This window comes from Myodes glareolus, chromosome 6 (assembly GCF_982192425.1).
Source record: "Myodes glareolus chromosome 6, mMyoGla1.1, whole genome shotgun sequence".
Classification (NCBI taxonomy): Eukaryota; Metazoa; Chordata; class Mammalia; order Rodentia; family Cricetidae; genus Myodes; species Myodes glareolus.
This window is the reverse complement of record NC_142031.1, coordinates 43385294-43443825: the sequence shown is the minus strand read 5'-3', so window position 1 is coordinate 43443825 and position 58532 is coordinate 43385294. Positions and strand designations below refer to the sequence as shown.

The 58532-nt window shown below is 37.4% G+C and overlaps 1 pseudogene and 2 gene segments (V, D, J or C); all 3 read right to left on the bottom strand.

The window, feature by feature from the left end:
• Nucleotides 1-10282: 10282 nt before the first annotated feature.
• On the bottom strand, nucleotides 10283-10807 carry LOC148121758 (immunoglobulin kappa variable 4-1-like). The segment is given in 2 exon segments: nucleotides 10283-10575; nucleotides 10733-10807. Coding segments are annotated over 2 exon segments (279 nt in total).
• Nucleotides 10808-25198: 14391 nt separating this feature from the next.
• LOC148121757 (immunoglobulin kappa variable 4-1 pseudogene) lies at nucleotides 25199-25971 on the bottom strand (annotated as a pseudogene). The gene is made up of 2 exons (XR_015738207.1): nucleotides 25829-25971; nucleotides 25199-25615 (listed from the first exon to the last, which is right to left on the bottom strand). The product of XR_015738207.1 is annotated as an immunoglobulin kappa variable 4-1 pseudogene (transcript).
• A 9520-nt stretch (nucleotides 25972-35491) lies between these two features.
• LOC148121756 (immunoglobulin kappa variable 4-1-like) lies at nucleotides 35492-36253 on the bottom strand. The segment is given in 2 exon segments: nucleotides 35492-35946; nucleotides 36125-36253. Coding segments are annotated over 2 exon segments (489 nt in total).
• Nucleotides 36254-58532: the final 22279 nt, after the last annotated feature.

Below are 58532 nucleotides of genomic sequence, written 5' to 3'. Positions count from 1 at the left end.
ATTGAGCCTATAATTCGTGATAATGTAGCTATCCTCCTGGACATTGGAAGTAGACAAGATTGCCAGGCAAAAATTTAGAGCCTAAGGTTGGGGTTGGGGTAAAGGGAGATGGGGAGAGAGAAGTGAGAAGGTGGGGATGGGGAGAGCTTGGGGGAATCGGACGGTTGGAATGGAGGAAGAGTGGATATGAGAGCAGGGAAGTATATATCTTAATTAACAGAGCCAGTTTAGGGTTGGCAAGAGACTGAACTTTAGAGGAGTTCCCAGGTGTCCAAGGAGATATCCCCAGCTTGTTCCTTAAGCAGCCGAGGAGAGGGTGCCTGAATAGGCCGTATCCTATAGCCACCCTGGTGAATATCTTGCATCTCACCATAGAACCCTCATCTGGTGATGGATGAAGATAGAGACAGAGACCCACATTGGAGCACTGGACTGAGTTCCCAAGGTTCATATGAGGAGTAGAAGGAGAGAGAACATGAGCAAGGAAGTCAGGACCACGAGGGGTGTGCCTAGCCACTGTGATGATGGGGCTGATCCAATGGGAACTCACCAAGGTCAGCTGGACTGGGACTGATAGAGCAGGTGATCAAACTGAACTCTCTCAATGTGGCTGACATGGAGGGCTGACTGAGAAGCCAAGGACAATGGCACTGGGTTTTGATTCTACTGCATGGACTTGGTTTTTGGAAACCTAGTCTGCTTGGATACTCACCTTCCTATACCAGGAGAGATGGGGGAGAACTTTGAACTTTACACAGGGCAGGAAACTCTGTTTTTTGGACTGGAGTAGGAGGGGAAGTGGGGATGGGGGGAGAGGGACGGAAAGGAGGTTTGGAGGAGGTAAAAATTTTAATCATAATAATAATAAAAAAACAGAAAAAAAGAAAATTGAAAAAGGAAGCTAAAATGATGCAGTGAATAAAAGAAAGCATTCTCAACAAATGATGCTGGCATAATGGGACGTCAGCATGTAGAAGAATGCAAATAGTTTTATATCAATTCACATGCACACAATTCAAGTCAAAATGGATCAAAGATCTCAACATAAATTCAGCTATACTGAAACTCATAGAATAGCAAGGGGAAAGTAGCCTTTAACACATGGGCACAGGAGACCACTTTCTAAATATAACAGTAGTAGTACAGCTACTGAGAGCAACAATTAAAAAATAGTAAATCCTGAAACTGAGAATCTTCTGTAATGCAAATGACACAGTCATTGAATATAAAAAAGATCCTTCCCAGCCACACATCAGGCAGAATACTGATCTCCAAAATATAGATCTCATGAAACTAAACATGAAAATACCAAATGATCCAACTAGAAAATGGGATACACAATTAAGCACAGTATTCTCAGCTGAAGAATTTTAAAAGACGGAAAGACATTTAAGGAATTGCTTGATATTCTTAGCCATCAGTAAGATGCAAATGAAAACAACTCCAAGATACCATCTTGCACCAGTCAGAATGATTAATATCAAAAGCACCAATGATCACTTTTCTTGGAGAGGATTCAGAGTCAGAGGGACCCTCTTCCATTGCTGGTGGGGGTACTAATTTGTAAAGTTAGTACATAGAAATACATACATAGAAATCAGTATGACCATTTCTCATAAAATTGAAAACTGGGGAGTCAGCTCAGCCACATTCCTGACCAGCAAGGGGCCCTTCTAGCAGAGGGCCATCGGAGGGGTGAGTTTGCTTCTGGCCCATGGTATGGTCCCGGTGAGGAGGATCCCGGACTTTTCCCAACCCCATAGACTCCCAGGTCACCCTGCAGTGCTGGCTCCACCCTGGTAAGCTCTCCCACCTGCCATCCCAGTGTCCACCCAGTTACAAATTCCTATATTTCTCCCTTCCCCCTGGGGCCATAAAATTTCCCCAGCTCACCTGCCTTGCATGCTGGGCCTGGGTTGTAGGCACATCCTGGAAGGTGGGAGTGCCTGTGCTTCAATAGCCTGCCTGAGGAAAGGTGGGCATTCTGTCAGTGAAGTCCCTGCCCAACAAGGGAACCTGACCCAGTACCAGAAGATCCATTAGAGAACATTTGAAGGAAGAGATGGGCAGACGCCAAGGCAAGACCTCGTCCAACAATCTGAAAAACAACATGAAAACTCCAGATCCCAATGACCCTAAAATAGAAGGACTTGAACACCTTAATCCAGAAGAAGTGGAAAAAAGTGCCATTATGAAAGCAATAGAGTCCCTTAAACAGGATATGTATAACTCCCTTAAGGAATTGGTCGAGAAGTACAACAAAAAGTTTGAAGAAATGAGTATGGAAATGGATGAGAAATAAAACAAAAAGTTTGAAGAAATAAGTAAATCTGTGAGTGATACCCTGAGAAACCAAGAAAAAATAATCAAACAGGTAAAAGAAACAATTCAAGAACTGAAAACTGAAATGGAGGCAATGAAGAAAACTCAAACCGAGAACCGGCTGGATATGGAAAACCTAGGTAAACGAATGGAGACTACAGAATCAAGCATAACTGTTAGAATACAAGAGATAGAAGAATGAATCTCAGATACTGAAGATACCATAGAGAAAATAAAATCTCTGGTCAAAGAAAGCAGCAAATCCAACAAATTCTCATCACAAACATTCAAGAAATCTGGGACACAATAAAAAAACCAAATCTAAGAATAATAGGGATTGAAGAAGGAGAAGAACAGTAGATCAAATGCCCAGAAAATATATTCAACAAAATTATAGAAGAAAACTTTCCCAGTCTAAAGAACAATATTCCTATGAAGGTTCAAGAAGCATATAGAACACCGAATAGACCGGATCAGAAAAAAACATCCCCTCACCATATAATAATCACAACACAAAACATACAGATTAAAGAAAGAATATTAAGAGCTGCAAAGGAAAAAGGTCAAGTAACTTATAAAAGTAAACCTTTCAGGCTTACACCAGACTTCTCTATGGAAACCATGAAAGCCAGAATGTCCTGGATAGAGGTAATACAGAAACTAAGAGACCATGGATGCAAATCCAGACTACTACCCAGCCAAGCTATCGTTCACTATCAATGGAGAAAAAAAATATTCCAGGATAAAAACAAATTTAAACAATTTGTAGCCACAAATCCAGGCTTACAGAAAGTAATAGAAGGAAAATCGCAACCCAAGGAATCCAACATTGCCATCACTGCCTGCAATAACCCAGACATCTAGCGACCCTTCACAACCACAACACAAAGAAGAGAAACACACAAACTCTACTACACATACCCTCAAAAAAATAATAACCAGAATCAACAACCACTGGTCATTAATATCACTTAATATTAATGGACTTAACTCACCTATAAAAATGCACAGACTAAGAGATTTGATATGAAAACAGGATCCAACATTCTGCTGTTTACAAGAAACACACCTCAACCACAAAGATAGACAACTACTCAGAGTAAAGGGTTGGGAAAATGTTTTCCAAGCAAACAGACCTAAGAAAGAAGCAGGTGTGGCCATTCTAATATCTAACAAAATTGATTTCAAACTAAAATCAATCAGAAGAGATGGAGACGGACATTTTATACTCATAACAGGAACAATTTATCAGGAGGAAGTCTCAATCCTGAATATCTATTCCCCTAATATAAAAGCACCCACTTATGTAAAAGAAAAACTTCTAGAACTCACGGCAGTCATCAAACCACACACACTAATAGTAGGAGACTTCAGCACACCTCTTTCACCATTGGACAGGTCAATCAAACAGAAACTCAACAGAGAAATAAGAGAATTACTAGTGATAATGAATCAAATGGACTTAACAGATATCTATAGAACATTCCACCCAAATAGGAAAGAATGTACCTTCTTCTCTGCAGCTCATGGAACCTTCTCGAAAATTGACCATATACTCGGTAACAAAGCAAACTTCTACAGATACAAAAAAATATTAGTAACCACCTGTGTCTTGTCGGATCACCACGGTATAAAGTTAGAATTCAATAACAATTCGAACACCAGAAAGCCTACAAACGCATGGATATTGAACAGTCAACTACTGAATCATCCCTGGGTCAAGAAAGAAATAAAGAAAGAAATTAAAGTCTTCCTTGAATTTAATGAAAATAAAGACACAACATACTCAAGCCTATGGGACACAATGAAAGCAGTGATAAGAGGAAAGTTCATAGCACTAAGTGCCCAATTAAAGAAAACAGAGAAAGCACATTTTGAAGACACATATTGGAACACACCTGAAACCTCTGGAAAAAAAGAAGCAGACTCACCCAGGAGGAGTAGAAGACTGGAAATAATCAAACTGAGGGCTGAAATCAACAAAACAGAAAACAATCCAAAAAAATCAACGAAACAAAAAGTTGTTACTTGGAGAAAATCAACAAGATTGACAAACTCCTAGTCAAACTAATCAAACGGAAGAGAGAAAACACTCAAATTAAGAAGATCAGAAATGAAAAGGGGGACATAACAACAGACACAGAGGAAATTCAGAGAATCATTAGATCTTACTACGAATGTTTGTATGCCACAAAGTTGGAAAGTGTACAAGAAATGGATTGGTTTTTAGATAAATACCATTTACCAAAGTTAAATCAAGACCAAGTGAACAATCTAAAAAGACCTGTTAGTCGTGAAGAATTACAAGCTGTTATCAAAAACCTTCCGACCAAAAAAAAGCCCAGGGCCAGATGGTTTCAATGCAGAATTGTACCAGAACTTCCAAGAAGAGCTGATACCTATACTCCTTAAGGTATTTCACAATATAGAAACAGAAGAGTCATTGCCAAACTCTTTTTATGAAGCTACAGTTACCCTGATCCCAAAACCACATAAAGCCAAAACCAAGAAAGAGAATTACAGGCCAATCTCACTCAGGAATATTGACGCAAAAATTCTCAACAAAATTCTGGCAAACCAAATCCAAGAACAAATTAGAAAAATTATCCATTATGATCAAGTAGGCTTCATTCCAGAAATGCAGGGCTGGTTCAACATACACAAATCTATCAATGTAATCCATCATATAAATAAACTGAAAGAAAAGAACCATATGATTATCTCATTCGATGCTGAAAAAGCATTTGACAAAATTCAACACCCCTTTATGAAAAAGGTGTTGAAGAGATAGGAGATAAAAGGATCACACCTAAATATAATAAAAGCTATTTACAGCAGGTGACAGCTAACATCAAACTGAACGGAGAGAAACTCAAAGCCATTACATTAAAATCAGGAACAAGAAAAGGTTGTCCACTCTCCCCATACCTCTTCAATATAGTACTAGAAGTTCTAGCAATAGCAATACGACAACATTAGGGGATCAAGGGGATTCAAACTGGAAAGGAAGAAGTTAAAGTCTCATTATTTGTGGACAATATGATAGTATACATGAGCAACCCCAAAAACTCTACCAAAGAACTCCAACAGCTGATAAACACCTTTAGTAATGTGGCAGGATACAAGATCAACTCCACAAAATCGGTTGCCCTCCTATACACAAAGTATGAAGAAGCAGGGAGGGAAATCAGAGAAACATCACCTTTCACGATAGCCACAAATAGCATAAAATATCTTGGGATAACTCTGACCAAGGAAGTGAAAGATTTATTTGACAAGAACTTTAAGTCATTGAAGAAAGAAATTGAGGAGGATACCAGAAAATGGAAAGATCTCCCTTGCTCTTGGATTGGGAGGATCAACATAGTAAAAATGGCAAATCTACCAAAAGCAATCTTTAGATTCAATGCAATCCCCATCAAAATCCCATCAAACTTCTTCACAGACCTTGAGAGAACAATTATTAATTTTATATGAAAAACAAAAAACCCAGGATAGCCAAAACAATCTTATATAATAACAGAACCTCTGGAGGTATAACCATCCCTGACTTCAAACTCTATTACACAGCTACAGCAGTATTGAAAACAGCTTGGTACTGGCATAAGACCAGAGAAGTTGACCTATGGAATCAAATAGAAGACCCAGATATTAACCCACAAACCTATGAACACTTGATTTTCGACAAGGGGGCTAAAGGTATGAAAGGGAAGAAGGAAAGTATATTTAACAAATGGTTCAGGCATAACTGGATGTCAACATGTAGAAGAATGAAAGTAGATCCATATCTATCAGCATGCACAAAAATCAAGTCCAAATGGGTTAAAGACCTCAACATTAATCTGACCACTTTGAACCAGGTAGAAGAGAAAGTGAGAAGTAGTCTACAAGACATAGGCACAGGAGACCACTTCCTAGGTAGAACCCCAGTAGCACAGACAATAAGAGAATCAATGAATAAATGGGACCTCCTGAAACTGAGAAGCTTCTGTAAAGCAAAGGACAACATCAGTAAGACAAAAAGGCTACCTTCGGACTGGGAGAAGATCTTCACCAACCCCTCATCAGATAAAGGCCTGATCTCCAAAATATACAAAGAACTCAAGAAACTAGACACTAAAATTCTAACCCAATTAAAAAATGGGCTACTGATCTGAACAGAGAATTCTCAACAGAAGAACTTCGAATGGCCAAAAGACATTTGAGGTCATGCTCAACATCCTTAGCGATCAGGGAAATGAAAATCAAAACAACTATGAGATACCATTTTACACCGGTCAGATTAGCTAAAGTTAAAAAAACCAATGATAGACTATGCTGGAGAGGATGTGGAGAGAGGGGATCTCTCATCCATTGTTGGTGAGAATGCAAACTTGTGCAGCCACTGTGGAAATCAGTGTGGCGGTTTCTCAGGAAACTGGGAGTCAACCTCCCTCAAGACCCAGCAATTCCACTCTTGGGAATATACCCAAGAGATGCCATATCATACCACAAAAGCATTTGTTTAACTATGTTCATAGCAGCACTATTTGCAATAGCCAGAACCTGGAAAAAACCTAGGTGCCCCTCAATAGAAGAATGGTTAAAGAAGGTGTGGAACATATACACATTAGAGGTTTACTCAGTGGTAAAAAAACAATAACATCTTGAATTTTGCATGCAAGTGGATGGAAATAGAAAATGATTTACTGAGTGAGGTAAGCCAGACCCAAAAAGAGGAATATGGTATGTATTCACTCATAAGTGGATTCTAGCCATAATTAAAGGTCTTTGAGCCTATTATTCCTGATCCTAGAGAAGCTAAATAAGAAGTTGAACCTGAAGAAAATCATGTAGTTATCCGCCTGGAGATTGGAAATAGACAAGAGTGCCAGGCAATCTCGGGTGCATGGGGGGTAGGAGAGTTGTTGGAAGGGGAGAGGGTTGGAGAGAAGGGAGTAGGGGAGGAATGGGGAAAGCTCAGGGGACTGGGATGAGGGGGAGGAAGGAAGGATGAAAATGGGATAAGGGAAGAATATATTTCAACTAAGGGATTCATTTTAGGGTTTATAAGAGACTTGATTATAAATGGGATCCCAGGTCCAAGGAGAGATCCCCAGATTGTTCTCTGGACTGAGGAGAGGGTGCCTGAACAGGCCTTGGCCCATAACCATACTGATGAATATTTTGCTTATCACTATAGAACCTTCATCTGGCGATGGATGGAGATAGAGACAGAGACCCACATCTGAACACTGGACTTAACTCCCTAGGTCCAAACGAGAAGCAGAAGGAAAGAGAACGTGAGCAAAGAAGGCAAGACCAGAGGGAACCTTCATCCAAAGATGGATGGCAATACAGACGGAGACCCACATTGGAGCACTGGACTGAGCCCCCCAAGGTCCAAATGAAGAGAAGAAGGAGGAAGAACATGAAAAAGGAAATCAGGACAGCGAGGGGTGCGATCACCCACTGATACAAGGGGACTGATCTAATGAGAATTCACCAAGGCCAGTTGGACCAGGACTGAACGAGCACGTGATCCAACCAAATTCTCTGAATGTGGCAGGATTCTCTGGATGTGGCTGGCACGGTGTCTTTCTGAAAAGTCATTGACAATGACACTGGGACTTGTTTTCTCTGCATATACTGGATTTTTGGGATCCAGTCTGTTTGGATACTCACCTTCCTGGACCTGGAGGGAGGGGGGAGGAACTTGATCTTCCCACAGGGCAGGAAACCCTGACTGCTCTTAGGGATGGAGATGGAGGAAGAGGGGGAGTGGGGGAGTGGGAGGGTGTTGGGAGGAGGGACGGAAATGGAAACTTTTATAATTTAATAAACTTTGAAAAAAGGAATTTAAATAAAAAAAATCTTGGAGAGAAAAAAAATTGAAACCCGATCTACTTCAAGTCCCTGAAATACCACTATCAGTTATAATTCCAATGTATGCACTTTCATATCACAAGGACACTTTCTCACCTGCATTTATAGCAACAATATTTATAACAGCCAGTTCTGGAAACAACTTATGTGTCCATAAATGTGTAAAGACAGTGTGTACATTTATATAGTGGAGTATTCCTAAGTCATTTATTAAAGTGATATCTTGTAATTTGCTTGAAAATGGATAGAACTAGAAAAAAAACATCATGAGTGAGGTAACCCAGACTCAGAGAGACAAACATGCTATGTACTCACTCATAAGTGGAAATTAGATGTAGTGCAAAGGACAACCAACCTAAAGTCTATGACCACAGAGAAGCTAGGTACAAAGGAGAACCCAAAGAGAGACATATGTGGATCTTCTGGGAAGATAAAATAGACAAAATCTACTACAAAAACTGGGAGCATGGGGCAGGTTTAAAGGGAAGTCTGGGCGTGGAGAATTAAGAATGGAAGGTATAAGGAGAACATAAGGGGAAGGGTTGGTTAAGATGACAAAAGGACAGAGAGGGAGTGCAAAGAAAGACATATTTTGATTTTGGGAACCATTATTGGGTAGCATGAAACGTTGAACCAGGGAAATTCCTAGGTTCATAAGGATGACCCAAGCTAAAACCCTAAACAAGATTGGAGAGGGTTCCTGAACTGGTCTTTCTCTGCAATCAGACTAATGACTTTTGTCATCACAGAATCTTCATCCAGCAACAGATAGGAGCGGTACTTCTTAGCAGTATTCATAGCTAAGTTCTAGGCTGAGTTTCCAGAGAACAGTCAAAGAGAGAGAGAAAATAATTTTAGTAAAGGAGTCATAGCCATAATGTGCATACCCACAAAAAGAGCTAACCTGAGATAGTGGGAGCTCATTGCTTCTGGACTGAAGGTTGGGAAACATGCATAAAAACAAACTAGGTCCTCCTAATGTTGATCACCTTTGTGTGTCTTGGGCAGATTGTGGGGACACTGGCTGTGGAATGAGGATTTTTCCCTAGTGCTTGAAATGTCTTTTTGTAGCCCTTTTTTTTAAAGGTATGTCTCGTTCAGCCTAAATATAGGGAGAAGACCTTGGTCCTGCCTTAAAGTGTTGTGTCAGCCTATGTTGACTCCCAATGGAAAGCCTTACCTTCTCTGAGGAATGGATGGTAAGTAGAATAGGAGGATTGTGGGTGTACCAGGAGGAAGAATGTGAGTCGGAACTGGGATAGATATGTAAAATATGAAAAAGATATTAAAATAAATAAGTTAAAAGACAAAATGTAACTGAGTACAATGAACTAATTTTAAATAAAGATTTTAAGGGGCAGCAAGATGCATTAGATGGCAAAGACACTTGCTACCAAACCTGATGTCAAACTTGACTTTGATCGCAAAACACAAAGGACAAAGACACAATCATGGCCAAGTGTTCTTGGACCTCCACAACTATGCTGTGTCAAATATGTACCTAGAGACAGGCCCACACATATACACAGACAAACAAATGCAGATTTGCACAGACACAGAAAAGACTACTTAATTAACTAAAATGTAATAAAAATAAAATAATCTATGGAAAGGGAAAGAAAAAAGAAATGGAGATTGGTAAAATAATAATATATTACCACAGAATCCAGAAAAAGAACAAAAACATTTTTTTCCTACACTTTGAAACCTTTGCCATCATTATTGTTTCTGCCTATAACATCTTGTGTTTGTCTCTGAAAGTCCAGAAATATAAAAGATAAACCCCTCCTATTCAAGCAGCAGAATTTGTGGAATAGAAAGATTCCATTATAGAAATGGAATATATTTCTATGGAATTAGAAAGAACTATTGAGTTCTTTGCAACATTTTCATTTAAAGGTGTTTTCATACCTAATGACATAAGAGACATTAATCCATTCATATTTTGCTGGACTCTTCAAACTTTTACATTACTGCTTGAACAAAACAGCCTCGGGCCTCAGGGGGAAGTGTGCAGGTCCAGGGCTGTGTGGTGCAGCCAGCTGGTGAGAATCTCAGAGAGGTTTTTGATGGAGGCTGAAGCACTGTGGGAGGGTTACTGCGACCCTGCTGACAGAAGTAATCTGCCACGTCTTCAGCCTGAACACTGCTGATTGTGAGAGTGAAATCTGTCGCCTGTGAAGCGATCAAGAAACCCAGTGTACCGATAGGATGCATCATAGATCAGCAGTTTAGGAGCCTGCCCTGGTTTCTGCTGGTACCAAGCCAAGCGGTTGTAGCTACCAGCTAAAAGACTCTGACTGGACTTGCAGGTGATGGTGACCTTCTCTCCTGCTAACACAGCCAGAGAGGTTGGAGACTGGGTCATTACAATATCCGCACAGGTACCTGTAATCAGCAATAAAAATGATGATGAATAATATGAAAAACCAGTCATAATTTGTGACTTAATATCATTTTAATATCATATTATGAGAGTATTATTTTGTAAGAATATTCTGTCATAGCAGACATTTTAAATTTCTTATATGTAAAGAAGTCTCACCAGACACCCAGAGCAGCAGGGACATGATAACCTAGATTTGTGACACCATCTTGCTCCCTCTGTCTCTTTGATGTTTCTCAGTTCTCATTCAAAGGGCTTACTGAGTCTATAAATTCTAGGAGGTTGGGTGAGTTGGAGAAGCCCATGCAAAGCAGTCAGCAAATACATAAGGAAGTGCTTGGGCAGTGTGTATGAGTAGTTGGTGTCAGTCAACAGGGAAAAATAACATCACGGGTTGAGCAATCACTGAATGCTTTCACCTTACAACACTCAAATATAAATCAATTAGGCAAACTAAAAACAACTTTGGTTTAAAATCCACGATATTTTTAAATCATTTTGTTTTGAATAAATGTTAGGAAAGCTATCTAAGAATAAAAATTAATGTTTAACAATAGAAATGATAAAATATGTTTAAAAACCACAACAAAAGAAACTTAGAGTAAAAAACATGCAATGAAAGGAAGAAATGGTGGAGAAAAAATGTCAGAGAGAGGGAGAGAGAGAGAGAGAAAGAGGGAGGTGGAAAAGAAAGAATTAAGGATAAACTTATTTTTTCCTACCTTAATAACCACTCTTATACAGAGGACAATGAACAGTGCAAAAGACTCTGTGCTCCAGATTCAAGACTAAAGAAAGAGTAGCTCAGAATTTATTCTTTGTAAATCCTGGAGAACATTATTAACATTGAGATGAGAGAATCTTAAATCTCAAAGCAATGGTATGCCCTGCAGAAACAAACAAGTTATCACGTGCACAACTAAGGGAACTGAAAGAAGATGGTAAATTTTTGGAAATAGAAGAGGAAGAAAACAAACTTGATTTTTTCAAAAACTCTTTGCTGTAGTCTAATATTTGCTAAGAGTGTTTATTTGAAAAATGCAATAGTGAAATTGGGTGAAAATGGTCTTGCTGAAATAGTGAAAACTGAAAAATTTTCTCCAAAAGGGAACAGAGCCATCCTAAAACAAGTAATAAGTTTAGAGAGATCAATAGACCACGATACCATAGATTGATGCTATAAATAAAAAATATTTAAGTTGGAATGAAAATTAGAAGCAATAATAGAAATCACAGAACACTCCTGGACTTTAAGAATATATAAAAAGTAAATTATCAACCTAGTATTATGTGTAAAGTTCAAGAAATAGAAAAACAAATAAATAAAACATTAAGGTAAGTTATAATTCACATCTCAGAACTGGAAAGACATAAACAGGAGGATTATACATTTGAGGACAGCCTAGGGTCCAAGTTCTAGACCAATCTAGTCTGTGCATGGTGACAATCATTCAAAATATGTGTTATTAACCAAGTACTTGCAAGGTATATTAGACATTTGATATCAAAATCATAATAGCTATTTGAAATTAACATTTTGATATTAATCAAATATTATTATTAGAAATTAAATATGGATTTAGGAGGCATGTATTTACCATTTATTTTCATAAATTGTATAATTTTATACATCTATATTTCAAGTAAAAATGTTAAATTATTTCTGATAGGCATATTCTGATCTCATTTTTCAACCTCTAACACTATCATAAGGAAGAGGGGAACAGCATGTGGCTTAAAGCAGTCCCCAATCTCAAGGTCAAAAATATGACAGGTAAGTAACTCTGCTCCAGTCAGAGTCTAAGTTGTGCTGTGCTCTGGATCTTTACAGAAGTTTATACTTGGCTTTGTGACAGTTGCAATGAAGTAAGATTGTGAATTCATATCATTTACTGCTGCTGATTCAAAAGACACTTGGAGACTGAGTTATATAAATCCAAAGGCTCCTTCAGTTGAACATGTATTTTCACAATATGTAAGGGAAGAGCATGGAGACTAAAAGGAAAAATTCTTGTCTTCTATTGTGAATAGTAGAAAAAGTCATAAAATCTTTAGTTACTGCTTTTCCCAGAAGTCTAGTTTCCACCCTTGTGCATTAGATTCCTTGGGCTGTGATTAAAAGCAAACTAACTTCAAACCTATCTGCTGAAGACAATAAGGTTTAATTTGTTACCATCTTTGGAGCCAGAAAGTCTGATGTTGATGACATTAGCTCATGGCACACAGTACCCTCTTCCATGAATGCCACTGTGAATGAAGGCCCAGGAATCACATATTTCATCCTAAAAATCAGCATAATAGAAAATGAGGAAGTTACCTTTTAAAATGGTGTAAAATCAATGCCATCTCCACCTACAGTACAATATCCTAAAATGTAAACTTCCAAAATAGTAACTTATATTACATGTTACTTTACAATGGATCATAATAGAAAAGTGTCTGAAATTGTATGAGTGTAAAAATGATGGACCAACATATTACAGATAAGTTCTATACACCATGAGAAGAAACACTTCACCCAGACAAAACCTATATTGTGCTTTCAGCTCCACCATCCTCAGAAGAGATTTGTGAAGCAGACTAATAAGCCTTCTCCAATCTCTTCTCAATAAATGGGTTTGACTGAAGGTAAGGATGTTGATTCCAAATATCAACAACCTGGGTTCTTCTGAAGTCGGTTAGTGATGTCTACATGATTTTGTAATTTGTGAATTCTTATTGTTTTGGGCAGTGAATTAGATACCAAAGTAAAAATATAGAACCACTTATTTTGAATATTGAATTAAAATAAATTGATTTTAATAAATTAAAATGAAATTACAAAAGTGACAATAAATTACAGCAAGACAGAGAAAGAGGAAGAAGTATATGCTGCTGGAGTGATTGCAAACTGGTGCAGACACTGTGAACTTCAGTATAGAGGATTCTCAGGGTAATAACAAATCATCACATGATTTAATTACTTCTGCAATATGTAATTTTATGAAACAGTTGTAAGTCATCTTAAAAGATTCATATTTCAACATACATGTTTTTAACTTCATTGCTCACATTAGTCAGAATTTAAAACAATCCAGTGTTTTTCAACAGATGAATAGATAATAAAAAGGGACAAATATACAAAGAGGTTTATTTAACTATAATGAAAATGAAAATCACATAAGTGTGTTAACTTTTTCTTTGTGACTCAATATATACATTTGATTCAGAAAAGACTCCCTGCATACTAACTTCAAACCTATTTGCTGAAGACAACAAAGATTAATTTCTTCCCAGCTTTGAAGCCATGAAGTCTGATGTTGATGACAATAGCTCATGGCACACTAATGAAAAGTTATAAATACTTTTCCCCCTTTGTTTGTGAATGGAATTCAGCCAACTTCTCTTCCAGGCTGGTTAAGAATAGCCTTGAAGTCTTTTATATCCTTGAAGTTTTCCTTACTGCATGTCCCATCAATAACTGTAAAAGTCATTGGACAGCATGGAAGGGTGGTACATGAGTGGTTGATTCAGGACATTTCTAAAATCAAAGCAATCTTATGAAACATAGTGGGACTAAATTAAAATAAAAAAATTATGCTGCTCTTATAACAAGATGTTTTTGAATGCTTGAATGAAAATTCAGCCTTAATAATACTTTGACTGTAACCTCTAAGGGCCTGAGAAAATGACGCAGATAAACGCTGCTCAGATCATAGATGTTGAGTCACTGAATTTATGATAACTTCTTGAACACCATGAAAAAAGTTCTGAAGTACAGTTTTAGTATCCTGAATTTGACCATAAACCTGAAAAACATAAAGATGTGCCTCACAAAGTGGTGCTAAGGATCATTTTAGTGAGCTTTTCCATATTTGAATGATATGGAATTCCAAAGGAGATTCATGAAGAAGTACAGAGTTTCTATGAAGTAAAGCTTCCATGGTCATGACTCTCGCTATTGAGTCTCTGGATTTTATGTACCAGCAACGGAACAACACATAGAATATGAAATGGAGATGAGTGTGATATCATGTAATTGACCTTGCATGGTGAAGAGGCTGGTGGGTTGCAGATTCAGGGTCACTGTGTACTAGATAGCAATTTCCAGGTCAGTTCAAAATATATGGTGAGACTTTATACTCCTCCACCTAAGAATTTGGCAAAAAGTGAAGGAAAGCAAGGAGATAATGTGGCCACATTGTTGAAAATGCTATATCAGAAAGATGTAGTTTTGGGCAAGTAGAAAAACAACTAATGGTTGTAAATTCATAGATGAGCTTCTTTAATGGACATAGAGATGCAGATCAGAAAATAGGCAGTAAATCAGCTGTAGGAAGCTTGTGTGTGTGGCCTGCTGAAATGGAATTTTGAAATCTAAAGCTAATACATGTAGAAATGCAGCATTAAAGTGAGGACGTCAACTTGTATCTTCAAGACAACTAAAAATCTTCAATATTCAAGGCTCTTTATTTAAGTGTCTAATAAAATTTTCCTGTATATATTAAATGATTTTCTGTCTTGTCAACCTATTAAACATAAAAATTACATTTTGAAAGTAGTATCAGGGAGATGTTAATTAAAGAAGAAAATTGAAAAATTTTAAGGCACACATGGATAGATAATCACATATATTATTTTAAAAATCTTTGTTTAACAGGTTTACCCTTTTCAAAAAAAAAACAAGATTTTTCAGATACATCATTGAGATGTGTGACAAACAGACATAGCTCAGATACTGAACTTCAGTGAGGAATAACCCAGGGGGTTTTACTTATCCCTGGAGCACTGTGGGCCAAAGTTCATTGCTCTGTTGACAGAAACAGTTTGCAACACCTTCAGCTTCCACAGGATGGAAGGTAAGGGTGATGTCTATTTTATACCCACTGCCACTGAACCTGGCAAGGAACCCAGATGTTAGGTAAGATGCAAAAGAGATGAGGAACTTAGAAGGCTGTCCTGGTTTCTCTGTTGGTTTCAATATATATATAACTAATGTCATATTCATGACACTCTTACTGGCCCTATAGGCAATAATGACCCTCTGCTCTACAGAAACAGATATTCAAGTGGGAGACTGGGGCAGAACAGTGTCCCCAGGAGAACCTAAAATGATAAACCCCTTGTTGACACATTTACTAAAATCACCCAAGTGTAAAACCATCATATATGTGGTTCCTATTTTTATTGATTTTATTGAGCTATACATTTTTCTCTGTTCCCCTCTTCTCTTTTATTTTCATAATGTTCTGTTTAAAGTTGATATCATCTACTTCTTCTGGAGTAGGGTGTTCAATTCTTTGTGTTGCATGATTCCTGGATCCTGTTGATGTCATGTTGCCTTTCAAGTTGTTGGATGAATTCTTGTATTGGCGCCTGCCCATCTCTTCCTTCAAAGGCAGCCAGGATAGTCTTGGCATCTTGGTCCAATCTTTGCTGTGACTGACTCTCTGGACAGATCTTCTCAGTGCAGGAACAGGAACTGTTCTGGTCTGGATGGAACTCCTCAGCAGAGAAACAGGGACACCGGTCTGGATGGAACTCCTCAGCACAAAAATAAGGATGCTTAGTATTCCAAGGACCTTGCAGACAAAAGGGTGAGCTTGGGGGGAGGGCAGAGTTGAGTGGAACACAGAAGACCCTGCAGCAGAAGCTCAAGGTCAGTACTCTGATTTCTTTCTCAGATTCTTTACCATTTGTATGGAGAAAGACTACTGATTTTTTTTATCTGATCTTGTATCATGTCACATTACTGATGATATTAGCTATACAAGTTCCCTAGTAGAGTATTAGGGATCACTTATGTATACTAACATGTCTTCTACAAATAATAAAAGCTTGGCTCCATCCTAGAGATGCAAGGATTGTTCAATATACTAAAATCTATCAATGTCATCCATCATATATATAAACTGAAAGGAAAAATCATATGATCATTTCATTAGATGATGAAAACATTTGATAAAATTCAAAACCCTTTTTTGATAAAGGTCTTGGAGTGTTCAAGAATACAAGGAACATTCCTAAGCATAATAAAAGCAATATAAAGTAAGCCAACAGCGAACATCAAATTAAATGGAAAGAAACTCAAAGTAATCCCACTAAAATCAGGACCAAGACAAGTATGTCCACTCCCTTCATATTTATTCAATATAGTTCTTAAAGTTCTGATTAGAGAAATAATACAACAAAAGATGATAAGGGGATTCATTTTGGAAATAAATGAAGCTTTTTAAAAAGATGTCTTTGTATTTATTCTATGTATATATGTGTTTTGCCTGAATGTATGCCTGTGTACCACATCTGTGACTGTTGACCTTGGATTCCAGAAAAGTGCATGGGTCCCCTAAAATACTGTGGCAGAAAACTGTGAACTACCATATGGATACTGAGAATTGCACCTATGTCCTCTGCAAGACCAGGAAGGGAACTTATCCATGTCTCTAGCCTAAACCAATTTTTTTTTGTATCTCATAACAACTGCATATTTGTAGTGTGATACTTCTCTACAAGAGAAAACAATTAGATTTAATAAGTTTGAGAAAAAATATGTCATGGTTAAGATGAGAAAGAAATGTTGACTCCACTAAGAGGCTTTCAACTAAATTTCATAAGGAGTAGGAAAGGCAACGGGATATGACAATGTGATGAAAAGGACCATAGAAACCTAAACGTACAATAAACAGGCATCACTGAATATAAGCCAGGTCACTTTCTTTTCATTCTAAATCCAATACTGAATCTACACAAAGTTTTCACAAGTGGAGGCATATTTTACTCTGTAACCAGTAAGACTCCACAGTTCCTGTCAATCAACATCCAGCAAAGGAGTCCCAGTTTGTCCTGTGGGCAGAGTCACAAATACCTTGACAATGTCCCTACTATAAAAACAAAGCAAATAATGATGCTAGGTTTGTGTCCCTGTGGACACTCAGTACACCATCAATTCCACCTCGGACTCAGTTTTTAAGAAAAACCTCAACTTAGCTAGGAAGTGAGGCTTTTTCATAATCAACATTTCCCTTCTCTATGGCACTTGAACTGAAGGTACTGACAAAGTGAAAAAAAGTCAGACATTTCTGTTTCCAAGGTATTTGACAGTCTGAAATGACTCAGACCCTGATATCCTTGAAGAGTATCATTCAGTTTGAAACACTGAGTGAAGCTCAGTATTCTCTAATCAAGGACAGAAGTACACTGCAGCTTGACTGTACCCAGAAGGGCCATTTGGTAAAGCCTTAGTCTCCAGGATGTTGTTTTTTTTGGTGACAAAGCATGATTAATTGCAGGTCTTCTAGGAAGTTTTGAAGTCCCTAACTTTGTGTTCTTGGGAGAACTGTGTGACAGTGATCTCCCCCTCTTTTCTCTCCACAAGGTTCTTAGCTTTGCTCAAAGACTCCTGTCCCAATGCCTCACCACAGCTGCACACAGGGCCTTACTCCCATTGAGCAGAACATTCAAATGAGCAAATATTAAACTCATTATCTTCTTTTCTTCTAGTGATTGAAATAGGGAGGCACACCAGGCTTCATACTTTCAATGTAATTCAAACCATGAGATGCTTAATTTATTGTACAGCTGAACACTGCAACACTTACTTTAATGGATGGTAATGTGATGATTTTTACATTGTTTTTTCAACTTTCTGAGCATTGGCCCTGAGATAGTGATGTGGATTGAATTCTTGTGTCACATGGTTACCACATCCTGCAGGACATTCTCTCATATGTTAAATATTTTTTTCATCCTCTCTCTGCTACAACTTTATTATTTAGCATCCCAGTGATTTCATGTATGGATCTTTAACTTTTTTTTTAAATTGGTTTCTAGGCATTCTGTTTTGAAGTTGTGAATGGAAGTTACCTTTGACTTCTTTCTTGGGAAGTTTGTTACTTTTACAGAGAAACTCTAGGGATTTTAGTCTGTTGCCTTTATAGAGTGCTCTTGGTTTATATCCTGCCCTTTGCTGACAGAATTTTTAGATTTTTAGGACTAAGAAATTTCTGATTGAATTCTGAGAGTCTTTAAGATTAAGAATGTATTGTACTCATTTGACTTTTACATTTTTTTCTAAGTCATGTCTGTGCATTTTTCTGAATAAGAGTGAGATTGGACATGTGCCCTTCTCTAATTTTCAGAATTGTGAAGCAGTGCTCTGTTATTTCCTACTTAATATAATTATAAGAATATTTCTCTCATTCATAGTTTGGGTTTTGCTTTAAATAATTTTGCAGTGTTATTATAAATTACTTTCAGAAACCCATCTTTGCTTCATTGTTGTTTTTTAATCCCATTTTTTAACTGGCTTGTCAATCAATTACAACACTGTCCAACAGACATACACTAAAAACAGCCTGTCTGAGAATTGTCCAGATCTGTCATTCTCTCACTCTCCACGACCTCTGTTGCTAAAAGGTCCCTGGACTCTATATCAGTAATGCAGTTCCATGGATAGGGACCTAGGTTTATGCTTTATGAGCTGACTCCCACACAGCTCCCATAGCTCTCTGTAGATGCTTCAGGGATATGAAGTTGCACAAGCCTTTCTTGTGTACTCTATCATTTCAAACTGAAGACAGCAGACCTTTCTGAAGTTATCCACCCAAGACCCTTGCATGTGGATAGACTTCCTATTAATCCAAGGTTTGTACAACTCCTTCACAGCCTTCTTAATATCTTCATCCACCATCAAGGAGAAATTCGACATAATCCATCCCACCAGGTGAACCCTCAGGTTGTTGAAGACATTAATCTCAACCAGTACATGGGTTTCATATCAGTGAAGACTTTTTCAAAGAACCCATCACATTTCTCCTGAGCCTGCATGTCATTCTAGAACAGTGTGAGCCATCAGCTGTCTGTGCAATGTTTGAAGATTTATTTGGTGTTTTCAATCTAGATAGTCTGACTAAGGGTCAGTATACTGTGTAATCAAAAAAACATCTGTCTCTTTGATGACATGCTCCAATTTTGAAAGAAAATGAGTAGTTGACATTGTCTCTCTAGGTACTGACAATAAAAAACAAGTATTCTTCCTTCTTCCAGCAGAAACTGCATACAGGGCTGCATGCCAGTTACTGTGTCCTAAATTCTTATTTATATTCAGGGAACGTTCTTCTACTTCTGGCTCATTCTGGGATTTATTCTGAGTTTAAATGAGTGTTCTATACTTACCAAGATGATGACAGGGTTTCTGCTTCTGAAGCACTTTGTGTTGAATTGGAGTTAATATTTCTGGGTTTGGACCATCCTTTCATTCCTTCATAGAAAACAATTTGGTTACAATTTACACTCCTCATAATGCATTCTTAGATTTCATTTGCAAGAATTAAGAGGTCCTTATGTTAATCAAGGAAATTTGTCTCTCATCTCTGTATTTTTTTTCCTTTTGAATCTTTACTTTGATATCTGGATAATCCTGTCTCCCCACATGAAGTCTGGTTGTATTCCTTTCTTTTCTTTGCATTGAACAGTTCCAGGGGTGTTAATGCTATTTCTTCATTAAAGGGTCACCATAATTCTGCCAAATACATTGTGCTTCAGTTTTTAAAAAAATACTTATTTTATAATTTTGAAATGTTGTACAATAAAAAAAATTGAAATTACTTTTTTACTCCCATCCCAGAAAGAAAATAAAGATTAATGAAGGCATTCAGGCCTAGAAACAGTCTCCAAGTCAAGTCAAGTTGAGACCAGAGTCTTTTCCCCCGAGGAGGGTTGTTGGGGGAAGGATCCTCCATGTTTCCAAGCTTTGAGAGAGCTGACAGGCCATGATAGATTGCAACATCTGACAAACAGAGCCTCCCAGCATCTATCTAGGTTTGTCTCATAACACTGTAGTCCAAAGTCAATGTTTACACATTTGGAACTGTTATATACTATTGGTGACTCATTTTCTTTATGGCTGTCTTGGCCCATTTGATTCAGCACTATTGAGATTATAATGTAATAGTTCCCATTATATGTGGTGAATTTTTTGTGCATTAACAATTAAAGATTTCCTGAATATCAGAGTGCATAATTAGCCACAATTGTTAACCAGAGAGGCTAGACATTGGTGGCATACACCTTTATTTTTTTTATTTTTTTGTTATTTATTTATTTCTTTATTAAAAATTCCACCTCTTCCCCTCCTCACCTTTCCTCCCCCTCCCACTCCCCATTCCTCTCCAGTCCTAGGAGAAGTCATGATGCCCTGCCCTGTGGGAAGTCCAAGGCCCTCCCCCCTCCATACAGGTCTAGGAAGGTGTGGCACACACCTTTAATTCCAACTTTTGGGAACACAGGCAGACAGATACCTGTTCATACAAGGTCAGCCAAGGCTACACAAAATTGATTCAGTCTAAAAGAAAAACAGATCACACACACAAAAGTGATCCCAGCACTCGGTATCACATGCCTTTAACCTCAACACTAGGGAGGTGGAGACAGGAGTGATATGACTTGTCATAGAGAGGAATACAAAGAGAAGAGACAGGAGCTCAGGAGTTCAATCTGAGCAGTCAGTCTGAGCAGTCAGGATGAGCAGTCACTCTGAGAATACAATGTGAAGAAGCAGTCTGAAGACAGGATCACCCCTTTAATCTAAGAGTTGGTAGAGGTAAGAACTCTAATGGGTGAACATTCTGCTTCTCCTGTCCTTCACCATTCATCCCCAATAGCTGACTCCAAGGTTTTATTAAGTAAAAACATTTGGAATTTGGGTTACAAGAATGATTCTGCCAGCTATGTTTTGGGCCTCCATTCTCTTGGAAGATTTACTTCCAACATTTGACTTTTAGCACATGTGTATAGTTAACAGGCAGTTGTGGTTCTTGAATAAAAGAAACAGTTGGATATAGTTTCAATCTAGTCTAAAAGTATGTGTGTCATTCTTGAGAAATGGAATCACATATAGTTAATAATTTTTATTAATTTCTATAATTTTGTTGAGGAGTCTTAATTCAATAGATTGTTGATTTATCTTCCTCCACCTTACCCCTCAACTAGATTGGAGTTTCTGGCTTATAGTGTTGGACATACTGATAGATATACTGATATTTCCTTTCCTGATAATAATTATTTATCTAGTTCTCTCTTGAAAGTATGATTTTTCTGTACTCTCCTGATTGAGAAGATCTTTATTTTTCTATGTACATAGTATTACTGTTGTATTCTTTAAAGTTCTATTTCCTTGATGATGAACTGCCATACCTTGTGATTTTCTTGTAATGTCCTTATTTCTCCTCAATTTAAATTACAATTTGGCTGAACATAGCTCAGTTATTCCTGTATATTTCTGAAAGAGATTGTTCCATGTTTTTTCAGTCTTTAATGTTTTAAATAAGAGTTCAGATGTCATTCTCATGTGTTTGTCTTTGAACTTGACTTAGCACCTTTCCATTAGATGTTTCGATGTTTATTCTTTATTTTGTGTTTTTCTTTTACATAATAAGCACACTCTATGACATGAAGAGATAACTCTCCACTGATCTCTATTTGGGTAGCAAAATGCCTATTTTTTATTTACCATTTTTTTCTAAATACAATTTTTCTCTATTATTGCTTTATTCAACATAATCTCTATGTCTTTAGTTTTTTCAGCTCTTCTATATCTTATGCTTCTTAGTATTGGTAACTCCATCACATGCTATAATTCTTTGACATTATAACCATTATATATTTTTTAACCAATGATGTTTTCGATATGTTTTTTTCAATTTCAGTCTTCATACAGGATATACTTTCCTCCATTTTACTGAGTCTTATGGTGATTTCTTTGTTCTGTGTGAAAAGAAAGTATAGGTTCAGGGCCTGAAAGACAAGTTCTCAGCACAAAGCATATTTTCTTTTTCCCCAGATGGGCAGACGGCAAGGAATAAGAGAAAAGTAAGAATGTAAAGGAAGAGTGAGGATTGGATTGTAACTCTGGAAGGGGGATAGGAGAATCTTTCTTGGAATAAAAAGGACTGTCTTTATTGTGGCTATAGGATAGGACCAGTTCAAGCACCCTCTCCTAAGCTGCCCAAGGAACAAACTGAGGACATCTCCTTGGACACCTGGGAACCCCTCTAGAGCCAAGTCTCTTGCCAACCCTTCCATTGGGAAGCTGAGGAGAAGGCGCCTGAACTGGCCCTAACCTATAGCCACACTGCTGAATATCTTGCACATCACCATAGAACATTCATCTGGCAATGGAAGGAGATAGAGGCAGAGACCCACATTGGAGCACTTGACTGAGTTCCCAAGGTCCAAATGAGGAGCAGAAGGAGGGAAAACATGAGCAGGGAACTCGGGACTGTGAGTGGTGCGCCCACCCACTGAGATGGTGGGGCTGATCTAATGGGAGCTCACCAAAACCAGCTGGACTGGGAATGATGGAGCATGTGATCAAACCGGACTCTCTGAACGTGGCTGACAATGAGGGCTGACTGAGAAGCCAAGGGCAATGGCACTGGGTTTTGATTCTACTGCATGTACTGGCTTTGTAGGATCCTAGTCTGTTTGGATGCTTACCTTCCTAGACCTGGATGGATGGTGGAGGACTTTGGACTTCCCACAGGGCAGAGAACCCTGACTGCTCTTTGGACTGGAGAGGAAGGGGAGGGGGAGCTGGGGGAATAAATTGACAAATATAGTATATAGGAAAATGGTAGTTTATGAAGGCAGAAATCCGGCCTTAGGATGAGATGCTTAATTTTAGTGGGTATGTTAATTAGGTGAACCAATGAGGACTTTGATTGCTGGATTTTGGTGCTTTAAGTGTTGGACCTTAATAGCCTCTGAATGAGGGATTGGCCCTATATGCAAACAGACATTGTGTCTTGCTTCAGGAATGTAAACTAATAGTTTTAGCAGAGGTAGAGGCAAATAGGGAGAAAGGGCAAGGCCTACCAGAGTCACATGCCTCAACATATAAGTGTCCTTTTACTGTGTGCTGTATTTGATACACTGAAATTTTACTATCATTTCATTTGTGATTTTCCCTTGTTTACCTATTCTGTCATGTTGCTGATTATTTTGTTCATCTTATTTATGTTTTCCTATATTTTACTAGTCTTTCTCAGTACATCCTCAGCTGAATAAATTTTTTATTTGTATCTATTGTGGTAATTCACTGCTTTATGAATATGTTTTTGAAATCATCACCCAATATTTTACCCATTTCAGATCTTTGAGTTGAATCCTTGAGTGAATTAAGATCTTTTGGGGTATAATTTTGGTTTGATTTTTCATGATCTTATGTTTGTGTATTATAATTCCTATCTGTGGGTTTAGGTACCCATTTTCATTTATTTGAGACTTTTTTGAATTTAGCAAACTATATTCACGGTCTCACTGACCGCAGAATCAGTCTGCATTGAGGTATTTGTAAATCTCCATTAATTTTATGCAGTCTGTAACAAATTGTTCCATGCCACATCTTCAAAATAGGATAGGTTTCTTAATCAAGATGTGGACATAGTTAGAATATTTTATACATGGGATAACAATATATACCCCTTAAAATTGAGCCTTATTAATTGATATGAAATATAAAGACTTGAAGACAGCATTTACTGACACAATATTATATCAATATTAGAGAGCAGGAAGGTTTCTTTATCTCAGAATTGTGAGTCAAATACAGAGTCTTCAGAAGGAGATGGGATTCCAAAAACAAAGGCAACAAATTCCACAATTTCCTTCCTTTACATACTTAAAATTCACATATTTAGAATCTGCAAAGGCCATGTGTGTTTGTGTGTGTGTGTATTTCTGTATGAGTTTGAGTGTGTTTCTGTGTGTGAATGTAGGTGTACATGTATATATAGAAAACATATATGTGTTTCTATGTGTTTAAGTGTGCATACGTGTGAATGTGGGTATGGGTGTGTAGGCATGAGCGTGTGAGCATGGGTGTGTCGTTATGGGAGTGGATATAATATGATAGACAGAGAGAAAATTAGAAGATACTTTGGAAGAAAAGATTGCCTGAAAGGGAAGGAGAAATGGTGAAGGTTAAGTACATATGTTCAAAAAATATGACATACTGGAAAAACCTTGCTTTTAAGAAAACTGTATACAGTGAATTTAAATCAATAAATGATTTTAAGGGGCAGCAAGACATGTCAAAGACACTTGACAGCAAGCCTGATATCAAACCTCAATTTGAGTCCCAGAACCCAAATGACAAGATAAGATCAAGTCCAGGCTGTCCTGTAACCTCCATTTCTATACCATGTCAGATGTACACCTAGAAATATGCACACACATACATACCGACACACAAATGTACAAGCTCATGGTCACAGAGAAAAAGACTTAACAGACTAGAATACAATAAAAAGTTAAAGAAAAAACAGAAGAAATGGATGCCAGTAAGGACATAAGAAGCTTTCTAGAATCAATTAATTTAGGGAAAGTGTTGCCCTAGAGCTTCCAAAATGAAATACAGCATGCAGTCATCATCACCTCAGCCCATAGAGTCTTCTGATTCACACCACAACTCCAGAAGTATAAAAAGCTAAACACCTCATATATTCAAGAAACAGAGTTTGTGGTAAATTAGTTCTCCTTTGCAGTTTTGTATAAAACTTTTATATCCCAAGACAAAAGAGACATTGAACCCATTACAGTTTGCTGGGCTCTGCAAGCTTTTTCATCAGAGTTTCAGGTACACTGACTCTAAGGCAGAAGAGGGAAGTGTAAAGGACCAGGGCTGTACATGATGAAGGCAGATGGTGAGACTCTCAGAAGAGGTTTTTGTTGGAGGCTGAAGCACTGTGGGAGGAGTGCTGCGATACTGTTGGCAGTAATAATCTGCCAGGTCTTCAGCCTGGACACTGTTAATGGTGAGAGTGAAATCTGTTCCAGATCCACTGCCTATGTAGCGATCAGGAACACCAGTTTCCCGAGTGGATGCCCAGTAGATTAGTAGTTTAGGAGACTGCCCTGGTTTTTGCTGGTACCAGTTCAAGTAGTTCTTCTTGCTGCTACTGCCGTAAAGACATTGACTGGCCCTGCAGCTGATAGTGATCTTCTCTCCTACTGACACAGCCAAGGAAGATGGAGACTGGGTCATTGTGATATCTGCACAGGCACCTGCAAACAGGAAAACAAATGGTCATAAGTAATAAAAAAAAACACAAAATTTAATACCGATGAAATTTGTCAATTTATAGCCTTATAATGTCATATTGTCAGAGTGTGCATCTTCTACAGTAGTGTAAGAAATAGTGTCTTAGCACACATTATAAACTTCTTTTATACAACAAAGTGACTCCAAAAATATTATAATTCATTTAAATTTCTCACCAGACACCCAGAGCAGCAGGGACATGAGGATTTGGGTCTGTGACTCCATGTTGTTCCCCCTGCCTAACTGATGTAGCTTAGTTCTCACCAAAAAGGCCTGCTTTATACATTCTGAGCAGCTGGTCTGGTCTGGAGTTTCCCATGCAAAGCAGTAACCAAATACATAAAGAAATGTCTGGACAGTGTGTGTGTATGACTGGTGTCAATGTGCAGGCAAAAATACAGTCATAGGTAGTGTGAGCAATCACTGAAAGAGATTAACATACTGATTTCACATACATTAATCAATGAGGTGTTCTAATATCAACTTTAGGCTAAAATACCTTACATATTTAAGTCAGTTTGCCTTTGCAGCAATGTTTGGAAATTTATCTTACATTAACAGTACTAGGTATATAATAAAATAAATTAAAAATTCACAACAGCAAAAGAAAGTTAGAGTAAAAAATATAAAGTAGATAAAAGGAAAAGTAGAGAGGAAAATAGGAAAGGTAGAGAAAGTTTTTATTGAAGCTAAATTTGTTTATTATCTCCCATCTTTAAATTTACTCTTATTCTGAAGACAATGAACAATGAGCTCCAGTTTCTTGGCTACACAAGGCACAGAGATTCAGAGAACAGCCAAGAATTCACTCTGTGGAAGTTCTGGGGAACACTAATTTAAGATAGAGATGAGAACGTTAATCTCAAACAAAGGCAAACCCAACAGAAACTAATAAGTATCCGTCACATAATTCCAGCGAACTGAAAGAGGACACTGAATTTTGGAAAATGGGAGTGGAACAAAAAAACTAGATTTATTCAAGTAGTCATGGCTGTAGATCAACACTGCCAAGAAAGTTCATTCCAGAAACACATATTCTGAAGTAATCTTTAAATTAGCAGTACTGAAACTGGGTAAAAATGGTCCTATTGACACAGTAAACAAGTAAAAGTTCTCTAGCAAAAGGTAAAACCATGCTAAGTTAAGTACTAATTTTAAAGAAACCAAATAATGTTTGAGTATGAATAAAAATCTATAACAATAACAGAAATCAGTACCATGACTGGATATAGATTTGTGAACTCTGAAATTGCATATAAGAAATAAATTACAAACCCAATATTTTGTGTAAAGTGTAAGAAACAGAAAAATGAATAAGTAAACTATCATAACAATTAGTAGAGATTCCTGTCAGTAATCCCCAAACTGGAGAGACATACAGAGCAGAACTATGAATTTGAGGTCAGTGTAGGGTATAAATTCTAGGTCAGTCCAATCGATACATGAAGTTAATCTGTCAAAAACATGCTTCATTTATCAAGGAATTACAAAACAACTCAAATGCTTGAAATCCAAAGCAAAGTTGTTAACTGACACTGAGATTTTAGCATTAAGACAAGAGTATTTTTGAAAGTTAAGTATACGTCTAAGTAAATGCATTTCATATTTATTTTGTATTTATTATATAATTTTAAACATCTACATTTTATGTGCAAAATTTTTAATTGTTTCTAATAAGCATATTCAGATCTCTTTTGTAAATGGCTCATCACCCATCATAACAGAGAGAAAAGCTGTAAGTTGAATAAGGAAGTTCTGAATATCAAGCTCAAGAATATGACAGATGAGAAACTGCCAAAGTCAATGTCTAACAATTTGTGCTGTGTCCTCTAGCTTAGACAAACTTTTTACTTATTTTGTTACAACTGCAGTGGCTCACATTGTGATTTCATGTCACTGACTGCTGCTTATTCAGATTGAACACATGGAGACATCAGTCTTACAAACTCAAAGGCTCCTGTCTTTGTGTTTTCACAGTATTTAAAGGGAGAACATGGAGACTAAAAGAAAAAAATTCCCATGTTCTTTTATGCATAATAGAAAAAAAGACAGTCTTTAGTTACTGCTTTTACAACAAATCAAGTTTCAGCCCTGGTGCAATAGATTCCTTGAGCTAGATTAAAAGTGAAAAAAAAAGTGAAGTCAAGGAAACATGAAAGCTCAACTGGACAGTTGGTCTTAGATATTAATATTGTGTACCAAACATAGTTTGCAAATTTCATTGTATCCTGGCAACTGTATTGATCCTGACAAAAGCCACTATACTCAGTTTCACATAAAAAGTCTAATTGTTCTCAATAAAAATGTCACAGTCTCAGTCTTGCTGTGGCCCCTGCAAAAAAAGTGAACAAACTACAAACTCCTAGCTGCAAACAACACAGCGTAATTTGCTCCCAACTTTTTAGCCATAAATTCAGATGCTGACGAATTTGAGGACATGGAACACAGTGATCCACTTCTATGGACATCACTGTGAAGGAAGGCCCATGGAAGTCATATTTCATTCTCAAAATCAGCAGAATCGGGGCTGAGATTGTCATCACACAATCTCCACCTACAGTACTATAGCCTAAGATGCAAACGTCCCTCCTTAGATGGTCCAATTGCTATAACATGTTGTTTACCTTTACAACATCATAGAAAGTTGCTTTCAAATCTGTGAGAGGAAGAATAGATCAACAAGTTACAGCTGAGTTTTCTGCCCCATGGGAAACACACCTTCACCCAGTAAAAACCTTAATTGTTCTTTCTGGTCCACCATGCTCAGTATGGAGATAGCAGTAGAAGAATAAACATTATCCAATCTCTTCAAAATAAGTAGATATTATTGAAAGTAAAGAAAGTTTCAGAGTATACATAACCTGTGTTCTTCTGAAATTGGTTAGTGACTCCTACAAGATGTTTTGTGTCTTCTGTATTCTTCTCAGTTTGGTCTTGAGATAAAAACCAATGTGAAAACATAAGATCACTTCATTCAAATAATTATTTAATAGAAAATCATGAAAATGACTATAAAGGATGGCAAGACAGAACAGAAAGAACAAGAAGTATATGCTGCTGGAGTGAATACAAACTGGTACACTCTAGGTAAACTTCCGTGTAGAGGTCCACTAGATATATCCCTGAACATGTGTATATCAAATAAAATACATATACTTCCACAACCATGTCTATGGCTACACTATTCACAATAGTAAGAATTTAAATCAACTCAGTATCTACCAACCTATAAATGAATAATAAAAAGGCACATATGTACAAAGGAATTTACTCAACTTTCATAAAAATAAAATCACATAAATGTATGAATTTTTATCTGTTGCTATATATATGCACATCATATATATACATATATACGTATGATATACACACATATATATGTATTTCAGAAATAAATTATTATTCATTTTTAATAAATTAATATGCATATATGCATATAATAAATTCATATGTATATATGAATACAATATTTACTTTTCTGTCTTTAGATTTGAAATTCAGCCAACTTCTGGTTCAGGCTGATTGACAGTAGTCTTGAAATCATCTACATCCATGATGCTTTCCTTTCTGCATATTGCATCAGTAACTGTGGCAGTACTTGGACAGGGTGGATTATGTTTCTAATCCTGACACATGAGTGACTGAATCAGAACCTTAGAAAAATCAAGGCAATCCTGGGACCAAATTAAAAAAAAAAAAAGAACGAAAAAGTCTTTTACCAACAACCATAGTTGTCTTACAATGAGATGTTTTCCAGTTTCCAAACAAGAATGTAGCCTTGATAACACCGTGACTGTAACCTATGAGGACCTGAGGAAATGAACCAGACACCACTTGCTCAGATTATAGGTATTGAGCTCATAAGTCATGCCATAATTGCTCAGAGTCTTAGCTGGGGTCATACATGTGGATTCTAGGGAACTTTTCTAGCACCACATTTCTCCCTAACCCCATAATGACTCCCTCCATCCAGATATCTCATTTCTTATATAGCGATATTCTAATACTATTTCATCTACTGCAAAATTGATTCAGTATACTATTTCTTCTGTTTTATTGAGTGTGTTGATAAGTTCTTTGATCTGTGTACTGTTTATTATACATTGAAATTTTATTTCCCAGCATTTCAATTGTGGTTTTTCAGCTGACTCACTATTTTCTGCTGTGTATATATTTTATCCATTTTGCTTATCTTTGCCTAGTATCACTAGTATTCCTCATTACAGCCTTGAGATAATAAATTTTTTCATACTGTCTTTTCTGGTGAGTCATCATTTTATGAGGATGTTTTTTAAATATTCACTCAGAATTTTACCTATTTCAAATCTTTGAGTTGAATTTTTGTGAGAATTATGATCCTTTGGGGATGTCTTTTTCTAGGAGTGGTTGTAACTGTCTGTGATTCTGTTGATTGATCTTTTAGGTGTCAGTGAATCCAAGGTTCAGATGGTTCTTCCTCATGGTATACTCAGTGCCATGTTTCTAGTTACCTCTTTGGCCACTCTGTGTTCCTGGCAGTTGCTCAGCGGTCCTGGACTTTGATCCAGAAATACTCTTGGAGTTTGCTGTCTAAGGCCTCTTCTAGCCAAGGTTGTTAGATCAGACCTGTTTCTGTAAATGTCCCTGGTCTGGATCTGTTTCTGCAGAGGTCCCTGACTTGGGGTTGGACCTGCAAAGATCTCTGGCTCTGGTCTAATTCCTTGGATTTCTCAGGTTCTTGTGCACACAGAACTGAAGAGGACCTTGCTCAGGCTTACTCCCTCGTAGGTCTCAGACTCATGCTCAGACCTGAAAAGGTTTCTGGTTCCTGACTATTTCCTTTGATGTCCCAGACCAATGCTTAGACGCATAGAGTTCTTGGCTAAGGCCTACTCCCTCTAAGGTCCAAGACTCACACCTGAACACAGAGATCCCTAGTTCCTGCCTATTCCCTCAGAGGTCCCAGATTCATGTCATATTCACAGAGGTCCTGGTTCAGGCCTAGTTCCTTGGAGGTCTAAGACTTATGGTCTACTAGCTTGTAAGTCCCAGATTCATGTCTGGACCCTCAGGGGTCTCTGACTCTGGCTTATTCATTCAGTGGTTGCTCCCCTGTACCTGTTCCTATGGAGTTCTCTGTCTCAGGATTGCTCTGCTCAGGTCACTGGCTCAGTCTTGGTCTGCCGATGTCCCTGGACTGGATGCGCTTCACTCCCATGAAGATTGCTTTCTCAGGCCACAGATAATGTTTCAATGCTATGTTTCTTCATTGTCTTTTCCTTCTTCGTCTTCTTCTTCTTCTTCTTTTTTTTTTTTTTAGACATCGTTTCTCTGTAGCTTTGTTGCCTGTACTAGAACTAGCTCTTGTAGACCAGGTTGGCCTCAAATTCATGAGATCTGGCTGCCTCTGCCTCCTGAGTGCTGGGATTAAAGGCATGTGCCACCACCATCTAACTGTTTATTCAGTTTCAAACTTGACGCAGGATATTCTTACTTCTGTTTTATTGAGTCTTATGGTGATGTCTTTGTTCTCTGTGAAAGGAAAAGTATGAGTTTAGGACCCACAAGACCAAGTTTTCAGCACAAAGGAGAAGTCTTTACTTCAGAGGGACAGAGGTCAGGAACAAGGGAAAATAGAAGAGACAGAAGAAGAGGGAGAAGGGGTATAGAAACAGCGAAAGGGGGCATACATAGTTTTTGTCTTAGAGTGAAAAATTACTGCCACTCAACAGAGAGACAGACATAGAACATAGTAAAATTGTAATTTATAAAGTAGAAGCCTGATGTTAGGATGAGGTGCTGAATCTTATTTGTAAATGTTAATTAGGTTAATCAATGGTGGCTTTTGGTTGCTGGTTTTTGATATTCTGATAGCTGTACTTTAGAAGTCAGTCTCAGGAGAAGGAACTAGGCACATAAGCAAATAGACCTTGGTGACTTGTTTCAGGAATGTAAACTAATGGTTGTTAACAATACAGAAAATTGGGGAGAAGGGGAAGGCCTGCATGAGTCATATGCTCGAGAATGTTAGTGTGCCTTCACTTAGTGTTGCATCATTTTAATTTAACATTTCAATTGTGATATTTCCCTTGCTCTGTTATTTGCCAAGTTGCTGACTATTTTCTCCATCTTTTTAAGTTTGGCCATATGTCACCATCCTTCCTCTCTACATCCTTGTCTGAAAGAATTCTTTTGTTTTTATCTTTTATTGTAATTGATCATTTTATGAGTACATTTTTAAAATCTTCACACAACCATTTATCTTTTTCAGATCTTTCATTTGAATCCTTCAGTGAATGATTATCTTTTGGAACATCATTTTTCACATGAGTTTTGATAATTTCTGTGTATGATTCATACCTGTTGGTTTAAGTACCTTTTAGATTTTTGTGAGGCTTTTGTAAACTTAGCATTCTAAATTCAAGGGATCACTACCTAGAAACATTCAGAGAACTATGCAACTTTAGGGAATGTGGAGATCTCCAGAAACTTTTTGTAGTCTGTAGCACTTGCTCTCTGCCAGATCTCCAAAATATATGTTCAATGTTTCTTAATGAAAATATGGACATGATTAGTTATTATATGGTTCACACAGGAACAAAAACACCCCCCCCAAAAAAAACCCACTGAACTCTATTCATTGATATGAGACTAGAAGTGAACATCTGTTGATACAAAATTATATCAACTATTAGGGTGAATGGAAGGATATCAGACTCCACAATCAAAAATCAGATACAGAAACTTCTGAAGGAGATGTGGCCCCAGAATCAAAGGCAATATATATCATCATTTCCCTCCTTTCAGATTCTAAATATATCTGTATGAGTGCATGTGTGTCTTGTGCAAATATGTGTAAATGTACTCTGTATACATGTATATCTATGTGTGTATGTGTTTGTGGGTGTAGGTAGGTATGAGTGGCAGGAGGTATAGGCATGTGTGAATGTATATGTATGAGAGACTAAGTGATAAATATAGAAGCGGAACTAAAGGAAAGAGATAACAGGACAGGAAAGAGGAAATGGGGAAATTTTGTGGGTAAAGTCAAAAACATATGATTTACTGGGAAAAAAACCCTGCTTATAAGAGGGTAAATTGAGTAAAGAACTGTACAATAAAGGAACTTCCAGAGGCAACACATTTCTCACTCCAAGCTTTATTATAGGGCTATAATAATAAAAACAACTTGATACTGGCATAAAGAGAAACAGCTTGACTAATAGAATCAAATTGAAGTCCATGATATTAATCAACACCTCTATAAACACCTGATTCTTAGCAAAGAAGCTAAAATTCGACAATGGAAAAAAGAAGCATCCTCAATAAATGGTGCTGATATAACTGGATGTCAGCATGCAGAAGAATGCAAGTAGACCCATATCTATCTACATGTACAAAATCAAGTCCAAATAGATCAAACACCTCAACTGAACTGCATAAAAGAGGAAGTGGAAAGTAGCCTTAAATTCATGAAACAGGAGACCACTTCCTAAATATAACTACAGTAGCAAAGACACTGAGAAAAACAATTAATAAATGGGACCTCCTGTATATGAGAATATCCTATAAAGCAAAGAAGAAAGTCATTAAGACAAAACAACAGCAACCCCATATCAGACAGAGTATTAGTCTCTATCATACAGATCTCAAGAAACCAGACATAAAAATACCAAATAATCCAATTAGTAAATGGGATTCACATCTAAACAGAGAATTCTCAACAGAATAATAGCAAATGGCTGAAAGACACTTATGGAAATTCTCAATATCATTATCCATCAGGGAAATGAAAAGAAAATGACTTTGAGATACCATCTTATACCTCACAGAATGGCTAAGCTGAAAAACATCAATGACATGTTGTAGAGGGTGTGGACTAAGAGTAACATTTCTCAATTGCAATGCAGGTATGAATACAAATTTTTATAGCCTCTTTAGAAATCGGTATGATGGCTGTTTCTCAGAAAATTAGGAATTAAAATACCTCAGGACCCAGCAATACCACTCTTGGCCATATACCCAAAGAAGGCACACTCATACCACAGCACATTTTCTCATCTGTTTTCATATTAGAATTATTCAAAATGATTAGAACCTGTAAACAACCTAGTTTCTGCTCAAATGAAGAATGTATAAAAACAACGTGGTACATTTTCACAGTGGAGTCCTACTCAGTGGGAAAAAATATCCAGAAATTTGCATGCAAATAGATGGAACTAGAAAAAAAATCCGGAGACAGATAACTCAGATCCAGAAAGACAAACATGGCATGTATTCACTCATAAGTGGATATTGGACATACTGCAATGATAAACAGTCCATGACCACAAAGAAACTATGTAACAAGGAGAACCCTAAGAGAGATATACATATATCCCCCTTGGAAGGTAAAATAGCAAGAGCTCCTTCAAAAATTGGTAGCATGGGACAGGGGATAATGGAGGACAGAGGGGGGAATAAGGGGACTAAGGATGAGAACATGAGGAAAAGGGTTGGTCAAGATTGGGGAAGAACAGAGGAGAACAAGGAAAGACATGTCTTGATTGTGGGGGCCTTTATGGGGCCAGCATGAAATATATCACCAGGGAAAATCCCAGGTATCCACAGGGATAACCCCAGCTAAGAACTTAAGCAAGAGTGGAGAGGTTGCCTATACTCGTCAGTCCCTGCAGTCAGTTTAACAACTATTGTCATCACAAAACCTTAATCTAGCAACTGATGAAAACAGATACAGAGATCCAGAGCTAAGTACTGTACCAAGATTCCAGACACCAGTCAAAGAAAGCAAAATGATAATATCACTAAAGGAATCAAGATCATAATGGGCATTTCCACAGGAACAGCTGTTATGAGTTAGTGGGATCTCACTGACTCTGGACTGATAGCAGGGGAACCCTACATAGAAACAAACAAGGACCTTCACATATTGGTGACCTTTGTGTGGTTTGGGCAGTCTGTGGGGACACTAGCAGTGGGATGAGGATTTATCCCTAGTGAATGAACTGGCTTTTTGGATCCCATTCTTTTTGGACGGATACCTTGCTCAGCCTAAATATAGGGGGAAAGGCCTTGATCCTAACACAAAGTGATGCGTCATACTATGTGAACTTCCCTTGGGAAGCCTTGCCTTCTCTAAGGAGTGGATGAAAAGTGGATGGTGGAATTGTAGGGGAGCAGGATGAATGAGAGAGTAAGAAGTGGGATAGGTCTGAGAAATGAAAAAAGATCATTTAAAACATAAAATAATAAAAAATTGAGTATATAAATTTATTTCAATTTAAGATTTTAAGGGGCAGAAAGATCCATCAGAGGGCAACGTCACTTGCCAGCAAAACTGATGTCATAACTGACTTTGATCCCCAGTCCCAAAGACAAGCAAGCAATATAGTGCAAGTGTTCTCTGATGTCCACACTATGCCATGTCAAATGTGTGGCTAGAAATATGCCCACAAATACACACAGACAAACAAATGTACACTCACAGGGACACAGAAAAACTACTTAATTAACTAAAATATAATAAAAAGTAGATAATTTATGGAAAGGGAAAGAAAAAATAAAACAGAAGAAATGGACACCAGAAAGGAAATAAGAAATCACCACAGAATTCAGTAAAAGAGCAATAAATATTTTTCCTAGAGCTTCCAAACTGCTACCATCATCATTACTTCTGTCCATAGAGTCTTATGTTGGACACTGAAATTCCAGAACTACAAAAATAAACCGCTCATAATCAAGAAGCAGAGCTTGTGTTAATGTGTTACAGAAGGAATAGAAAGATGATATTGAATTCTTTTTTACATTTTCTTTTAAAAATTATTTCATATCTAAAGACATAAAAGGGATTGAACCCGTTATTTTTGGTGAGCTCTTCAAACTTTTTCAACACTGTTTGAACACATAGTCTCAATCAGCAGGGGGAAGTGTGCAGTCCAGGGCTGTGTGGGGAAAGCAGCTGGTGAGAATCTCAGAGAGGTTTTTGTTGGAGACTGAAGCACTGTGGGAGGAGTGCTGCGAAACTGCTGACAGTAATAATCTGCCAGATCTTCAGCCTGAACATTGCTGATGGTGAGAGTGAAATCTGTCTCAGATCCACTGCCTGTGAAGCGATCAGGGACCCCAGTGTGCCGAGTAGATGCCCCGTATATCAGTGGTTTTGGAGCCTGCCCTGGTTTCTGCTGGTACCAGGTCAAGTAGTTAGAGCCGCTGTATAAAAGACTCTGACTGGACTTGCAGCTGAGGGTGACCTTTTGTCCTGCTGACACAGCCAGTGAGGATGGAGACTGAGTCATCACAATATCTGCACAGGCACCTGCAATCAGCAATAAAAATGATGATGCATAATATGAAAAAATCAATTTAATATCTTTGTAATATCATATTCTCAGAGTATTATTGTGGAAGACAAATTCTACCATGGTACACATTGTAAATATCTTATATATAAAGAAGTGATTCTAAAAAGATTATAATACTTTTGAATTCCTTACCAGACACCCAGAGCAGCAGGGACAGGAGAAACTGGGTTTGTGACACCATGTTGATTCCCCTGCCTGTCAGTTCTCACTGAAAAGGCTTGGTTTATAAATTCTAGGTGGTTGGACTGAGTTGGAGGAGCCTATGCAAAGCAGTAAGCAAATATCTAAGAAAATGCATGGGCAGTGTGTGTGACTAGTTGGTGTCAATCAACAGGCAAAAATAACAACATGGGGAGTGTGAGCAATCACTGAATGATGTCATCTTACAGCACTTAAACAGAAACCTCTTAGGAACTCTAATAACAACTTTAGTTTAACATCCACAATACTTTTAAATCAGTTTGTTTTGCAGAATGTTAGGAAAACTATCTAAGATTAAGAATACTATAGAAGTGGTAAATTATGTTAAAAAAATCACAACCAAAGGAACTTGGAGTAAAAAATCCAATAAAAGAATGAAATGATGGAGAAAGGAAGGAAGAAAGGCAAAGAGAGAGAGAGAATAGATGTTAAATTTGCTCAAGTTATCCTATTTTTAAAACCAAACTTAATAGAGGACAATGAACAGTGCCATCAACATTGCACTCAAGGTTCTAGACTTAAAAAAGTGAAGCCCAAAATTCACTCCATGCAAATCCTGGAGAACATTAAGATTGAGATAAGAGAATCTAAAATCTCAAGCAATGGTACACCCTGCAGAAACAAACAAGTGTCATCTGCACAATTTAGGGAACTGAAACAAGATGATAAATTATGGGAAATAAAAGAGGAAGAAAACAAACAATTTTTTTTTTCAAAATTCATTGTTGTAGCCCAGCAATTGCCAGGAGTGTTTAATCCATAATGCATTTTCTAAGATTATTTACAAGTTAGCAGTATTGTAAGAGGGTGAAAATCATCTTCCTGAAATAGTGAACAATAAAAATCCTCTCCAGAAGAGAACACTATCATCTTAAATCAAGCAATAATTTTACAGAGATCAATAGACCATGGCACCAGATATTGAAGCTATACAGAGAAAAAGATGTTTGGGTATGAATGAAAATCAGAAGCAATAACTTATTTCACAGAACATATCTGGACTTCAGGTTGGTGAACTCTGAAAGAACATATAAGAAGTAAATTATAAAGCCAATATTATGTGTAAAGTACAATAAACAGAAAAATAAATAAATAAAACATTATGTCAAGATGTGAGAATCATACCTTTAATCTTAGACCTGAAGGGACATAATAAGAAGAATTATATATTTGAGTCCAGCTGGGGTACAAGTTCTAGGCCAATCTAACCTGTGCATGGGACAATCTTTCAAAATATGTGTTATTAATCAAGTGTCCATGAGGTCATTTAGGCCTTTGCTATCTAAGTAAAAGTAGTTTTTTGACATTAACATTTTAGCATTAAGCCAAGATTATTATTGAAAATTAAATATACATTTAAGTAACATGTATTTCCCAATTATTTTCATTAATTATATAATTTTATAAACGTACTTTTCATATAAAAAATGTAAAACTATTTCTCATGAGCATATCCTGATCTCTTTGTATTTGTAACACCATCTTAAGACAGATAAGCAACATGTGAATTAATGAAATTCCCAATCTCAAGGTCAAAAATAAAACAGATTAGTAACTCTGCTCTAGGCAGTGTCTAAAAATATGACAGACGAATAAATGCTCCTGTCAGTGTCTAACAAGATGTGCCATGCTCTCAATCTTTGCACAGCTTTATGCTTTGCTTTGTAACAGCTGCAATGAGATCAGACAGTGGTTTCATGCCATTTACTGCTGATCATTCAAATAGATCACAAAGAGACTGGGTCTTACAAATCCAAATGCTCCTGCAATTAAACATATATTTTCACAGTATTTAAGGGGGATCACAGAGAATAAAAGGACACAATATTCGTGATCTTTTATGTATAGTAGAAAAAAAGAATGTTTAGTTACTACTTTTCCCACAAATCCCTGTTTCCAGCCTAGTGCATTAGAATCCTTAGGCTGTGATTACATGTGAACTAACTACAAACCTACTGGCTGAAAACAACACAGATTAATTTGTTCACAGCTTTGGAGCCAGAAAGTCAGATGTTGATTATAATGATTTTATGGGACACAGGACCTTCTTCCATAGACTCCACACTAAATAAACATCTAGGGAAGTCATATTTCATCCTCAAAATCAGCATAATGGGGGCTGAGGATCTTGTCATTTAATAAGGTGTAAAAGTCATGCAATCACAACAAAGAGTGATAAAGACTAAAATGGAACCCTCCCTACTCTGCTGATCCATCCTGCTACCAAATGTTACTTGTCATTGGAATATCATAGACAATTTCCTGAAATTGTGTGAGAAGAAGAACAATAGAAAAACAAGAAACAGGTGAGTTCTGTGCCCCATAGGAAACACAGCTTCATCCAGGCAAAATTTTATGGGGCTTTCAGTTCCACCATCTTTAGCATGGCGATATGGAGGAAAAAAATAAACATTTTCCAATCTCTTCTAAATAAATAGTAAGAATCGAGGTAAAGGAAGCTGCTGAACATCAATAATGTGCTCTTCTGAAGTTAGTGACTTCTAGATGATCTTCTGTGTCTTGCAGTATCTACCAATTTGGCACCGAGAACGAAACCAAAGCAAACACATAAAAAAACCACTTCATTTCAATGATGAATTAAAAGGAAATCATAAAAGTGACTATAAATGATGATAAAAACACAACAGGAAGAATAAACAGTATATGCTGCTTGACGGAATGCAAACTGATTCACAGTCATTATGAACTTCAGTATGGAGATGCCTCAAGAAAACATGAAATTACCATATGATTCAGTTACTATGTATTTTCCAGAAAAAAATGAAAATCGTCTTAAAAGAGATATGCTTCCACACCCATCTTTATTGTTGCACTATTCACAACAGTAAGAATTTAAATCAACCCAGTGTCTATCAGCAGATGAATGGACTGTAAAAGGTACAAATGTGCAAGAAAATTTAATTTGCTATAATCAAAATGAATCACATTAGTGTATTATTTTTCACTTTGGTTAAATATATACATTTGTTTCAGAAAAGACTCTTTTGTAAAATAGTTATTTTTCTGGGTTTGGGGATAGAGTTCAACCAACATCTTATGGTCCAGGCTGAATAGTAGTAATCTTGAGAACTTCTATACCCTTGATGATTTTCTTACTGCACATTCACTAGTAAATCTGACAGCAATTGGACAAAGTGGATCAGTATTCCAATCCTGGCATGAGTAATTGAGTCAGCATATTTGCAAAGTGATAGTAATCATGCTAAACTTTGTGAAAAATTTGTATCAAAAAAATTACTGATCGTACAGTGAGATTATTTATTTATTTATTTATTTATGTTAGAAATTTCCCCCTCCTCCCCTCTTCCTATTTCCCTTACACTTCCCCTTTCCCCCTCCCCCTCCCACTGTATCCAAAGAGCACTCAGGGTTCCCTGCCCTGTGGGAAGTCAAAGATCCTCAACCTTCCATCCAGGTCTAGGAAGGTGAGCATCCAAACAGACTAGGCTCCAACATAGCCAATACATGCAGTAGAATCAAAACCCAGTACCATTGTCCTTGGCTTCTCAGTCAGCCCTCCTTGTCAGCCACGTTCAGAGAGTCGGGTTTGGTCACATGCTCCATCAGTCCCAGTCCAGCTGGCCTTGGTGAGCTCCCATCAGAACAACCCCATCATCTCAGTGGGTGGGTGCACCCCTCACTGTCCTGACTTCCTTGCTCATGTTCTCCCTCCTTCTGCTCCTCATTTGGACCTTGGGAGCTCAGTCCAATGCTCCAGTGTGGGTCTCTATCTCTTTCTACATACATCACTGGATGAAGGTCCAATGGTAATAGGCAAGATATTCATCAGTGTGGCTATAGGACAGGACCAGTTCAGGCACCCTCTCATCAGCTGCTCAGGAAACAAGCTGGGGCCATCTCCTTGGACACCTGGGATCCCATCTAGAGTCAAGTCTCTTGCCAACCCTAAAATGGCTCCCTTAATTAAGATATCTACTTCCCTGTTCCCATATCTACCCTTCCTCCATCCTATCCATCCCATTCCGCCAAGCTCTCCCCATCCTCCCCTTCTCACTTCTCTCTCCCCATTTCCCATTACCCAAAACCCACCTCCATCCCCAAGCTCCCAATTTTTGCCTGGCAATCTTATTTATTTCCACTATTCAGGAGGATAACTACATGCTTTTCTTTGGGTTCACCATCCTATTTAGCTTCTCTAGGATCACGAATTATAGGCTCAATGTCCTTTGTTTATGACTAGAATCCACTGAGTGAGTACATACCATATTCCTCTTTTTGGGTCTGGGTTACCTCACTCAGGATAGTGTTTTCTATATCCATCCATTTACATGCAAATTTCAAGATGTCATTGATTTTTCTTGCTGAGTAAAGCTTTAATGTGTATATGTTCCACACCTTCTTTAACCATTCTTCTATTGAGGGGCACCTAGGTTGTTTCCAGGTTCTGGCTATTACAAATAGTGCTGCTATGAACATAGTTGAATAAATGCTTTTGTAGTATGATAAGGCATCTCTTGGGTATATTCCCAAGAGTGGAATTCCTGGGTCCTGAGGGAGGTTGACTTCCAGTTTCCTGAGAAACCACCACACTGATATCCAATGTGACTGCACAAGTTTGCATTCCCATCAGCAATGGATGAGTGTTCCCCTTACTCTACATCCTCTCCAGCATAGGCTATCATTTGTATTTTTGATTTTAGCTATTCTGATAGGTGTAAGATGGTATCTCAAAGTTGTTTTGATTTGCATTTCCCTGATCACTAAGGAGGTTGAGCATGACCTTAAGTGTCTTTTGGCCATTCGAAGCTCTTCTGTTGAGAACTCTCTGTTCAGTTCAGTACCCCATTTTTAAAATTTGGTTAATTAGAGTTTTAATGTCTAGTTTCTTGAGTTCTTTGTATACCTTGGAGATCAGACGTTTGTCTGATGAGGTGTTGGTAAAGATCTTCTCCCAGTCAGAAGGTAGCCTTTTTGTCTTAATGACAGTGTCTCAAGGTCCATGAAGAATTTTGATGGGATTTTCATGGGGATTGCATTGAATCTATAGATTGCTTTGGTAGAATTGCCATTTTTACTATGTTGATCCTCCCAATCAAAGAGCAAGGGAGAGCCTTACATTTTCTGGTATCCTCTTCAATTTCTTTCTTCAAAGACTTAAAGTTCTTGTCAAATAGAACTTTCACTTCCTTGGTTAGAGTTTTTTCCATTTTATTTAGTTTTATAGTGATTCATTGTTCTGTTTGAAAGGAAAAGTTTAGACTCAGGACACTGAAGTCCCAGATCTAAGCATGAAGGAGATCTACTTGCCACAGAGGGACAAGAGCAGGGATTAAGAGAAAACTCAAGAGATAGAGGAAGAGTGAACAGTGAAATGCAACAAGAGACAGACATAGCACATAGAAAAATGGCAGTTTATAGAGGTAGAGACCTGGTGATAGGATGAGGTGCTTAATCTTATTGGGTATGTTAATTAGGTGAGCCAATAAGGGCTTTTGATTGCTAGGTTTTGATACTTTGATAGCGATATCTTGATAGTCAGCCTTAGCAGGATGTATTGGCCATATAAGCAAATAGAACATGTTGACTAGTTTCATGAATATGATCTAATAGTTTTAGCAGAGGGAGAGGAAAATAGGGAAAAGAATAGGGTTACCAGAGCCACATGTTTGAGTGGGCTAGTTCTCATTCACTTTTTGTTGTATTTAATGCAAAGAAATTTCAGAATAACATTTCAATGGTGATATTTTCCCCTTGTTTACTTATTCTGGTATTTTGTTGATTATATTATCCACCTTGTTTATGTTTTCCTCTATGTCACTAGCCTTCCTCTCTATAGCCTTAACTGAATTAATTTTTCATTTGTATCTTTTGTGGTAACATACCATTTTAAAAGTATGGTTTTGAAATCAGACTATATTTTACACATTTCAGATCTTTTAATTGAATCTACTAGTGAAATATGATCCCATGGAGCATAATTTTTGGTTTGATTTTCTTCATGGTCTTGTGTTCTGTGTTATGATTCGTATATGTTGATTTAAGTGCCTCTTCTAGTTTATTTGAGGCTTTCCTAAATTTTTCAACCTACACTAAAAGGTTCACTGCCCAGAATCACTCAGCATTAATGTATTTGGAGATCTGCAGTATTTTATGTAGTCTATAACACTATTGTTCTTTTCTATATCTTCAAAATAGGATGTTTGTTAATCAGAATACAGACATAATAAATTAGAATATATTTTACATGAGAGCACAGTATATGCCCCCTAAAAGCATTAAGCATTGTTCATTGATATGGCATGTAAAGACTGGAAAGCAGCATCTGCTAACACAAAATTATATCCAACATTAGAATGCAGGAAGATTTCTCAAACTCTACAATTGAAAAGCAAACACTTAAACTTCAGAAGAAGATGTGATTCCAGAAACAATGGCAACAAACATCACAATTTCTTTCTTTTGAAAATGCTAAATTCTAATTCAATTTCAAGTATTTAAAGTTCATGTGTGTATTGTGTGTATATACATATATATACATATGTGTATGTATATTTCTGTATGAATCCAGGAGTGTGTCCTGTGTATGTATGTACATATCAATTACGTATGTTGATATGTGTGCATCTATGTGTATATGTGTTCCTAAGTGTTTACTGGGGTGTGGGTGTGTGGAAATGGATATGTTGCCATGAGTGTGCTTCTAATATGAGACACAAAGAGATAAAAGTAGAAGATACTCTGTGGAAGAAATGATAGCCTGAAAGACAAAGAGCATGTAAACATATATGGTCAAATATATAATATACTAGAAAAACATAGCATTAAGGAAAATTATGTACAATGATTTTACAACAATAAAAGATTGTAAGTGACAGCAGAATGGCTCACATTATTAAGACCCTTGACACCAAGCCTGATAGCAAACCTGAATTTCATCCTTAGAACCCAAATGAGAAAAGAAAATCTAGGCCAAGCTGTCCTGACCTCCACAACTATGCCATTTCATGTGTTCACACTAGAAACACACATACATGTATGCACAGACACACAAATTCACACTAATATGAACACAGAAAAGGTACTTAATTAACTGAATATATAATAAAAAGCAAGTGCAGAAGAAATGAACACCATTAAGGAATTAAGAATCCTCTAGAATCTAGAAAAAACAAAAAACACTCTTTCTTAGAGCATCTAAAACAAAATATAGTTTGCCATCACTATCACATCAGCCCATAGAGTCTTATGATGGACACCAGAATTCCAGAAGTATAAAAAGATAAACCCTTCCTAATGAGGCAACTGAATTTGTGGTAACTGAGTTCTCCTTGGCATTTTCGTGTAAAGGTTTTTCATACCAAAAAATGTATTGACATTGAATCAAATATATTTTGTTGGGCTCTGCAAAACTTTTGCCAGTGTTTCAGGCCTACCAGCAGAAGGGGGAAGTGCACAGACCAAGTGCTGTGCATGATACAGGCAGCTGGTGAGACTTTCTGACATTTTTGTTGGAGGCTGAAGCACTGTGGAAGGATAACTGTAATGCTGCAAACAGTAATAATGTGCCAGGTCTTCAGCCTGGACACTGCTAATTGTGAGAGTGAAATCTGTCTCAGATCCACTGCCTATGAAGCGATCAGGGACCCCAGTATCCCGACTGGATGCCCAGTATATTAATAGTTTTGGAGACTGCCCTGGTTTCTGTTAATACCAGACCAAATAGTTCTTCCAGTCTTTACTGTATAAAAGATTCTGACTGGATTTACAGCTGATAGTGATCTTATCTCCTGTTGACACAGCCATAAAGGATGGAGACTGAGTCATCATGATATCTGCATAGACACCTGCAATCAAAAAAAATCAATGATTATGTGAAATAACACAGAATTTAATACAGCTAAAATTTGTCATTTAAGATTATTTAATATCCTCATAATGTCATATTGTCAGAATATATATCTTATACAATATTGTAAGAAATACTGAGTGCTAGCACACATTGTAAATTTCCTTTATACAGAAAAGTGACTTCAAGAAGACTATAATACATTTAAATTTCTCACCAGACACCCAAAGCAGCAGTAACATGAGGACCTGGGTCTGTGACTCCATATTGCTCTCTCTGTCTGATGTAGCTCAGTTCTCACCACAAAGGCCTGCTTTATACATTCTAAGTAGGTGGTCTGGGTTAGAGTTTCCTATGCAAAGCAGTCAGTAAATACATAAAGATGTGCCTGGGCAGTGTGTGTGAGTGACTGGTGTTAATCAACAATCAAAAATACCATCTTGGGCTGTGTGAACAATCAGTGAAAGATATCAACTTACAATTCTCAAACAGAAATAAACTAGGTGCTGTAATAAAACTTTGGTTAAAATCCAAGACATATTTAAATCAGTTTGCTTTTGCATAAATGTTAAGAAAGCTATTTTTGATTAAGAGTACTAGTGAAATGGTAAAATACATTCAAAAATACACAACACCAAAAAAAAAAAATCTTAGGGTAAGGAAACATGAAGTAAAAGAAAGGAAGGGTGGTGTGAAGAAAAGAGGAAAAGGGAGAAAGAAAGAATTGATACTAAACTTGTTTATTATCTTCCATCTCTAAATCCACTCTTATACCTATGAAAACAAATACTGAGCTCCCTTAGCCAGGCCAAACAGGAAAAGAAAATAAAAAGAGCTGCTCATAACTCACTTTGTGGAAATCTTGGGGAAGATTAAGAATAAGTGTCAAAGCTTCAATCTCAAAGCAAATGAAAACCCAGCAGGAACAAACAAGTGTTCTCCCGACAACTTTGGGGAAATGAAACAGGACTCTAAATTGGGGAAATGAAGAGAGGAAAGAAATAAACTAGATTTGTTCCAGTAGTCATGACTGCAGACCAGCAGTCCCACGAGTGTTTATTCCAGAAATGCATTTTTCTAGAGTAATCTAGAAATCAGCATTATTTACACTGGGTGAAAACGGTCCTATTTACATAGTGAACAAGTAAAAACATCTCCAGAATGGGGAGCAGCTATCCTAAATCAAGTAATAATTTTATAGATTCCAACAGACCACAGCATCAGAGATTCTTGCCATCCTAAGAAAAAAATGTTTGAGCATGAGTGAAAATTAGAAACAATAACAAAAATAATATAACACACATAGACTTCAGACTGATAAACTCTGAAAATATATGTATAAGAAGTAAATTATAAGCCAAGTATTATGTGTAAAGTACTAAAAACAGAAAAATAAATTAAAAAAATCACTAAAAGAAGTCAAAAAATCACATATACAATCACAGAACCAGAGTGAGATAAGCAGAATATTCTTTGACTGTGGAGTGGTCAGTCCTAAATGGAATGTCTTAGTTCAGGTACCATCATTGACACAAGAGACATAAGAACCAGAAATTGTGGGGGAATGCTGTAAGGCAGTGGTCTTTGGGCATAACATGGCCAGTGCACTGATGAGCCAACTGACACTGTGGCTACTTGCACAAGGAATGACTGATCACCATTCACCATACAGAGTAGATGGAGCACATGTGCTCTTACCTTTCAAGAAGGTATATGAAAAACTAACAAGTGCAGAGAAAGGAAGGGGGTCATTTACTGAAGTGGTGTAGTGGTATTCAAGGACGAAAACTCTATTCATTAAAAATTGGTAATTATCTCAGAACACAAAAGAAAAAACAACAAATTAGGAGAGGATTCCCCATGAAAATGGAAGGGAAGAATGAAAGTAAGAGATGTGAAATGCTCAAAACACAATACACACACACACACAGATATATATATATATATATATATATATATATATATATATATATATATATATATGCAGATTTAAGTGTCAAAAAATTTAAATGTTGGTTCTGAACCATAACCAGTTCTACATCTGCACCAGGCACACAAACAACATCTGGTAATTTATACTGACATTATGAAGAAAAACCTGCTTCCTGACACAATGAATTCTAGCCCTGGTAAGCATGCAATCTAGGCACAATTTGGATCTTTCTGTGAAAGGATTCTGCAGTTATAATGACAGAGGTGGCTTCAAGAGAGGGAGAGGATCTGAATGGATCTGATAGATGCACAGGAGAGCTGAAAACCTACTATAGGCAGAAGCTTCTATCCAACCTGTTTCTAGAACTGTTCAGTACCAAAGAAACACACAGAGCCTAACATTAATTATAAAGTATTTGGCCTATTAACTCATACTTATTACTAACTACCTCTTACATCTTAAATCAATCTATAATTCTTATTTATCTTTAGCCATGTGGCTTGGTACCTTTATTAAGAGAAGTTGCACAAAGCCTCTTGTTCATCCTGGCCACCCAGAACCAAAAAGAAAGTGCATTAATTAAAAAATTGCTTTGCACAGTAACTCTAGCTTGCTTGCTTGCTTGCTTTCTTTCTTTCTTTCTTTCTTTCTTTCTTTCTTTCTTTCTTTCTTTCTTTTCTTTCTTTCTTTCTTTCTTTCTTTCTTCCTTTCTTATTATTTATTTATCTATATATTTATTTATTTATTTATTCATTTGTTTGTTTGTTTTGCAATACTGTTTGGCCAATAGCTTAACCATATATATGTATTTCTGGCTAACACATATCTTAAGTTAATCCATTTCCATTAATCTTTATGAGGCTGTGACTTACCAGTTGAAGTTCTGGCATCTGTGTTCAGCCAGCTACATTGTTTCTCACTGACTGCAACTACTTTCTCCCAGAATTCAGTTTAGTTTTCACCACATAACTCTGTTCTGCTAATCCACTGGCTAAAACAGATTCTTTATTAACCAATGGTGTTCAAAGCATACAGATTCCACATCAGTTACATACTCTAGAACAATATTGTCTGGCTTAAGTCAAACATACCATGTATTAGCTATGCAAATGTCAATTCCCTTCACTTTTCTGCTCCTCATGTAAAACACAATTAAAATAGTATTTACTTCATTGGTTTGCTTAAGAACTGCATTTCTTTAAGTACATAAAATACTAAAATAGTGTGTGGCACATTCTGTGCACCCTTTAGGTTGAAATTAGCAGTATATAACTGCCCATATATAACTAAAATTGGTGATTCTTGCCAACATTTACTGTAAACACATTCAGGTATCAATGCTTGAAATCATTTCTTTTGTAGATTCTTCTAAAATACCATCTAAAATACCAAAAAGTAACCAAACTAAGACAATATGCTGACTAATTCCTGAAATTTCATTTTTTTTGAAATAGAAATCATCTCTTTTTGATTTCTTTCATTTTCTTTTTTATTTATTTTTATGGAGCTCTACATTTTTCTCTGCTTACCTCCGTACCTCTCCCTTCCTCTCCTGATCCTTTCCCCAACTGTCCCCATGCTCCCAATTTACTCAGGAGATCTTGTCTTTTTCTAATTCTTATGCAGATTAGAAATATGTAAGTCTCTCTTAGTGTCCTCATTGTTGTCCAAGTTTTCTGGGATTGAGATTTGGAGGCTGATTTTCATGCTTTATGTTTAAAAACCACTTAAGAGTGTGTACAAGTGATAACTGTGGCTATTGTGAAGGGTAATGCTTCTCTGATTTCTTCCCCAGCCCTTTTATCATCTGTGTAAAGAAAGGTTACTGATTTTTTAAGTTAATCTTGTATCCTGCTAATCAGCAAACAGTGAGAGTTTGACTTCTTTTCTGATTTTATCCCTTTGATCTCATTTTGTTGTCTTATTGCTCTAGCTAGGACTTCAAGAACTATATTGAATAGTGATGGAGAGAGTGGACAATCTTGTCTTATTCCTGATTTCAGTGGAATGGCTGCGAGTTTCACTCTATTTAGTTTGATTATGGCTGTAGGCTTGCTGTATATTGCCTTTATTATCTCTAGGTATGTTCCTTGTATCCCTGCTCTCTCCAAGATTTTTATCATGAAGGGATGTTGTACTTTGTCAAAAGCTTTGTAGCCATCTAATGAGATGATCATGAGATTTTATTTTTCAGCTTGTTTATATGGTGGACTATGTTGACAGATTTTCATATGTTGAACCATCTTTATATCTCTGGGATGAAGTTGACTTGATCATGTTGAATTATGATTTTGATGTGTTCTTGGAATAGATTTGCCAGTATATTAGTTAGTATATTTGCACCAATGTTCATGAATTAGATTGGTCTGTAATTCTCTTTTTTAGTACTGTCTTTCAGTGGTTTTGGTATCAGGGTAATTGTAGCTTCATAAAAAGAGTTTGGCAGTGTTCCTTCTTTTTCTATTGTGTGCAATAATCTGAGGAGTATTGGTATTAGTTCTTCTTTGAAAGAACGTCTTGTAGAATTCTGGGCTGATACCATCTGGTCCCAGGTTTGTTTTTTTTTTTTGTGAGTCTTTTGATGACTACTTCTATTTCTTCAGCAGTTATTGGTCTGTTTAATTTGCTTATCTCATCCTGTTTTAATTTTAGTAAGTGATAGTTATTCAGAAAGTTGATCCATATTCTTTAAGTTTTCCAATTTTGTGGAGTATGCATTTTCAAAATATGACCTGATGGTTCTCTGTATTTCCTCCGTGTCTGTTGTTATGTCCCCCTTTTCATCTCTAATTTTGTTAATTTGGATATTCTCTCTCTGCCTTTTGGTTGTTTTGGGTAATGGTTTGTCTATTTTGTTGATTTTCTCAATGAATCAATTCTTTGTCTCATTGATTTTTTGTATTGTTTTCTTTGTTTATATTTTGTTGATTTCAATTTGATTATTTTCTGCCATCTTAACTTAGCATTTTTATGTTTAAGAACATCTGTTTCAGCTTCCAGCTTTTTTTGGAATATTATAGATATCTTTCATTTTACCAAGTTTTTTCTTGAGTTCTTTTCATAGACATTGCCTCTTTAATAGTGTTACTTGTTCTGGTTCTGCTGAACATTTTGATATACATTTGATTTAGCTTTAGAACACTTGGTTTTAGAAACATACCAGTTTCTTCTAACTTTTCCAGTTTTGAGGAGAAGTATAAGATTCCTAAACACTCCTTAGTAAACATCAGGATTTCATCCGAATCTGTTGCAAGGCTCTGTCTCCTAATTCTATTATTAATTTAGATATCTTTCTTTTACTCAAGGTTAGTTTTCATGCTATTGCCAATCTATTTATTCAAAAAGCAAACATATTGAATACTTTTATGTACTGTTTATTTCAGCCCTATTTCCTTAATTTCTGCCATAATATTTATTAACTCCTAACATTGACTGCCTCTGCGTTTGATTTGATCATTTCTTTACACCTTGAGGCTCATCATTAGGTGTTTATAGGAAATCTCTCTGAATTTGGTTATTTACTTGAGGTTTTTGTTTTTGAATATAGGAATTCAATGTCGTAAACATTTCTCTCAGTAGCACATAGCTAATTCCCAAAGACCCTAGGAAACTGTCATTTTGATTTGATTATAGGAATATTGTTTTTCTCACTTACTTATTCATTCAATAAATTAATGGTCATTCAAGAGGCTACTATGAAGTCTCCAAAATTAATTTTGTAAAACAAGTATACATGATAGATGAAATATATTTTAGATGTAATGGTGAACATTCATTTTTCCTATAGCTCAATTTTTAATTTTCTCTCTTTGATTTCAGTTTGTATGTAAAGAAAAAGAACTGTACTGAAATTACCCATTTCTAGTGTATCAGGAAATTCTGACCTTCTGTGTTCATTGTATCTGTGGGTCTGTTGGCCACCAGTCCACTAGGACAAGGAGGTAGAAGTGGTAACATAAAGCGTTAGATATCCTGTGAATGCAATGTAAATACCATTCAGGGAGTGTTTCAGTGAGGCAACTCAACTTTATTCCAGAGTGAGTGGAGACATAAAGGATAGGAATAGTGGCTGAGGCATCACATAGTTTTTATTAAACAGCATGATTCTATCATAAAGTTTCAAGTACAACTCTTAGTTATCATCTGTGGAAGCAAAGTCCTATCAAAAATCTCCTAGCACAATATCTAATCACCATTTGGATAACAGGTGGGAAGCTTCTGCAGGGAAGTGTCTCAAGAGTCATACTAGAGATAGGTCAGGCTTACAGTTCTAGAGATATTCTCCATATAAATTCAAGTAGAGAACAGGGTGTCATTCCCTGGGAGGAATATTAAGAGAGGGATATAATATGTTTCCATGGTTGGAGAGTTCTGACAGGCATGGTAGACTGCAACCTCTGACCAATAGGGCCTTCTAGCATCTATCCAGATTTGTTTTTTAAAAATTGGAGTCCCAAAATTTGATGTGTATGTATTTGAAGCTTTTGTGTACTTTTGGTGACTCATTTCCTTTATGAATGTCTTGATCAGTTTGATTCAGCATTGCTCAGATTCTAATATAACGAATGTCAACAGAGCTATGCCAACTTGTTTTGTGCCCCCATTCTCTTGGTAGATTTGGTTCCATCACTTGACCTAAAGCATGTGTGTATGTTTTCCAGTTAGAGGTGTGTCTTCAAAAAAAAAAAAACCCAGATAGCGGGACATAGCATTTCAACCTGATCTAAAAATATGTATATTATTCTTTCTGAATTGGGGTCACATAAGATTATTAATAAATGTTTATTACTTTCTATCATTTTTTAGGTTTTTATTGTGTTTTAAATTTTTCTTTGTTTTCTTTTTCCCCTACTACTCAATTATATTGGAGCTTCTGGCTTATAGTATTAGACATACAAATGTCATTTTTCTAATAATTATTATTTTCAGGGGTATCAACATGGTCCACATGCCAAGACAACTGCCAGCCACCAAATCTTATGTAAATCTTGAGTTTGATTGCCAGAATCTAAATGAAAGATTCAATCAAGTTAAAGTTGTCCTATGACTTCAACAACTATGCCATGTCACATATGCACCTAGAAACATACACACACACCTATACACAGAAACACAAATGCACACTCACATGGACAAGCACATGTACTTAGTCACATAAAATATAATAGAAGCAAATTAGAAAACAGAAGAAATAGATAGAAATGAGTAAGGAAATAAGAAAAGAATCTGGAATCCACAAAAAGCAGGTACTACAATTTCTTAGAGCTTTCAAACTGAAATAGAGTTTGTCCTCATTTTCACTTCAGACAGAAGAATCTTATGATTGATACCAGAACTACAGAAATAGAAAAAGATAAATCTCTGATAGTCAATTAAAATAGATTTTGGTATTATATTATAGAAGGAACAGTATTATAAAACTGTTCTTTGCATTTTTGTATGAAGATTTTTTTATACTAAAATACATAAGAGAAATTGAACCTATTATACTTTTCTAAGCTCTGCAAACATTTTGATCAGTGTTTCAGTCAAATAAACTCTCAGGCAGAAGTGGGAATGTGCAGGTTCAGGAATGTGCATGATATAGACAGCTGGTGAGACTCACAGAGGAGGTTTTTGTTGGAGGCTAAAGCACTGTGAGAGGATAACTGGAAGCCTGAAGACAGGAATAATCTGCCAGGTCTTCAGCCCGGACACTGCTGATGGTGAGAGTGAAATCTGTCTTAGATCCACTGCCTATGAAGCAATAAGGGACCCCAGTATCCCAAGTGGATCCATTGTAGATCAAACGTTTGGGAGACTGACCTGGTTTCTGCTGGTACCAGGCCAAATAATTATTCTGGTTTGTAACATGAGGGCCGGTTTGTTGGGGTTTCTGTCCTGCCTGGTACTCCACAGCCGGCAAGTCCCAATGAAAATCACAGAGTCTACATTAGGTTATAAACTGACTAACTTAGTCTTCTTATTAACTAATTCTTACATCTTACTCTAACCCATAATTTTTGTCTATGTTAGCCATGTGGCTCAGTACCTTTTCCAGCTGTCAGCTCACATGTTGCTTCTTCAGTGATCTGGGCAGGAATGAAGGAGGGAGCTTCCTGCTTCCCACAATACTCCCATTCTCTTTGCTCCACCTCTACTTCCTGTCTGGTTTTTCCCACCTATACTTCCTGCCTGGCCAATCAGTGTTTTATTAAAATATATTATTGACAGAATACAGAAAATTCTCCTGCACCATTTTCCTCTTTTTTTAAAACAAAGTAAAATGCCCATCGTCCATTTGTTGGGAATGTGGGTGTAGTATTTCAGGCTACTTCCTGCTGGTTGGGGGTGCTGACAATCTTATGGGGACCTAAAGAAAATTTAGAGTTATAATCAAGTTCTGACTGGAGTATCCTGTGTGTCTTGATCATCTCAGCCAGCAGTCTTGACCCTGTTCTGGAAGTAGAACTCAGACATCTGGGCCATCTGTTCCTACCAGGGATTTCTCGGGTGGCCTTCTTAGATCAAAACTGATTTTTCTTAACTCAGAATAAATCCACAGCTTCTCATTTTCTGTGGAAACAAAAGCAAAATCTCTTCTCCAAAGTAACATAACTTTTGACTTTAGTTTTGAATCCAAGGTATTTTCAAAATACCTATCTTGGGTTAGTTCAGCAGCATTTATAAACAAAAGTCTTTTAGCAACTGTTGCTCCTTCCTCACATTCAAACAATTCAAAGAGAACATAATAACATACAGTATCAAGATTCTCTGTGTATTTTCCATCTTTATGAGGCTTTATTTTAACCTCTATTTCTTTTATTTTTACTTTTATTTTTTGAGACAGGTCCTCTGAATATCTTTGTCCTGGAATAACTCTGTAGACCAGGCTGTCCTTGAACTCACAGAGATTCATCTGTCTCTGCCTAACAGATATTGGGTTTAAAGGTGTGTATCACTACACCCAACTACTCCCTTTTTTTCTTTTTTACTTTTAAGAACTTTAACCTTTAGCCTGCATATATTTTTAACACTGAAAGACTCCAAATGCATTTGTAAGCCCCCTCAACCGTAAGACATTTTTCTAAAACCTTATACTCACTCTCTGTTGGAAATGGGACAGTCACCCCCCCCCCCCACACACACACACATGCTGTACTGTTCATCCTCCTGTGTCCTTGTGAATAATCTTCAAACATAACTTCATTCTGGGAATTGAGGCAAAGACAATCCACAGATGTTGACTCAGTTCCTAATGTTTGATTTAGTCACTATAACAAGGACAGGATAGCCCATAGATGCTCCATTTTTCTCACCTGACCATGCAGCTATTCTCTTGCCCTGGAATAGATCAATCACTGCTAGTGACCTTTTAAATAAGCCAATCCAATAAGTTGGAAAGCAACCTACAGGTTCCCCCCCCCCCTTTTGCCTATGGCTTTTTGCTTTAAAAGATGGACTGTAATTGCTATAGGATGTCCTTCATATCCTGAACCTGAAGGGCCCTGTCATGACAGAATAAAAATCCTCTTGCTTTTGCATCAATTGCGGTTATGAGAGTAGTGTCTGGAGCAACTCCTTCCTGATGTTTGGACTTCTAGTCCAACATTTTGGTGTGTTGGCTGGGAAATGAGTTGCTTCTGGATCCATTCCAGGCCCAGTTGGAGGTAAGATCAGGATCTCTTTGTCTTTGTCTGTCTGTCTGCTTTGTTTGTTTCTGTGATTATTGTAGAGCTGTGCAGCTTCTGAAATTGTACCTACGTAGGGCCAATTTCTGTACTGGGGGATGCTCCAGTAATCTGTAAATCTGGTGGATGCCCCAGTAATAGAAGGGGCTAAGAGTGACCAGGTCACTACTCTAGTTCCCAGGAGGAACAACTTTTTGTCGCTTACCTCCATCTGAATCTGTAGTGCTGCACAGTTTCTGATTTTGAGTTTGGTTTTGGTTTTTCATGACTTTGTTTTTATGTTGTGTCTTTGTTTTTGTATATCTGTTTGTACTCGAGTCTAAATCTGGTACCATGGGGCAGTAAGTAACTACCTCTCTGACCCTAACTCTAACTTTAGAGAGAAGCTGCAGACCCAACTGTGGAAATCCAAAAGAAATGCTGGAAAGAGGTCTGCTTCCTGGTTTGGCCCACTTTTAAAGTAGGCTGGCCACAGGGTAGGACATTCAATCTAGATACTACTTTGCAGGTTAAAGAAAAAGTGATTCCCTATATTGTCAACAGGGAGAGCTTGTCCAGAGAGCCCCCCTACTCTGGGTCAAACCATTTTGTTACAGAGCATGGTGCAGGCACTGTGGCTTGCTTCCCTCTGACTTGGATAACGGCAGTCTGCCCCTTCCCTGTCTCTTTTCCCATTCAGTAGTGACAAAACAGAAAACCCTGCCTCCCTGACACCCAGTCTGACCGCCCCTCTCGCTGTTGTGACTGCCGGGCCCCTCTGCCTCCTCTGTCACCATGGACGAAAAGGCAGGCCCAGGTGAAATCCTAGCACCATCCCCGAGCCCAGGGCACATAACTCTCCCCTCAGTGCAGGGTCCTGGAGCGTCACTGAGCCTCCACTGTGCCCCACTCCACAGGGGAGCTCACTAACAGGAGAGCCGAAAGCCATTTTAGCTGTATTAAAACCAAACAAAGGCTTTGGCTCCCTTAGCAGTTGCTCCGGAATAAACCCAGCTGGTGGCTAGTCACTCCTCTTGGGCTGTGCAATCCTGTCCACCTCTGCTCACAGCTAGTTCTCCCTGCTACAGCAGGCAGAGATTGGGCCCGAAGAATCCACCATAGGGGAATGTTTGACCCATTGAAGTCACTGTGCTGAATGTGACATCCTCCCTTGCTCCAGCAGGGCTCCATTCTGCACCAGCACCGTGAAAGAGGACTGGAGGGAGGAGGGTTGCCTTAGACAGTCCAGGGTGCTCCCTCACCCTATAGCCAATGCCAAGGTCTTCTCAGCTCCTACTGGCAGGTATGTCTTCTAGGGCCTCCCAGCCCTGACAGCATCTCTCTTCTAGGGATGCTCTGTTTCAGTCATCACGTGCTGTGTCCAGGGTAAAACTTCAGGTTTAAAAATTGGAAAAAGTTAAGCTGAGTCACTTTTAAAAAAATGTGCTTATAAAAAAACTACAGATTGTTGGTTTCTATATTTCTTACTATGCAGTGTGTCCAGAAAAAAAAAAGAAATTTCCAGGTCTGTTTAGATGGATACAGGACTACACTGTCTTCAAGGACTATCGTTGTAGCAGCCCAGGCCCTGGGCCAGGGCCATGTAAACAGCCCAGCTGAGCTTCTAAGCCGGTCCATGTTTAGATCTGAATTTAACACTTAACTGCTCGCAATACTTGTGATGTGGTTGAGTTAAAGTGGCCCTTTTGACAGTTTATAATGTTTATGACTATTTAAAAACATGATAATTCCCATTTATTATTGACATAAAAGAGGTACATTATGGATTGTTTTCAGATTCTGCCTATGGTAAAATAATTCAGCTATGTACATAGTTAAACAGATGTCCTTATGATATTACTAAACTTCTTTTATAAATAGGCCCAGAAAGGATATTGCTGAGTTTTAAGATAATATGTTACCTAATTCTGAAAATTTAGTATACTATTGTTCAAGGTAATTGTATCAGTTTATTTTTATCCCACATTCCCTTAAGTGTAAATTGTCAAACAGTATTTTTAATCTTGGTCATTTTTACAGGGATAAGACAAAATCTCAGAGTTGTTTGATTTTCATTTCCCCAATGATTAATAATGTTATGTTTAAGCAAATTTTAAATATCTTTCAGTCATTTTAAGTTCATCTGTTGAAAGTTTACAGTTTAGGTCTGTAACATAATTTTTTTAGATTATTTGTTCATATGAGGACTAAGTTCCTAATTTCCTTATATGTTTTTAAAATAATTGATAAAGATACCTTCCCATATTATGTTCTGTTGGTTATATCCTTTGCTATACAAAAAGCTTCTCAGTTCTGTAGATCTCATTTATTGATTGTTTCTCTCAATGTCTATGCCACTGAGGCTGTGTTTAAAAATTTATTTAAAACTTTTTTGTTCTATGAGGTTCAATATTGTTGGTTTGATGTTAAGGTCTTTGATTTATTTGGGTTTCAGTTTTGTGCATAGAGATAAATATGGATTTATTTTAATTCTACATGAAGACTTCTAATTAATTCTTAAAGAGAGAAACTGACAGTGAAAATGTCAGGCTCATGACAAATCTGAGGGGGCTACAAGGCACCCCACTAATTTGGTCAAGGTAAGAGAGGTTCTCCAGGGGCCAGTTAAAATCTATGTTTTTTAAATGTTTAATGAAAGTTTAAAGGCATTTTACCCAATCTCTGAAGGTCAACAGGCAACGGTAGCCATGGCCTTCATACGACAGTCAACAGCAGCTATAAGGAGAAAGTTACAGCAGGTAGATAGATCCTGATGTTTGATTTAGTCACTAGAACAAGGCCAGGGTGGCCCATAGATGCTCTCTTTATCTCACCTGACCATGCAGCTATTGTCGTGCCCTGGAGTAGACCAATCACTGCTAGTGACATTTTAAATAAGCCAATCCAATAAGTTGGAAAACAACCTACAGGTTCCCTCCTTGTGTCTATGACTTTTTGTTTTAAAAGATGGAATGTAACAGCTATAGGATGTCCTTCATATCCCAAACCTGAAGGGCTCTGTCATGACAGAATAATAATCCTCTTGCTTTTGAATCAATTGTGGTTATGAGAGTGGTGTCTGGAGTAACTCCTTCCTAATGCTTGAACTTCTAGTCTAACAAACACACTATAAATCATTTAGAGATTTTCTTTGTCTTTGAATCTCTCTTTACTGTATATCTCTCTTTTTCTGACCACATGAGCCTTTAATTTACTAAGCAATATGTAGAGCCGTGGCTCTGACAGCTGGATACAGCCCATTCCTAGCTTTCCAGCCTCATGGCAGAGGTACCGACTGTAGCCACATTTATCTCCACAATTCTATGGCATTTCAAGGTCCTTGACAGCAAGCAAGCTGCAACAGTGTTAAAGAATGCTCAAAACCTCTGTAGTCAGGACCACTTGCTTGAAAGGGACAGAGTTTGCCCTGGCAGGAAGGCCCAGAAAGCCAGCATTTTAAAACAGCGTGGCTTTTTTTCCTGCTTCAACTGAAAACCGAAAAGCATGCATTCAGTTTTTCTTCAACACCGTTTAAATATTTTGTGGCAGGACCTCTTAAAAGAGCTGCAAGGTTTTGCAGCTAAAGATGAGTCAGGAAGCCTCTCTTAGATGAGAGTGCTTGCTTGTCTCTAGCAAGCAGTGCAGACCTGAGAAATTGCTGCCACCAAGAAAACATCCTTTACTCTGTTCTTTCCCAAGCTTTCTTAGGCTTTCTGTGGAAACAGTTACCCACGTGGGTGCCATCGGTCACATGAAGGGGCCTGCTTGTTGGACTATCTGTCCCGCTCAGTACCCCATAGCCAGCAAGCCCCAAAGAAAATCACAGAGTCTACATTAGGTTATAAACTGATTGGCCCATTAACTCAGTCTTCTTATTAACTAATTCTTACATCTTACTCTAACCCATAATTTTTGTCTATGTTAGCCATGTGGCTCAGTACCTTTTCCAGCTGTCAGCTCACATGTTGCTTCTTTGGTGGTCTGGGCAGGAATGGAGGAGGGAGTTTCCTGCTTCCCAGAATACTTCCATTCTCTTTGCTCCATCTCTACTTCCTGTCTGGTTTTCCCACCCATACTTCCTGCCTGGCCAATCAGCATTTTATTAAAATACATGATTGACAGAATACAGACAATTCTCCCACACCACTGGTTTCTGCTGTTTAGAAGACTCTGACTGGACTTGCAGCACATGGTGACCTTGTCTCCTGCTGACATAATCAAAAAGGATGGAGACTGGGTCATCACTTTATCTGCACAGATACCTGCAAACAGAGATATGCAATGAAGATTCATAATATGCAAGTACAGAATAAAGTAAGAGTTGAAATTTGTCATTTAGTACTCTTGTAATGTCATATCCCAGGGTGTATAACTTACATTCATTGTAAATTTCTTATATAAAAGAAGTAACTCAAAAAGATTATAATACTTTAAAATTTCTCACCAGACACCCAAAGGGGCAGGGACATGAGGACCTGGGTCAGTGACTCCATATTGCTCCCACTGCCTATGTGATGTAGCTCTCAGTTCTCACAACAAAGCCTGGTTTTAAAATTCTGATTAACTGGGCTGGGCTGGAGGGGCCCATGCAAAGCAGTCAGCAAATGTACAATTATATATCTGAGACATGTGTGAATGGCAGGTGTCAACACTCAAAAATACCAAGACAGGCAGTATCTGCAATCACTGATAAATATAAGTTTACTGCTCTCAATTAGAATCTATAATGTGCTCTAACAACAACTTTGGGGTAAGGTGGTCCAAGACATATTTAATTCATGTTGATTTTGCAACAATGTCAGCAAAGTTTTCTCAGATAAATACTACTATGGAAATGAAAAGCTATGATCACAAATTAACCAAAAAATATTAAGGGTAAGAAAACTTGTAATGAAATAAAAGAAGGGTGGAGAGAGTTAAAGAGGAAAC